Source organism: Anguilla anguilla, chromosome 11 (assembly GCF_013347855.1).
Source record: "Anguilla anguilla isolate fAngAng1 chromosome 11, fAngAng1.pri, whole genome shotgun sequence".
Classification (NCBI taxonomy): Eukaryota; Metazoa; Chordata; class Actinopteri; order Anguilliformes; family Anguillidae; genus Anguilla; species Anguilla anguilla.
Genome location: NC_049211.1, coordinates 2,923,426 through 2,989,877, shown reverse-complemented (window position 1 = coordinate 2,989,877; position 66,452 = coordinate 2,923,426). Strand labels below are relative to the sequence as shown.

General features: G+C 47.6%; 2 protein-coding genes across 3 annotated transcripts in view; both read left to right on the top strand.

The window, feature by feature from the left end:
* Window positions 1–11,978: 11,978 nt before the first annotated feature.
* LOC118208408 (cyclin-dependent kinase 18-like) lies at window positions 11,979–56,568 on the top strand. Of its 2 annotated transcripts, none has more exons than XM_035383057.1 (16): window positions 11,979–12,341; window positions 29,795–29,929; window positions 36,339–36,436; window positions 36,808–36,939; window positions 37,628–37,684; window positions 41,125–41,239; window positions 42,202–42,296; window positions 42,609–42,671; window positions 45,785–45,908; window positions 46,383–46,503; window positions 49,126–49,223; window positions 52,134–52,239; window positions 52,959–53,001; window positions 54,732–54,822; window positions 55,538–55,624; window positions 56,045–56,568. In XM_035383057.1, the coding sequence occupies exons 2-16, from the start codon at window positions 29,812–29,814 to the stop codon at window positions 56,077–56,079; spliced, it is 1,383 nt and encodes a 460-aa protein (XP_035238948.1). In that variant the 5' UTR covers window positions 11,979–12,341; window positions 29,795–29,811; the 3' UTR covers window positions 56,080–56,568. The 2 variants fall into 2 exon arrangements, with proteins under 2 accessions (XP_035238948.1, XP_035238949.1); XM_035383058.1 differs by lacking the exon at window positions 11,979–12,341 and adding an exon at window positions 16,694–16,819.
* A 4,508-nt stretch (window positions 56,569–61,076) lies between these two features.
* Window positions 61,077–66,452, top strand: part of mfsd4ab (major facilitator superfamily domain containing 4Ab) — a 14,412-nt gene continuing 9,036 nt past the window's right edge. The window contains exons 1-2 of the mRNA XM_035381004.1: window positions 61,077–61,714; window positions 66,190–66,388. Of these exons, the coding sequence (XP_035236895.1) occupies window positions 61,485–61,714; window positions 66,190–66,388 (429 nt within the window). The 5' untranslated portion in view covers window positions 61,077–61,484. The remainder of the gene's footprint in view (window positions 61,715–66,189; window positions 66,389–66,452) is intronic.

The following is a 66,452-nucleotide window of genomic DNA, read 5'->3' as shown; positions in this document are numbered from 1 at the left end:
AGGGGGAGGAGGGGGGAGAGAGGGAGGAGGAGGGGGGGCTCCAGATTAAGATTCTCCTCACAGCTCCTCTCTCACAGGGTCTCAGGCCTCAGACGGAAGGTGCTGGCGAAATGTCAGGTTCTGAGATGAGATGGAGGAGTGCCGTTTCTCCCCAGCTTCACACACTCACACGCACACACATACACTCACACACATACACGTGCACACACACACCCACACTCACACACACACACACACATACACGTGCACACACACACACACTCTCTCACACACACACACACTCACACACACACACACACACATACACACACTCACACACACATACACACACACACACATACACGTGCACACACACACCCACACTCTCACACACACACACACACACACATACACGTGCACACACACACCCACACTCACGCACACACACACACACACTCACGCACACTCACACACACATGCACGCACTCACACACACACTCTCACACACTCACACACACACTCACACACTCACACACTCACACACTCACACACACACACACACACACTCTCACACACTCTCACATGCACACACACACTCTCACACGCGCCCAACGCTCCAAATGTCAACGCACTTCTGTTGATAAAGCGTGGATCTCTGCTTGTGTATGTGTGTGTGTAGGTGTGTGTGTGCGTGTGTATGTGTGTGCGTGCGTGTGTGTGAGAGTGTGTGTGTGCATGTGCTTGTGGGTGTGTGTCTGTGTGGATGTCTGTGCGTGCGTGTGTGTGAGAGTGTATGTGTGTGTTAGTGTGTGTGAGTGTGTGCGCATGTGTGTGTGAGTGGTGTGTGTGCATGTGTGAGTGTGTGTGAGAGTGGGTGTGTGGATGTGGGTGCGTGCGTGTGCATGTGTGTGTGTATGTGTATGTGTGCATGCGTGTGTGTGTATATGTGCGGGACTATGTGTGTGTGTGTGTGTTTATATGTGTGCGGGAGTATGTGTGTGTATGTGTGCGGGAGTATGTGTGTGCTGTAGCATTAAGCTGCTGGTCCGTGCTCAGGTATTTATAGAGGTAGTGTGTGTTCTGTTGACATTTCAGGAGTCATCTATTTCAGTTTGTTTATTCCTTCTGATTCATAGAGATCATTCAGTCTGATTCCTAGAGACCATTCAGTCTGATTCTTAGAGATCATTCAGTTTGATTCATAGAGATCATTCAGTCTGATTTGTAGAGATTATTCAGTCTGATTCGTAGAGATCATTCAGTCTGATTCGTTGAGATCATTCAGTCTGATTCATAGAGATTCAGTCTGATTCATAAAGATCATTCAGTCTGATTCGTAGAGATTCAGTCTGATTCATGAAGATCATTCAGTCTGATTCGTTGAGATCATTCACCCTGATTCGTTGAGATCATTCAGTCTGATTCGTTGAGATCATTCAGCCTGATTCGTTGAGATCATTCAGCCTGATTCGTTGAGATCATTCAGCCTGATTCGTTGAGATCATTCAGCCTGATTCGTTGAGATCATTCAGTCTGATTCGTTAAATAGCAGGGCTGAACAGAATGGGGGCTTTGTGGCAACTACAGAGTGCTTCACACCTCAGCGCGTTAGTGCCAGTCTGCATTATGTTCAGGTTCCCTGTATGCTGGTGTTCTGCTGTTGTGTGCTCAGAAAATCTGCAGCATGAACTAGATCTGTGCCATTGTGGGTTTGGCTACATCGTGTTCAGTAGGTACAGTGTGTTCAGTTGCTCACTGGCACTGTGTTGAGATGTGTGTGTGTGTGTGTGTGTGTGTGTTTAGTTGCCCACTGTATTAAGTTGAGGGGGCCAGAATGTGTTCAGTAACCCAGTGTATTAGGGTGACAGGGCCACACTGTGTTCAGTAACTCATTGTGTTAAGTTGAAGGATTTTTTGAAGGATTTATTCACGATGTCTCTCTTGACTCTATAGGCACATTCTCATCTCACCAAGCTGTCGTGTTTTCTTTAGAATTCATCTCTGCTTTTGTTTTTGGTCTTGGGGCTTTGGGTTAAATTGGTGTGTGATTCTGGGATTTTCTGGATCTAGCACTGTTAATCTGGTATCTTTGCTTACTTTGTTAAGTTTGAGAAGGGTAACCGGCTAAATGTCAAATGTAGAGAAAATGTTTTAGTTCCGGTTGTGCAGTCGCGCTTCCTCGTCAACACAGTCGTCTCTGAAACCAGGAAGGCCACGCAAAATCAGAACATTTTGAAAAAAATGTGCACGAATTTCCGTCTGTGACATCAGACAGTGAGGAAGTACCGTCTTATCGTTCTCGCTCGGGATTAGTGTGTTTATAGCGGGATGGCGGGTGATGAGGTTCCGCTGTGCTTTCTGTCCCCCCCCCCCCCCCCCCCCCCCCCCCCGCGCGCACCCCCCGCTCCCCAAAACACGAATGCCCCTCTACATAATGCCAGTCACGAGTAAAAGTTAACTCATGTATACGAGAGAGGAGGGTCTACAGCAGCGCTGACTGTCAAGACGAGGAGCCTGCCATACACCCAATCTTCGCTATGTTTGATATTCCAATTGTGAACAGATATTAAAAAAATATCACATGTATTTTTCATAAAAGAGCTTTCTCTCATTAAAATTTGAAGACGAGGTCTTGGGATCATATGAAATTTGAAGAACGCCACGCGGAGGAACGGAGTGATCCGTCCTTTTATTGGGAAAGTCATTCTTGCTCATCATATTTTAATACGAAGAGGCATTGCCTCATCGGGGGCCTCTAGTGTTGACATAATGCAACGACACCCTATTTCCATTAAATTAAACACAAAAAAAATCGTATTTTTCAGCGGTCCTTTCTAACCCGACGCTGTGAACGGTACGCTTCCTTCTTGTGAGAGATGAATGAAACGAGATTTCTCCAGAAATCCCCGGAAATGCGCGCGGCCTTATGGTGGTGCGAATATTTTCGCGCTATGATGCAAGCGCCTCTTTCTGCATGCGCTGGCTGTCCGTGTCTGAATGCCTTGCAGTCGGATCAAAGACACATGATTTAATACCAGCGCAATCTTACTGGAATCTCTGTATTCTTTGCAAGAATGACAGCACAGAACAAGATGCGCGCACATGAGACATTCGAAGCATTTGGCAAGTTTAGATTGTTGCAGGAAAGGCAGTTTAAATAAGATTTAACCTCGCTGGCCAACTTTAACTGTATATTTGGAAATTGTGGTGGGTGGTTATTTCAAAATAAGTAAAACTCAGGAAAAGAATGACCTAGTATGAACTGTCAGCCAACCGCGACCCTTTAACCTGAGAGTAGATAACCAGCAGGACAGAATGGAAATTGGAAATTGTTGCTAAGATACTGGGGTTTTGTTTATGTTCAGCATGTTAAACAACGCTTGTTCGTTTCCCAAAATGCAAATGCTCGACAACGCTTGTGCCTCATGTTTTCTAAATTAAATTAGGAAAAAACAAAATGTCTAACTCTCTCTCCTGTTATTATAGCTAATGACAACATAGAGGTTTTTTTTATTTTTTGCCAGCTGCTAGCTAAGCCGTTTCAGTAAAACGACGTAGTTCACGTTGTTGAAAAATATATTTAATTAGACTTGCGGCGTGCGTGATAACATGCGCGGCACAGGTCCGTTTGAAACGGCGAGTTGGAAGCGCGAGGTTGCGCACGAGCTGTGCATTGTGAACGTCCTTCAACCCCTGCCTTTGAAAAGATGATGTGGGCACGCGGCGCAGGGCTCATTATTTCAAACCCCTTCTGTGGTTATGCTAATGGCGGGCGCTATCTCAAACGCCGAGGCGGGAGTCTTAAACACGGCGTGAAATTGAGCAAAATGCTGACAAGTTACTCAGTAATGTATACATGGGAGACAGGCCAATCAATCAAACGCCAATCACATGTTGGTGTGCAGACAGTCTGCATCTCGCTGGAGACATAATGTGGATGCACAATGTGAATCGTAGGTGGCAAATTCACAACACGAGGTTCTTAGTAACGGTTATACGTTAGTGGATCGTCTTCATTTTTGGGGTTTGGTGCTGGAGGGCTGTAGGGTCTCCTGGTTTTTGGTGTTTTAGATGGTGTTTTTGGTGTTTAGACTTTAAACCAGGTGTTTTTTTTTTTATCTTTCCTGATCCAGGGACCTCTACCCAGGCTCAACGGTAAATGGTAAATGAACTGCATTTATATGGCGCTTTTATCCTAAGCGCTTTACAATTGATGCCTCTCATTCACCCATTCACACACACACTCACACACCAATGGTGAAAGGCTGCCATGCAAGGTACCGATCAGCTCGTTGGGAGCAATTAGGGGTTAGGCGTCTTGCTCAGGGACACTTAGACACGCCCAGGGCGGGGGATCGAACCGGCAACCCTCCGACTGCCAGACAACTGCTATTACCTCCTGAGCTATGTCGCCCCCGGCAACGGCATCCAGGGGACCCCCATCATGAGTTAAAAAGGTAATACAGTTTATATGTTTTATCAGTATTGCGGATGGTGAGCGGGGGAGGGGGTGGTCGAGTTTATGATCGCTGACCGGGTGGGAGGGGGGAGATTGCGATCGTGGACCGGGCGTGGGGGCGTGTGTGGGGTATACCTTCACGGATTTACGGTTGAAAACCCAGGCTTTAAACTTTAATTCAGTGTACCGTCCGTGCGTTTTTCTCCCCTGGAGTTTTCCACCTATGCATTGCGGAATCATCCCGAGTCCAAGGGAAAACCAGAATTTACTGCCAAGCGCCGGAAAGGGGGAAAAAAAACACCCTTTATTTCGAAGCGCAGACAAACGCAAGATAGCGATCTCACTGCGCGAGGGCTGCGAGGGGATCGGGTCCTGAACGTTATGAGGGGATTCACCGAGGAAACGAGGTAACCTGGGAGACCGAGAGCACGTGGAAGGACCGACGGACACGTCGAGGCGTGTGGTCATCTACTGAGAAAAGCAGGAGACCAAAAAGCCAATGTAAGAGACACGATGGGCAGACTCCAGACTGTAAAAAAAAAACATTTCCCTGTAGATAGAATTGGGGAAATAATGTATTGTTTCCAAAGGAATAATCTCAGCATAATTACAATTCTGTCCTTTCACCATATAGTCATGTGAACAAGGTAATAACAATCGGAAGAAGAAGAATTCTTGTTTGGTACTGAAGTTCACTTTCAATAGCTGGGACCTTGCATAATTTCTAATTATGAAAAACAATTATGAACAGGCTGATTGGTTTCATTTTAAACCGTTTTTTTTAAGTTTCTTTTGAGGAAAAGTAACTTTCCAAAGTTCATTTAACATTTTTCTACAGACATGTAGCAGCAACAACCAGATTTGGGTCAACATTGCCCTCTGTTGACACACGGGAGTACTGCAGCATTTTCGCGCTTGAATAAGACGCATCGGAGAAGCCTGGGTTTCAGGCGGTGATGTCATGCCTAAGTTTTTGGATCGTCGCGAGGGAGGGTATATAGGTGCTGAAATAAACGGAAAGGGAAGTAGAAGTAAGAACAAGATTTAACTAAGAAACCGTGCCGTTGATTGAAATTTGATCCCTGTCTGGTTGGCTCAGAAAGAGGAGTTTCTGTGACCCCCCCCCTCCTCCTTCCACCCCCTCCCCCTGCAGTGGAAATTTTTTGCTTGACTTGCTTTGCCTCGAGCCAAAATGGATCCCGGCTCTCTCACATGCAGCGATGTGCAGCACGCTGGGCTTGTTTGCCCACATTAAAATGCACAGAATTTCCCCACAGTGAAGCACGGACCCTCATCCCTCCCTCCCCCCCTCCCCCCCCGAAATAGCACAGCCTGATAGTGAAGGTCATTACCATCCTCATAATGGACACTGCGCAACAGGTGCAGCTCTCTCTCTCTCTCTCTCTCTATCTCTCCCACTCCTCTCTCTCACCCTCCATTGCTCTCTTTCTCTGTCACTCTTCCTCCCTCTATCTCTCTCATATTCCATCTCTGTCTTTCTCTCCCTCCATCTTTCTCTCTCCTCTCTCTCACTATCTGTCCCTCTCCCTCACTCCATTCCTTCTCTCTCACTCTGTCTCTCTCTCTTCCTCCATTTCTCGCTCTCCCTCTTCCCCTCTCTGTCGATCTTTATCACACACAGACACATGCGTACTCACACGCTGTCTCTCTCTCTTTCCTGTCACCCTCCCTCGCTATTTTGCTCTCCTCCTCTTCTTTCTCTATCACTCTGTCCCTCTCCTCCTTTTACATTTTCCTCTCCTCTGTCACATTATGTCTTCCTTTCTTTCTTTCTCCTTCACTCCCTCGCTCTCTTTCATCTGCTCTCTCTTTGAAGAGAATAAATGTGCAGTGTCAGAAAACTCACACGTTAGGGGTGTAATGGCAGCAAAAAAAAACCGAAACATTTAAACAACAGTGAAAGGCTGAAAATTGGAGTGATTCACACAGACCCCCATCCCCCTACCACCCGGACCCCCGCTGTACCCCCTCATCCCCCCACCGCTCCCCGGCACCCCCAAGCTCATGTCCGTTTCCCTCCTTTCTGTACAAACGTCACCAAAACAACCAACACGCTATCTACGGGGAGATCCTTTTTTTGAAAAAAGAAAAAAAAAAACTACGCAGGAAGTGTCCGTGCTGTTTACATTTATTTGATCTTTTTTTCAGAGGCACCTTCTACTGTAGTTACGGTCTCCGTTCTGTATGAGTCACCGGCTCTCCCCGCGGAGGAGATGCTAATCCGGGCAGGCGGTCTGTATAGCAGCCCGGCGGTAATGCCCCCCGTATCCAGAGCCTTATATTTAGCGCTGCCTGCAGTCTGCGCTCGGCAACACGACGCCCGGGGTTTCCTGCCACGCAGGAAGTGGGTGAGCGAGTGGGGTTTACTCATCGAACGTCAAAGAAAGGCGCTACGAGAAACATCTAACTGAGCTCTAAAGGAAAAATCCCTGAGATTATACCGATCTTTCAGTCAGAATGCTGAAATATATGCTTCAATTATTTTTCAGTCTGAATGCTGCAATGTATGCTACAATCTTTTATTATTATTATTATTATTATTGTTATTATCCTCTCCATGACCCCAGCATAGTAAAAGTTTCTTCAGTTGTGTTTGCATTACTTATAACTTAAAGATGGACGCTGACCGTGAGTACCAGTATGCGTTCTCGTGACGGCTTATTCAGGGGTGCGTCCTGAAGAAACCGGACGCCATTTTGGTTCAGTCCATAGGATGGCTGATTGCCATATATTAATCCCCCCCCCCCCCGTGTGATTGCGGGTTCGATTCCCTACCGTGGCACTTTCCACACTGTAATCCCATCTCTGGCTGTAACCCACTCTGCTTTGCCACTGTCAGAATAAAATGAAAAAAGTGCAAGGGGAGGATGGACTGCCTGCTGGTAAAAAATAAACAACTAAAAGTAACATTTTCAGCAGTTCCATTCCAATATTTTGCTCCTGGGCATTTTCTTGATATCTCATATGAGCCTGTTGGGTGGGAATCCTGCTCTTTAAATTGATACCATCTCCTGAAAAGCTCTTCTTTTTGGTCATATTGCAGATTCCTCAACCTTCAGGGGACAACTTTACTTTTTCTACCGATAAAGCAAGCCGCTCAACTCTTATCAAACACCAGATCGAATTCAAAAACAATGTAACAGAAGCATCCTGTCATCACCCGCGTGGACTCCGTACTAAAGTAACTACAAGCAGCTTGGCTTATTGCTGAAACCAATACACTGTAGAGCTCTGGCGCTTAAAATATACTGGAAGGAAGTAAAATCGAATGCCTCAAGTTTAGCAAAAAAAACAAAAGAGAAACGCATCAGCACTTTATTTTCATAATCTGTGGGGAATCTTCCTGCTTTATCCAAAATTTCAAATGTAAGAATCAATGCAGCATGAGGCGGAGCTGCCGTCAATATCCCACTGACAGGGACCATCGATTTGAATTAAAAGTGTTTATTCAACTCTTTCAATTTCTTAATAGTTCCCCGGGATTAACTCAGCCGAACCGCTTTGTAATTGGGGGTTGATCCGACTGTGCGTCTACCTCCTTTCAAGTCTTAAAAAGACCCCTGAGAACCAGAATCAAAACAGTTTTGCAAAGTATCTATGGCAACCACAGAAGAACCGAAAGATCAAACGAACATTTTCTATAACTCTGATTGTAAATTGAGTTAGTGAAGAATAAAGAGGATTTAACTGTGGTCCCAACTAAAGGAAAACTGCTGTTTCGATTCCCTGCCGTTGTCTGTGTATAGCCGGCCAGCCAATGGCGTTAAAACAGTGCACATGGGGGGGCACTGTTTATTCAAAGCAACACAAACAATCAATAAATGGGGGGCTAATATTATGGCTATTTCTCCCTGTATAGCAACATTTGTTAAGAAATAATCTGTGGATTCTCAGCCTGTGGGGGAAAAAATGCGAACAGCTGCAGCGATGAGGGGACAGAAAGGAAACGGCGTTTCGCTAACTTCACGTTTGACCGGTCACACCGGAAAAATCAGCAGGATGGCTTCGGACGCGCCGCGGATCCGCGGGGGTCCTGGCGGCGTCGGCGGCTGGCTCTGATAACGAGCTCTGCGTCGGCCGGCCCGTTAAAGCACACGTTGTTCTTGGACAGCGGCGTAGGCCCCGTCGACCCCGGAGTGGCTAAATTCGGAAGGTGCTTTATCTCGGGCCGGCGGTAATGGAGGAGAGAGATCGCCATCAGCGCCTCACCGACAGCTCCTCGCCTCTCTCCTGGACGGCCGCACGCGGAAACACGACATAATCGATCCCTGACGTTTGGGGGGTGGGGGGTGGGCGGGGGGGGGGGTAGGTGTGCGCGAGCGACACTATCAGCCCGGGGAAACCAAACGTCGCACATTTTTGGGTGGTTACCTCCTCGTGGCTGAAAAGCGTGCCCCAGTAGTTTTATTTCTCTGGTTCGGCGACGTTTCTCCCGTCACGTTCGGGGTTCGGGGTTCGTCCCGGTGTCGCGGATTACCTGTTCTGTGGCTCACGTTACGGAAACTAACCCCCCCCCCCCCAAAAGCAGGTGAATCCCATGCGCTTCCGACAGGCTGTACGTTATGACGACACGATCAGTTACGTGTGGACATCAGGGGGCTTTCCTCAGCCTGAGGTGCGTAGCTTGTGTTCGACGCCTCATCCGTAAACTGAGCCCCGTGCAGAACTGTGCTTATGCAGCGGCGACAGCAACAGGATTCAAACCCGCAGCCCTCGTCGCCGGCATATCATGTGACATCATGAAAGTTCCAATTAAACAGGGTCAGTATTTCATCGGGCTGTTAAGCTCTGGATGTACAGCGTAATTCATCCTGCTGTTTCCCTGGAAACCGAGCCCGGGGGGGGGGGGGGGGGGGGGGGACTCGGTGGGCCTGGTAAAGATGCTACAATGGCGGAGTTGTATACTGTCGGAAATGTTTACTGTAAGAAGCGATGCATTCCGCCTGGCCCAGCTTACGCTGGTGGCAGAAGCCTCACGTTGCCATGACAGCAGACGTGGTGAAGCGGGGTGGTGGGGGGTGGTGGGGGGTGGGGGGGGGCGATCCCTCCGTTCATCCGTGGCGGATTTCACCGTGTGTCTCGCCCTAAAAATAGAGGCGTGATTCGAGGGAATTTTCTGCCGTCTTCCTCGGGCGTTTCTCTGACCGGACAGCGCACTCTTTGCATCACTCTTGCGTCAGCGTACGAAACCGCTCCGTGACGGTGGGGTGACGTACACACCTCGCTTGTGTCCATTTTCGGGTGTACTCCTGGTGAAGATTCTTACTCAAGACAGGGACCTGGTAGGGGGTGGGGTGGGGTGGGTTAGGGGGGCGGGATGAACACTAAACATCAGTCAAACTTAAGGCTGAACTCATTGGAATGAACGTTGCTCTTAACGACCTTTTAGAGCAGCTCTAACGAGCCGGAGGTCCCGGGTCCTCGCACTGTGCATTCTAACGACGGAAGGGAGCGGAGTTCCGAACTCTGAATTCCAAATTCGGGGTGAGGGCGCCCGCACCTGGACCGTCCGTGATCTCCTGACAGCCTCTGGCTGCCTCACTTCATCATTTAATTGGGTGCTATTTTCGGACCCTTCTTGATTGGCTTTGGCTTGGAGACATCGCCCCCCCCAGCCCCTTCTCCCCGGCCCCCCCAGCCCCCCAGCACCCGCTCATTCAGCAGGTGTCAGTGCTGATTAGATTTGCTGCACTGGAAGTGGGATGTGTGTGTGTGTGTGTGTGCGTATGCGAGTGTTTGTGTTCATGCTTCTGTGTGTGTGTGTGTTTATGTGTGCGCACACTTCTGTGTGTGTGTTTGCGTGTGTGTGTGTGTGTGTTCATGCTTCTGTGTGTGTGTGTGTGTGTGCGTGTGCATGCATGCATGCGTGTGTGCGCGCTTCTGTGTGTGTGTGCATGTGTGTGTGTGAACACACTTCTGTGTGTGCGGCTTCTGTGTATGTGTGTGTGTGTGTGTGTACATGTGTGTGTGTGAGCGCTTCTGTGTGCGTGTGTGTGCGTGTACGTGCTTCTGTGTGTACGTGTGTGCGGCTTCTGTGTATGTGAGTGTGTACATGTGTGTGTGAGCGCTTCTGTGTGTATGTGTGTGCGTGTGTGTGTGCGGCTTCTCTGTGTATGTGTGTGTGTGTGTGTGTGTGCGTGTGCGTGCGTGTGTGTGTGCAGAATCTCTCTCTAGTTTAATGAGGCTATCTTTCAGCTTCAGCTATGCGGGCTCTAACTGTGCAGTAAGGACTGAGCGCTACAGGAAGTTTGAAACTCTCTTTGTGTTCCAGGCGCTGTCTGCCTCGCGTTGCTGCTGCGTGTATATTCAGCTCCGCTCAGCTCGCTTGCATTTGTGTGCTGCTTTCTGAGATTCCATCTACTTTCATCCTTTATCTTTGACTAACAATTAAAAGCAGGAATTATATCTCCTTCTTCTTCTTCTTATCTTTTCTTTTCTTTTTTTGTTACAAGCAGTTTGTCAAGTTTAGCGATCATTAAAACCTAACTCGCCAAACTTGAGTTTGTGAAGAAACGGGGTGCCACTTGCTTTAAATTTCAGGATGAATTATGGACTTGAATGCAGGCCGCTGCCATAAAGTTTCTTAACGGGTAAATAGGAAAATCTGGGTAATTTTGAAGCCCTAGAAAAGTGATGCAACATCTTCTGAGGTATGCCATGTGCTGTATCTTTTCTATCCATCTATCTATCCATCATCTATCTGTCTCTCTATCTATCTGTCCCTCCATTTCCATTTCTCCCTCTCACACAGCTAGTGTGGCGCCGAATTTCTTGTCTGCACCTTGAAAGTAAGCCTGAAAAGATGAAGGACAATTGGCATAATGCTTCTGGGATGAACATCCACTCATTTACATCTGAATAACCGAGTTTCCTCTATGTCTCCCTTGTGCTGATTTAATTGGTCCGGACTTCTTTTGAAAGCGGTATAAAGGATTTATGAAACGGGGACCGATGCGCTGATGTGAAAAAAGAAATTGATCTTGAGCTAGAAAAATAAATATACCTTTATGAGCAGCATTATTTGTTTATAATTGAATCTTGTCACAACCAGGTCCAGTGGTTTAGTTTAGTTTTTTTTGTGTGTGTGTGTGTGTGCGTGTTATTTTGTTTTGCTTTTATTGTTCTGGTAAAGTCAGGAGGAAATTGTCACCCACAATGCAAAGCAAACAAACAAAACAAAAAACAAAAAAAAAAGCCAATACAAAAAGTGCCACTGAAAGACGTCTTCATAGTTTTCGGTCTTTTGGCACTAATACTGACATACTTTCTCTCTTTCCTTCGGTTTTCACACACACACACACACACACACACGTGCACACACGCAAACACACTTACACGAACATACAAGCCAGTTCAAATGTGCACGGAATGTTTGCCACACAGAGAGACACTTCCAGCACTAGGCACTGTGGCACTGGTGAGATCAGCCCTGCGAAATGCCGTGCTGCCATTGGCCGTTGCCATAACAATGGAGGCGGGGCAACGGGCAAGTGGAGGTGGAGGCAAGCCTTTATTATAAAATACTTCAGAGAAACACGTTTGCTTGTGATTTTTTATTTATTTATTTTTTTTGTGTTTGTGGTAATAATTTTTAAAATTTAGTTTATTCTTTTTGATCAGAGGAGCCTGTATCTCGGGAGCAAGCTGCAGCACACAGACACACACACACACACACACACACACACACACTCACTCAGGGAAGACGGGGGAAGACTGCGTACCGCGTAGACCCCGCCAGCGCTCTCGGCAGCCTCTGGCTCTGACGGGTGGAATCCGTCGGAGGGAAAATTAGCGAGAACCTCAAAGGCCCTCTTCATTCATCCGAGACGCTGCTCCCCTTCGCTCTGCTCCTCTCCGCTCCTCTCACCGTCTCCCTCCTGCTGTGAGTACCTCCTACGGACTCCCCGTGCTGGCTCCGCGTACACACGCGCGTGTGTGTGTGTGTGTGTGTGTGTGTGTGTGTGTGTGTGTGTGCGCACGCATGCGTGCGTGTGTGCGTGCGTGCGTGCATGCGTGTTTAATCCGTGTATGAAGTTCTGAAGAGGAGAGTTGAATGTGCTGCTGTTGTGTTGCCATTCACATCTGTTCCCGCCTGCCTGAATCCTTCGCCCGGCGACTGAACTTTACGAGAGGAGGCGAAACAGGAAGTCGCTCTGTGACTTGCGTCCTGTCGTGCGGAAGTCCGGCTGGAACTTTGAGAGAACCTCTTCAGCTTGGTTCCGCCCCGCATTAACCTGGTCCGCTGGACAGGTGCAGCGTCTCGGGATTCGAACCGGCAACCTGCTGGTCGGAAGCCCCCGGCGTTTCCTGATGGCCTCTCCAGCCTGGGCAGCTCTGGGGTTTTTGTCCGTGTGACGATGTGTGCGTAGCTCAGGAGAGGTTAAAGGGCCTCTTTTACAGTGTGTTATGGTGTTGTTTTGTTGGGAGCATTGGGGGGGGGGTTGTTTTTAGTAGAAAAAAAAACAAAAGCATCGAGAGGACATTCAGCCATCCCGTTGCTGGGGTGACAGGTGACCGTCTGCTACGCTATTCAGGCCATCGTGTTAAGTGCAGGTTTTCTGTTTTGTTTTTAGAGTGTTCAGGGTGCTGAATAATATCCAACGTTACTGAACGTTGTTGTGTTCAGTGACTCGGTGTGCTTAACATAGCACGCTATATAAAAAGTGCGAAGGAGATGTTCGTTATGCACCGTTTATGCGACGCGTTCAGAGGTTCAGTTCTAGCCGGCTGCGGCCGCCTGTGTTCACTGGAATGTGGAGAAAAATAACCTGTGTTATTAGCCCTCGCTGTAATTTAATGCCAGCAGATATATGTGACTGAAGGCTTGTGGAGGAAACAGCTGTTAGACAGTATCAGGTGGCACACACACACACAAGCAAGCCACAAAGGAGGAACTGAGAAACACACACACACACACACACACACGTACACACACACACACTATAGAGGAAGTGAGAATATCATTACATCCTCTCTGAACAGCTGTTCTCACCTTGCACAGCAAGAGCTGGGCACATTGCTGTTGGCACATGGGTATGAGTTTGGGGGTACACCAGGGCCTGGGACCGTGGGTAAGAGTTTGGGGGTACACCAGGGCCTGGGACCGTGGGTAAGAGTTTGGGGGTACACCAGGGCCTGGGACCGTGGGTATGAGTTTGGGGGTACACCAGGGCCTGGGAATATGGGCATGAGTTTGGGGGTACACCAGGGCCTGGGCTCATGGGTGTGAGTTTGGGGGTACACCAGAGCCTGGGAACATGGGTTTGAATTTGGGGGTACACCAGTAAAGAGATGTTAGCAGGAGAGACGGAACAGAAAGACAAATTAAATCAACAGGACTACCAATGCTACTAAAATTACTCTGCAGATTGGACACACTTGGGAGACTGTACATGGCACCCCATATGAAATATATATTTTTCAAAATGTATCTCTTTCATCTCATAAAAGATAGCTCTTGGTAAGATGAAGTACAAAACAACAAGTTTAAAAAAAAAAATCACATCTAGAGGGGAACTGATAAGATCAAACGATAAAAGCCAAAGCCATTTTTAAAAAGATATAAAAGGTTTTCAAGAACCTTTTTTTATTTTTTAAAACATAGTTTCTTGAGATTCTGATGACGCTGCGGCAGTCATCTTGTAGACGGGGCTCAGAGCCTGTTATCCACGACAGCCATTTCAGAGCGGTCGTGTCAGTGAAAGTACCAGGGATCAAATCGATAATGTGTTTAAAAAAAGCAATGAACAGAACAGAAGATTAGACAGAAATGAGAGGTGCAGCATTTTGCCAAGGGATAAAGGAGGGGATGGAGCAGGAGTACAGGAGGAATTGAGGATGAGTGTGAGAGGGGATGGAGCAGGAGTAAAGTAGGGATTGAGGAGGAGTAAAGTAGGGGATGGAGGAGGAGTAAAGGAGGGATGGAGGAGGAGTAAAGTAGGGGATGGAGGAGGGGTAAAGGAGGGGATGGAGGAGGAGTAAAGGAGGGATGGAGGAGGAGTAAAGTAGGGGATGGAGGAGGAGTAAAGGAGGGATGGAGGAGGAGTAAAGGAGGGGATGGAGGAGGGGTAAATGAGGGGATGGAGGAGGAGTAAATGAGGGGATGGAGCAGGAGTAAAGGAGGGGATGGAGGAGGAGTAAAGGAGGGATGGAGGAGGAGTAAAGGAGGGATGGAGGAGGAGTAAAGGAGGGGATGGAGGAGGAGTAAAGGAGGGGATGGAGGAGGAGTAAAGGAGGGGATGGAGGAGGAGTAAATGAGGGATGGAGGAGGAGTAAAGGAGGGATGGAGGAGGAGTAAAGGAGGGGATGGAGCAGGAGTAAAGGAGGGATGGAGGAGGAGTAAAGGAGGGATGGAGGAGGAGTAAAGGAGGGGATGGAGGAGGAGTAAATGAGGGATGGAGGAGGAGTAAAGGAGGGGATGGAGGAGGAGTAAAGGAGGGGATGGAGGAGGAGTAAAGGAGGGATGGAGGAGGAGTAAAGGAGGGGATGGAGCAGGAGTAAAGGAGGGATGGAGGAGGAGTAAAGGAGGGGATGGAGGAGGAGTAAAGGAGGGGATGGAGGAGGGGTAAATGAGGGGATGGAGGAGGAGTAAATGAGGGGATGGAGCAGGAGTAAAGGAGGGGATGGAGGAGGAGTAAAGGAGGGATGGAGGAGGAGTAAAGGAGGGGATGGAGGAGGAGTAAAGGAGGGGATGGAGGAGGAGTAAAGGAGGGGATGGAGGAGGAGTAAATGAGGGGATGGAGGAGGAGTAAAGGAGGGATTGAGGAGGAGTAAAGGAGGGATGGAGGAGGAGTAAAGGAGCTGGGCCGATCCCTGGGTCTGGAACGCTGTGCCAGTCTCCCTGAGGGTGGGGGGCTTGTTATTGCTCTCCCTGAGGGTGGGGGGCTTGTTATTGCTCCTTGCTCAGATACAGGAGGTGAGCAGGAAGATGGAAACAGCTGTTTAAATGAGACAGGATATAGTGATCATATACAAAGCACAGGTGTGTCTCATCAATTCATTATGGATTTAACTTCCCAGCATGCATCGGGGGGCATGTATTAAGATGGTGGGCTGGCCCCTGCTGCCTGTAATTATGGCCAGCATGGCTTTGAGAGGAAACCTCGATGGCTCTGATTGTTGGGAGTGCGTTGGGCGTGAGCTTCAGAGACCAAGACAGCTCAGTTTGCTGGTGTTTCAGGAGCAGCTGTGTCCTAAGGTGGGTACAGGAAAAGCCAAAAACACGCTAGTCTTGCTGTAACTCCAAAAACTGTGTGTGTGTGTGTGTGTGTGTGTATGCGTGTGTGTTTGTGTGTGTGTGTGCATGCTAATTTCTCCTCCACTTTCCTTCGCTCACTGCCCGTGTTTGCGATACTGAAAAATCAGCGGCCTCTCTCTCATATGTGTGATGGCAGTTTGCTTTCCAAAATATCAAGGATGTGTGTTTTTTAAATTATTTTCCAGCGAGGGCTGCCAGAACTTGTCTGGAGCTTCTGGAGTTTCTGGCATCCTAATTGATGCGTGAAAAAATATGATGGCGGTACTAACACGCTCCAGTTAATTTTTTGGTGGGGGGAGGGGTGCTAACGTTCCTCAGTCATGTAACTGTGTATAAGGGCGCTTGGCCAAAGCCTTTGATCCTGTTCCAGGCCCCTGTGCATGATGGGTAAAGTAGAGGACTTTGGGACCGTTGGTTTCAGTGTCCGCAACGGTAACCCATGGAGATCTCAATCAGTCCCACAACCGTTTTACACGGAAGGTGATTAAAAATCGAGGGCAGTTACAGGCGTAATCACACAACAAGCCCTAGTTACGGAACACCGTGGAACGGGGAGGTGGTGGTGGAGGGAGGGTGTTAATAATGATAATCCGTGAATCATCAGCAGAACATTAAATTAAAAGAAGCCTTTCGGTGTGAATGTACAGAGCTAAAAATGGCAGTGGATTAAGGCGGTTTATATCCGTTTCAGTGTAAGTTTACACAGCTAATGCCGCCCGTTGGGTACATACAGTACGCACACTTCAGAAACGAAATCCCTCCCTCTCCAGGGAACCGGTTCCGACCGGTTCTCACCTGATCAGTCAGGTGACACCACGTCCTACTGTCACTGGAACCAGCCACCAATCAAAAGTTACAGAGAGAGAGAGACTGAAAGAGGGAGAGAGAGTGAGTGAGAGAGAGAATAGGGAAGAGAAACGAAGAGTGAGTGAGTGAACAGTGATGGTTTAATAACGGAAAGGAGGAGAGAAGCGAATGTGAGAGGAGGAGGAGGAGGAGAGAAGCGGGAGTGAGACGGGAGATGGGCGCGGCTCGGTTAACGTGCGGTGCTCTCTGACACGCTGTAGTACACTGTGGCACGGGACATCCAGCCGGGGGAGAAGGTCAGGCCCGTTTCTTATTTATTTTATTTTATTTTTTGTGTGTGTTATTCTTGCCGCTCTTCTGAGAGCGAGGCCTCTGAGCGCCGGCGTGCCGGCTGTGGCGCCGCCGGGGAGAGGGGGGGGGGGGTGGTTAACTTTCAACGGCCGGGCCGCGAGCAGCGAGCCGCGCGGTGGTCTCACCGCCGGGCCCCGGAATGGGCACAGGCGCCGAGAGGGGCCCAATCACTCTGTCCGGTCCAGTCACATGACCTGATACCTCGCCGCCAGTCAAAACACTCATTAAAGCTCTGGTGTCGGAGAGAAATGCGAACAGCGTATGTACAGTGAGATGTAATGGCCAGTATTCAATCAGCATCTGTCCTTAGCTTTTGTCTGTATTCAAACAACATTTGTCCTTAACTTTGACTCACAAGGAAACCCACACATTCGACTTTTTTTTCTTCACTAACTCAGTTTGACAGGTTAGTGATGTTTTCTGAAAAAAGAAAAAGAAAAATTCTTTCTTTTAATTGAATACCAGCCACAGGCTAAAGGAAATGTTTATGAAGAATACTTAAGCATACTAGAGAACATCACGAAAAACAAAGAATCAACAAATGTTATACTGCGCATGCAGGTAGAGTCAGAGACAGCTAGCACAGCCTTGTTTGTTTAAATTCAAATGTTTTTTTATTTGGCCTTATGTGACCCGGATGCTTTGGGTGTACCGGAGTTGATGTCACTCTCATTCTCAGCAAGAAAGCCTTCGCCCAGCAGTGTGGCATTATGAAAATAATACCATTTATTATCAGTGACTCACTGACAAATTGTAGTTTTGTGCTAGTTTTCATTGGTTCTTATAAGCGAGCCATTTGCACACAGTTCCTTTTGACACACTGGACTGATGCATTAACTAGGCAGTAGCCAAGTGCGAAAATTTTGCTAAAACACAAATTAAAATGGGAGTGCTACAAAATTCATTAATTCATTCATTTATTCATTCATTCATTCATTCATTCATTCCCACACTGAATTTTGTTTGTCAGCTGACACATTTGTTCTTAGGTGTCTCACTGAACCGCTACAAAGCTTCTCAACACAAAAGGCGACAGGCGATGAAAAGCTTCAGCGTGGTGCTGCAGGAACAGGGCTGGGCTGGCAGGTAGAGCAGAGACTGGCAGGTAGAGCAGGTGGAGCAGAGACTGGCAGGTGGAGCAGAGACTGGCAGGTAGAGCAGAGACTGGCAGGTAGAGCAGGTGGAGCAGAGACTGGCAGGTGGAGGGCAGACTGGCAGGGGACTGGCAGGTGGAGCAGAGACTGGCAGGTGGAGCAGAGACTGGCAGGTAGAGCAGGTGGAGCAGAGACTGGCAGGTGGAGAGCAGGTGGAGCAGAGACTGGCAAGGTGGAGAGCAGGTGGAGCAGAGACTGGCAGGTGGAGAGCAGACTGGTGTATGATGTATGATCTTCCTCAAGTGCAGGTTGCATTGCCATAGTAAACAGTTCCTGCCGAAAATAAGATTAAATCTTTTGCAGAATAATAAAGTAATATACACACATATCACAGGGCTGTGCGACATGCTTTAGAGTTACTGCAGATGAATTTTCTCGCTTTAAATCACAGCCCCACGATTGCCCTGATACCCCCCATCCTAAAGCCATCAAATCACCAGCAACGTCTGCTAGTATCTGAACTATTATTTATCGCACACTGGGCCAAGTGCAAGCGCACGCTCGAACTGTCTGGACCAATCAAAAAGCATACAGCTAAACTGTCTGGGCCAATCAAAAGCATACATTAACCTGTCTGGCTCAGAAGGACACACAGGCTAAAACTGAAACATTCGTTTTTTGAAAAACTCCAGAAGGAGAATCATCCATTGAAGGTTGCCCACATTCATCGTTCCGCTTGCTGTGTGTGGAGCACGGGCTCCTGGGGCTCTCCCGCGCGGTTCTTCTTCCGTTGATAAGCAGCGCTCTGCGTCCCTTCGGGCCTGGGTTCCCGTCGGCATGGCGATGGCAGGGCGATTTGAATATCGGCGCATTCCCCCCCTGATTATTCATGAGGCGATGATGCAGACAGGTCACCGCCAACAACGGGGGACGGGGGGGGAGGGGAGAGAGGAGCGGCTTCAGGGGGGTTTTTTTAAATAACGAAACGCTGATGTAACGTCGCCATGGAAACTGGGATAATTGCGCTCTTTGGAATGGCAGGCTTTGATGGTGTGCTTTAATGAGGGCCTCACGCACAGAGGTTAGCATCCTCAAAAGAGGTGATTAATTTCACAGCTCGCAGGAAAAGGGAAATAAATAAACATCACAAAAACTGTTGCTGAGACTCAACAGTGAGTCTTTGGGGAAAAGGGAGACGGCATGAATTCAGAGCTGTCATTGTTATTTATTTAAAGGGGTTTAGCGGGGGGGGAAGTGTTCTACTTGGTTTTTTTTTTTTTTTTGATGATTTGTTTTTAGAAATAGAGCTACTTTGCAGTGTATATACTAAACTGCGTTTTCAGCGTACAAAAATGCCAAGTTACTCTCACTTACAAAGCACTGTCTGTAAGTCATTCATTCAAAACTAGACCTGCCGTTACAAGTATTGGTATCGAAATGATGCCAAGTTACTGTACTACAAACAATCTTGCCTCACAGAAATTAAAGAAGTTGTATTCCAAAGCAGTGCTACCCAATGTGTCCTACATTGTTTCGGGTCACTTGGGGCTGTGTTTTTTAATTTTACCATCTCGCAGTGTTGTCATTCATGCTTTGTGCCTGGTGGATCTGAGTGATCTTTCTGTGCTTTAGCAGCACGTGTAACTAGTGAGTTCCACTCGCCCTGGGGTGAGAACTCTCGCTCACCCAACGGCTTCGAGGAACGAGGGCGTTCCCTGGTCGGCTACAGGTGTAATCGCCACTGGCTGTGGACATCCATCCATCCATTATCTATACCTGCTTATCCTGGGCAGGGTCCATCCATTATCTATACCGGCTTATCCTGGGCAGGGTCCATCTGTTATCTATACCCGCTTATCCTGGGCAGGGTCCATCCATTATCTCTACCCGCTTATCCTGAGCAGGGTCCATCCATTATCTATACCTGCTTATGCTGGGCAGGGTCCATCCGTTATCTATACCCGCTTATCCTGGGCAGGGTCCATCCACTATCTATACCAGCTTATCCTGGACAGGGTCCATCCATTATCCATACCCGCTTATCCTGGACAGGGTCCATCTGTTATCTATACCCGCTTATCCTGAGCAGGGTCGCAGGGGGTGTGCTGGAGCCTATCCCAGCGTGCATTCGGCGAGAGGCAGGAATACACCCTGGACAGGACGCCAATCTATCGCAGGGTACGCCACACACTCATACATATGGGCAATTTTGAGTCTCCAATTAGCCTAACCTGAAATGTCTTTGGACTGCGGGAGGAAACCGGAGTACCCGGAGGAAACCCACACGGACACGGGGAGAACATGCCAACTCCTGGCTGTGGCCGGCGTTGTTATTGTCAACCTGAGGGTTGAGAGCGGCCAGAGAGCGTTGTCACGGTAACCCGCTACGAGGTCCTTTTGCTTTAGCCACACCTTCCAGTGCTTTCGAGAGCGAGCGAGCGAGCTAGCCTAGCCTAGCCTAGCTACACCTGCGGCGCGCACACGCGTGTCAGAGATGCACACATTCTCGCTCGAGATGCGCGCCCAACTTAACTCTGAAATTGGCTCGTCCTGACACACACACACACGCACACACACACAGCCAGAGAAATGTGACTACAGTTCCAGTTTCAGTTCTGTTGTTTTTTTTTCCTTTTCAAAACCCATTATGTGGCACTACAACACGAGGGCTGACTTTAATTATAAACTAGTCTGTGGCAGCCTACGTCTCTCAAGCCATATTTTCATTTAATTTCATCATTAGGACGGAAAATAAGCAGAATTAAAATGAAGTGGTATTACCTGGACTTATAAGGAATAGAACCAATTTCCAGCTCAATTGTGTTCAGCTAATCATGAGATTTAAAATGAGTTTTCTCAAATTAGTTTTTCTCTTTTTGCGAAGACTGCATTGATTTTTCTCAATTATGTTCTGAGTAAAATCATAAAGGTGTATTATTAACCCTCACAGATAATTTAGTAAACTCAAATATAACTTTGGATTGGGACTCAAGCCCTGCCCCCACCCTTTTAAAGCTTGTGTGGGGGGCAGTGGTGCAGGTAACTCAGAGACTACAGGTAACTCAGAGAGGCTACAGGTAACTCAGAGAGGCTACAGGTAACTCAGAGAGGCTACAGGTAACTCAGAGAGACTGCAGGTAACTCAGAGACTGCAGGTAACTCAGAGGGGCTGCAGGTAACTCAGAGACTACAGGTAACTCAGAGGGTGCAGGTAACTCAGAGAGACTACAGGTAACTCAGAGGGGCTGCAGGTAACTCAGAGACTACAGGTAACTCAGAGAGGATGCAGGTAACTCAGAGACTGCAGGTAACTCAGAGGGGCTGCAGGTAACTCAGAGACTACAGGTAACTCAGAGGGTGCAGGTAACTCAGAGAGACTACAGGTAACTCAGAGAGGCTACAGGTAACTCAGAGAGGCTACAGGTAACTCAGAGAGTGTGCAGGTAACTCAGAGAGGCTACAGGTAACTCAGAGAGACTGCAGGTAACTCAGAGAGACTGAAGGTAACTCAGAGAGGCTACAGGTAACTCAGAGAGACTACAGTTAACTCAGAGAGACTGCAGGTAACTCAGAGAGGCTACAGTTAACTCAGAGAGACTGAAGGTAACTCAGAGAGGCTACAGGTAACTCAGAGAGACTGCAGGTAACTCAGTTCGACTGCAGGTAACTCAGAGAGGCTACAGGTAACTCAGAGAGGCTGCAGGTAACTCAGAGAGTATGCAGGTAACTCAGAGAGACTGCAGGTTACTCAGAGAGGCTGCAGGTAACTCAGAGAGGCTACAGGTAACTCAGAGACTGCAGGTAACTCAGAGAGACTGCAGGTAACTCAGAGGATGCAGGTAACTCAGAGAGGCTACAGGTAACTCAGAGAGACTACAGGTAACTCAGAGAGGATGCAGGTAACTCAGAGAGACTACAGGTAACTCAGAGACTGCAGGTAACTCAGAGAGAGTGCAGGTAACTCAGAGAGAGGTAACTCAGAGAGGCTACAGGTAACTCAGAGAGACTGCAGGTAACTCAGAGAGACTACAGGTAACTCAGAGACTACAGGTAACTCAGAGAGAGTGCAGGTAACTCAGAGAGAGGTAACTCAGAGAGGCTACAGGTAACGCAGAGAGACTGCAGGTAACTCAGAGAGGGTGCAGGTAACTCAGAGAGAGTGCAGGTAACTCAGAGAGAGGTAACTCAGAGAGGCTACAGGTAACTCAGAGAGTACAGGTAACTCAGAGAGACTGCAGGTAACTCAGAGAGTACAGGTAACTCAGAGAGACTGCAGGTAACTCAGAGAGTACAGGTAACTCAGAGAGACTGCAGGTAACTCAGAGAGTACAGGTAACTCAGAGAGACTGCAGGTAACTCAGAGAGGCTGCAGGTAACTCAGAGAGGCTACAGGTAACTCAGAGACTGCAGGTAACTCAGAGAGACTGCAGGTAACTCAGAGGATGCAGGTAACTCAGAGAGGCTACAGGTAACTCAGAGAGACTACAGGTAACTCAGAGAGGATGCAGGTAACTCAGAGAGACTACAGGTAACTCAGAGACTGCAGGTAACTCAGAGAGAGTGCAGGTAACTCAGAGAGAGGTAACTCAGAGAGGCTACAGGTAACTCAGAGAGACTGCAGGTAACTCAGAGAGACTACAGGTAACTCAGAGACTACAGGTAACTCAGAGAGAGTGCAGGTAACTCAGAGAGAGGTAACTCAGAGAGGCTACAGGTAACTCAGAGAGACTGCAGGTAACTCAGAGAGGGTGCAGGTAACTCAGAGAGGCTACAGGTAACTCAGAGAGGCTACAGGTAACTCAGAGAGACTACAGGTAACTCAGAGAGGCTGCAGGTAATTCAGAGAGACTGCAGGTAACTCAGAGGATGCAGGTAACTCAGAGAGACTGCAGGTAACTCAGAGGATGCAGGTAACTCAGAGAGACTACAGGTAACTCAGAGAGACTACAGGTAACTCAGAGAGACTGCAGGTAACTCAGAGAGGCTGCAGGTAACTCAGAGGATGCAGGTAACTCAGAGAGACTGCAGGTAACTCAGAGAGACTGCAGGTAACTCAGAGAGACTGCAGGTAACTCAGAGAGGCTACAGGTAACTCAGAGAGACTACAGGTAACTCAGAGAGACTCAGAGAGGATGCAGGTAACTCAGAGGCTACAGGTAACTCAGAGAGACTGCAGGTAACTCAGAGAGACTACAGGTAACTCAGAGAGACTCAGAGAGGATGCAGGTAAATCAGAGAGACTGCAGGTAACTCAGAGAGGCTGCAGGTAACTCAGAGAGGCTACAGGTAACTCAGAGACTGCAGGTAACTCAGAGAGACTGCAGGTAACTCAGAGGATGCAGGTAACTCAGAGAGGCTACAGGTAACTCAGAGAGACTACAGGTAACTCAGAGAGGATGCAGGTAACTCAGAGAGACTACAGGTAACTCAGAGACTGCAGGTAACTCAGAGAGAGTGCAGGTAACTCAGAGAGAGGTAACTCAGAGAGGCTACAGGTAACTCAGAGAGACTGCAGGTAACTCAGAGAGACTACAGGTAACTCAGAGACTACAGGTAACTCAGAGAGAGTGCAGGTAACTCAGAGAGAGGTAACTCAGAGAGGCTACAGGTAACTCAGAGAGACTGCAGGTAACTCAGAGAGGGTGCAGGTAACTCAGAGAGGCTACAGGTAACTCAGAGAGGCTACAGGTAACTCAGAGAGACTACAGGTAACTCAGAGAGGCTGCAGGTAATTCAGAGAGACTGCAGGTAACTCAGAGGATGCAGGTAACTCAGAGAGACTGCAGGTAACTCAGAGGATGCAGGTAACTCAGAGAGACTACAGGTAACTCAGAGAGACTACAGGTAACTCAGAGAGACTGCAGGTAACTCAGAGAGGCTGCAGGTAACTCAGAGGATGCAGGTAACTCAGAGAGACTGCAGGTAACTCAGAGAGACTGCAGGTAACTCAGAGAGGCTACAGGTAACTCAGAGAGACTACAGGTAACTCAGAGAGACTCAGAGAGGATGCAGGTAACTCAGAGGCTACAGGTAACTCAGAGAGACTGCAGGTAACTCAAAGAGACTACAGGTAACTCAGAGAGACTCAGAGAGGATGCAGGTAAATCAGAGAGACTGCAGGTAACTCAGAGAGACTACAGGTAACTCAGAGAGACTACAGGTAACTCAGAGAGACTCAGAGAGGATGCAGGTAACTCAGAGGCTACAGGTAACTCAGAGAGACTGCAGGTAACTCAGAGAGACTACAGGTAACTCAGAGAGACTCAGAGAGGATGCAGGTAAATCAGAGAGACTGCAGGTAACTCAGAGAGACTACAGGTAACTCAGAGAGGCTACAGGTAACTCAGAGACTGCAGGTAACTCAGAGAGACTACAGGTAACTCAGAGAGACTCAGAGAGGATGCAGGTAAATCAGAGAGACTGCAGGTAACTCAGAGAGACTGCAGGTAACTCAGAGAGACTGCAGGTAACGGCGCCCAGCTGCGGTGCTACTTTAGTGATCTTGAGTAAGGTGCCATAGCCGAGCTGCTTCATTGTATCTCCAGCTGTGTAAAGGGACACTGTGCACGGGGAGGAGGTGTAATGGCGTCATTCGTTCTGGATAAGGGTGCGTGCTAAACGCCCGCGGTTCAGTGTGACGGGGAGGGCGTGCGTTTCCTCCACGGCGGCCCGTGAGCCGTACGCGGCCGATGCCCTCTTATATCTGACGGCACCTGCCCGACGGACACCGCAGGAGAGGTGCGAAGCTTAACGGCGAGAATTAAAGAGAGTCTGAATTATTGCATAATTATTTCTTTCTTTCGCACACACCCACCGCAGATTCTGGCGGCTCTAATTAAGACTCGGACCCCCCTCCTCCCGTCCCCCCCCCCCCATTCTCCCGTCCCCCCCACCGGGCCTGTAAATAAATTTAATAAGCCGATCAGCTGTGGTCTGGCGCGGCGGCAGAAAAAAGCTCATCTGTTTCCCTCCGGTGTGGTTATTTTCGTCCGCTCCGCTTTCTCACCGAAAGGGCGAATGAAAGATTTCTTTGCCACTTTTTCTTGTTTTTTTTTTTTTTTGTTTTTTTTTTGTCTCGCAGCGTGAATGAAACCTCTGACAGCGCAATATGTCAGACGCGCCCCCCCCCTCACCACCAGCCCCTCGCCCCCCTGCCCCCCACCGCCCCCCCCCCCACACCACCCCACAGCCTGGCGCTGTGAACAGTAAACAAGACAAATGGCGCACATCTCCATTTGGAAAGCGTTTCTGGCACCGGGCGGCAAAGCAACAAACAAGAAAATTAGAATCAACCCCCCAACCCCAACCACCACCCCACCCCCATCCCCCACCCCCACCCGCCCTTTCAAACAAACGCGACTAAGCCTCCCAGATCCCCCTTCACAACACAGAATGCCCGAGAGATTTTCGACGGAGATTAAATTCTCCCCCACTTCGCCGGGCTTCGTCGGCGGTTTGGATTGGCGGCTGTGCACAAGGCCGGAGTGGCGGGGGGGGGGCGGGGGGGGGGACGGCGTACGCCGCCGCTGCGGCTGCTGTGGCGGGTCTTCGCAAGGCAGCCATCGCCGCTTCTCTCCGTACCGCTAAACCGCCATTCCGCCATGCCGGTTCTCTCCCGCCAACACCTACGCGCGTACGCAAACTCCAGGCCTGGGTTTCTGTCTGTGTTGTGTTTAACTTTAACTTCACTTTTTTTGTTATACTTAGTTTTTTCTCCTCTTAAAAATACAGTCTGGCTGGCAATTTAATTTTTGGTGAACTTGCCAAACTTTACTTGATTGATTACAGGTCTTTCCCCTTATCTCTCTCTTTCTCCCTCTGTCTTTCTCTCTCTGTCTCTCTTACTGCTATCTCTCATTATGAAATATATCCACTTCTTTTTCTCCACCTGAGTTCAAATTGTGATTTTTTTCTGGAAGTGAGTCTGCTGTGTCAGTTGGGAAGCTCCCTTGTGAGCGCACACAAAGAATTTTAAGTCATGAGAAGCGGGTTCTCCTTTGCAGTTCTCTCTCACTCGCTCTCGTGTTTTTGAAAATGCGGTTAAACCCATCAAAGGATTTGCCAGAGTGTAACATCATCTTTTATTTTACAAGGATATTATAAGAATTATAATTACACACCAGTTATGGTGAGTTATTATTCCCGGCACACGCCATGGCATTGCATGGTAACAGTAACTAACCATACTGTATGCAGTCTATGCCTGTTGGAGTAAGTGCTTATGACTGTTTATATAGTGCTTATAAGCATGTCATACGGTGTTCATGAAGGCGTTGCGCAGTTCTTGTGTACAGTCAGATCCTTGATAGATGAAAGCGTTTATTATTTACGGAAGAATGCTGAATTTCACCGGAGGCAGATGAAGCAGGTATTATGTAACCCTTTTTAAAAAATCTGAAGTTACCCACAAACCACCGTTTCGCTTGTCTTCCCCGGGGGGGTCCTGAGCCCATCGCTGTCCCCCCCCACGCACCGCCGCCGTTGGGAGGGAGATGGACTGGGGATGGGGGGGGGGGAGTTTCGCGCGCGATAAAAAAGAAAAGACGAAAAGGCCCTGAGACATCAGGCGGAGTAATCTTATCAAGCGGGACGTTTCATTCTGCGCCGGGACGGATGGCGGGGCGGGGCGGCGTCCCCCGACGGCGGGACTCCTCTCGTCCCTAATCGCCGCGGCGACGGCGGCTCTGCTCGTATATATATATATATCACGCCCGCCATTCCAGTGAGGTGAGATGGGAAATTGGACTTCACGCCCGCCCCGCTCCGAAAATAATAATAATAAAGGAAAGCCTGCCATCCCTGACAGCCGTCTGAAGGGCCCTGTCACACACACCGCTCAGACACACTCTGACTGACGGGGGGGGGGGGGGGGGGGGGCGGGGGCGGGGGGGGGCGGGGGGGGGGAGTGTTTTATTCATTTATGCGTTCTCCTGCCGATGTGTAATCGGCGAGACGTGTAATCGGCGAGACGTGAAGTCGGCGGTCCCGGCTCTCCTCTGGCATTTCACTCCAGCAGTCGGTCTGCGGGGGGGGGGGCGGGGGTGGGGGGGGGGCGCGCCGGCCCGCCTGAAGAGCTGATAAATCATTTCATTTAAATGACTGTCTGAGTCATTGAGCTGCTTTTTTATTTATTTAATTTTTTAAACTTTTCCCAGAAAGCCACAAGTGTGGCTGTTATTGTGCGCTCCCTCTCAGACGGCTCGCGCTGTGATCCAGCTCTGCCTGGGACTCTCTCTATTGTCGAAACGCCGCATAAGTCTCCATATTTCTGCATAATCCTGGTTTAAAACCCGGCTGCTGAATTTGGCGAGGGGGGGGGGGGGGCTAGCGTCCCCCTGGAGATGATGCAGTCTAACCACAATGTGCTTTTTTTTGGAAACTGAAAGAGAACATTTTTTGCGGATGTTATTGTAGAAATAGTTTGACGACGAACTGAAAAAAAAAAATGTCGATTCATTAACCGAGGAGTAACTCATCATTCCTGTGCCCTTCAAGCATGAAGGGTATAGGAATGTAATCACCGTTATCAGTTATCATAAGAAAAATACACAATCAATCGCCCAAGGGATGATTTGGGAGTCCTTGTCACACTGATCTTAACCTCCTCTCCAAAGTGCACCCCCCCCCCCCCCCGCCCTTCCTCCCCTCATTCTGAGCGTCTGATGAGCAGAGAAATGAGACTGGTTTTTTGTCCTTGGTCAGACAGCCATATTCTCCTGTCTGCGTAGTTTTCAGAGTGACAGCCCACGTACACTATTAGAATTTGTTTATGACGGGGGTGGGTGGGTGGGGGGGGGGGCAGGGGAGTGGTTGATGGATCTAAACCTGATTGGGGGGGGGGGTTGTTATAATTCTCTTTCAAGGCACAGACGTCACGGGCACTCTTGTCAATTTGAGCGGAGATGAACAGATCCTCTCTTTGAAGGCTAAAGCGTGTCTTGTTAGCGTGGCCTTTGAACAGCAGCTGAGTCTACTTTGGTAGACTCTTTGGATCTAACACACACACACACACACACTCATACACACACACACACACACACACACTCACACACAGGCATACACACACACACACTCTGTCTCTGGCTCTGTCACAAGCAGCGCTCTTGCCTACTCTTGAGTATACAGGTTGTAAAAAAAAACGTGTATGCGACTTGCGTACTCAATAGTAGGCAAGTGTGCTGATTTGGATATGGCGTGTGTCTACCATGCATGCACACACACACACACACACACACACACACACATACACACACACATACACAGACACACGTACATACACACACACACACACATCCAGAGACACACATACATACACAACCATGCACACACACACACACACACACACACACACACACATAAATACACACATGCACACACACATACACACACACACATAAATACACACAAGCACACACACACACACACACACATAAATACACACATGCACACGCACACACACACACACATAAATACACACATGCACACACATACACTCACATGCTGTCTCCCACCCTCTCCCTTCTCTCTCATGCAGGTGTCATTAGAGTCTGAGTTCTGGGGCCGAGTATTTTGTGGTTGAAGGGGTCCCTCGGGGTGACGGGGGGGGGCGGGGGGGGTGGGGGGGCGGGGGTTTGGATCGGGGTGGGGGGGGGGACACGCTGTCCCCTCAGATCCCTCTTAATTACTCAATCGGACCACTGAATCTCCAGCCCGCGGCAAACAGGGTGACCTTAGCCAACCAGCCAGCCAGCAGGGCCCTTCGACAATGACTCAGAGAGAGGGAGGGGGGGAGAAAGGGGGAGAGAGAGAGAGAGAGAGAGAGAGAGAGGGAGGAAAGGGCGAGAGAGAGAGAGAGGAAAGAGACGAGAGAGGGGGGCGGGTGGGGGTGAGAGAGACAGAGAGAGGAGAGAGAGAGGGAGAGGGAATGAGGAGAGGGAGATAGAGATAGATAAAAGAGGGATTGCATATGCTTTGACAGGTACAAATGAATGTCCCTGATTTGTATTGGCAAAACGAGGGAGGTTAAAACTGTTTTTTTGTTGTTGTTGTTGTTGTTGTTGTTGTTGTAAAATACAGAAAAACCACTTCCAAGGCACCCGGGTCATAATGGCTGTTGCCATTAGCACAGGCTGGGCCTCGTGGCCACAGGTTAGAGGCCCGCCCCCTCTCATTAGCTGACTGTGATTGGGCCCCACGGTGGCAGGGCTTCATTGGCCCTGTCCTGTTAGAGGCGGCAAAGGGTGTCAATCATGGAATTAGTCTCCAGCACACTCCCGCCAGACGCCGACGGGCTCGGAGTCGCGTGTGTCACGCTGCAGTAACGCTGTGGGGCCTGTAGGGGGCAGAGCAGATCGTTGTCTCAGAGAGGTACATTCACCTCAACTCCAGGCGCCGTGCGTGGACCGACAGGGACCTGAGGGCTATTCAAAGCTGGGGAGGAAAATATATTTTTACAAAAAAATGAAAATGTCGTAAACAGAGAGACAGAGAGAGAATGTATAAAACACAAACTGTAGTGAAGAGCTTCAGATGTGCACTGCTGAGGACTGACAGTGAGCGTAGCCTTAAGGGTTCTGTGAGACTACACAGAACCCAGGACTGCCGGTGCTGTGTGGCGTCTGCTCACTGATGTCAACCAATCACTGTGTTCTGCTGTGAAAGGAAAATTCTTTTTTGATTGGGTCAAACAAGTGATTGACAGCTCAATGGAAACCCAACCATTATGGATAGCTCTTCCCATCTGTACACGTTTCTATAGTTGGATTAGAGCGCTTGGCACTTGTTTTATAACCTTTTCTTTCCCCCCTCCTCCTCTGTCCCTCAAAGATCGAGATTCCGACGCGATGAACAAGATGAAGAACTTCAAGCGGCGCTTCTCGCTGTCCGTGCCGAGGACAGAGACCATCGAGGAGACGGAGTTCACCGACCAGAACAACCAGCTCAACGTTCGCCACAAAGCGGGTGAGGTTCTGTCCCCCAGGAAACGGTCCCGTGTGACCCTCCAAACGTGACTCCGCCGGTCTGTCCGTTCGCCCTGTTATTGGGTTACTGAAGGGCGGAGCCATGGAGCAGTGGGGTAGCACTGTCGCCTCACGGCAAAAAGGTCTCGGGTTCGAATCGTTTCTGTGTGGGGTTTGCATGATCTTTGCTCTTTAATTTTTTCAGAGTACTCTGGTTTCCTCCCACAGTCCAACGACATGCAGGTTAGACAGATTGGAGACCCTAAATTGCCCATAGGTATGAGTGTGTGAGTGAACGGTGTGTGTGTGCCCTGTGATGGATTCGTGACCCGTCCAGGGTGTATTCCTGCCTCTCGCCTAATGCATGCTGGGATAGGCTCCAGCACCCGCTGTGACCCTGCCCAGGACTAAGTGGGTACAGATAATGGATGGATGGGTTCCTGAAGAGAAAACACAGCATAATAATTGACAGACTGATAGTAATGAGCATATACTTCATTCACAAAAACAAAAAACAAAACAAACAATGGCGTGAAAAAAAGCGTTCCAACAAATGGCTTGGAAGCCTGATTCTATTGGCTAGATCAACTGGCTTTTAGGCAAATGGTTTGTTTCGCCAACCGGTTTTCCACCAATATTACAAAGGCGGTCGGTTTGAGGGATCCTGAGGTCATCCCATTATAAACAGCCCGCGGGCTACAGAGCTACTCTCCATTAGAAAGACAAAGCAGCGCCTCACCTGTACAGGTGCGCAGGGGGTGGGGGGGCAGGAATTGTGAGCGGGTTTGGCGAGTGTGTGCGGGCGTGTGACGCGGCTCGAAGCGGCTCGGGCCCCAAATGAGATGCAAAACGAAGAAATCGAAAAAAGGAGGAGGAGGAGGAGGAGGAGGAGGAGGAGGCGGCGGGAAAGCCTGAGACGCCGTCAGCTGTTTCCCCCGTCTCCGTGGCGACGGGTCGCGTGGCGCGCCTCTGCTCTTCTCTCGCCGTTAGCGTTCCGAGCGGGCGCCGCGGGCGCGACCCCGGGCACTTTGAGGAACGCTCCTGAGAACGCTTTTAAAGTCTATTTCTGTGCCGCAGCTTTAATGTGAGAATTATGCAGCTGCACAGCCAAACAGGCTGACTCAATCATTTTGTGCATTAAAAAAAAATTATTATTTTTTTTTTTACCTTTTTTTTAGTTGCTCTCAAAAAGGTGGCCCTGTTTTAGGCGCTGGAGCTGTCCGACGATTTAAGACTGAGTGCAGATTAATTTTCTCTCGTATTGCTGGATCTTGCTTTCAGTCCCTTGCGAACACATCTTACTTCTGTCTCTGCAGTTTTCTGTGGGACGTTTTGGCCTCGTTGACCTCAGTAGATGAAGCTCCCACGTGTGACAATAGATCACTGATTACAGCCAAACTCAGTGGCCTGGATTCGCTCATCATTTGTGCTCAGCTTTGGCTTACAGTTAGCTGAAGATTAGTGTTTTTTTTCTTCACAGACACAGTTTTTCTTTGCAAGGTCGGCAATCACTCAAAGAAATTGGCCTAACTTTGTGAGTTTGTGAAGCATGTATGTAAAAGTTAAAGTGAGAGAGATTAAGAGGCAAATCTTCTTGCATGGACAGAAATCTTTTGATTGGCTCATCCTAGCCAGTGCTTCACAGGAAAACTGTACACATTAAATGATTCGTAGAATCTGGGTCTCTAAACAACTTGAGATTGAGCAAGAAAAAGCCAGTCATCCAAAAATATAAACCACGTCTTTATAAATAACCGGGTAATTCTCAGAAATCTTCTTTTGCCAACATCCGTGGCCTGTCCACGTGCCGTGCGGCCACCTGCAACTCAAAATTACAGCTTCCTGATGATAGAAACCTTTAAAAATTAATATCTATCCAGGAGTTTCAGGCTGGATTCATTTTGATTAATGTTCCACAGTTCCAAGCAGTCCTTCCAGTGTTCAAATTTAGGTTGGCGGTGAAGTCTGGAGCAGCCTTGTGTGACATCATTTCTGCCTGAGAATGAATTGATTGTTGTCACCGATTGGCTACTCACCTGCTGTCCCGGCTCTAAACCTGTCCCTGATTGGTGGGGAGGAATGAGACAGGGCCTGCTGGGATTCCTGTGGTACTGCTCATGGCCTGCCGCTTTGTCTGGAAACAGCGCTCGTAATGAAGAAGGAACCAGGGCTGCTGTGTCTGCAGTGCGCTCACACACCGTTCCCTCCCACGTTCGGGGAGAGATTAAAGCGCGATCCCCTCCTGCTAAGCACCTCCCCCCCCCCCCCCCCCCATACTGAATCCTCCCCATCTCTACCTTTCACCCCCCCCCCCCCCCAACCTAAAACAGCTAAAAATAGGGCACAGAGCTGGAGGAGCCTCAGCTGCTTCCACTGAACGGAAACATGGCCGCGAGCACATCGTGTCGGATGCCCCGGTGCATCCTGGGAGCTGCCAGGATGTTCCAGAAGCGCTTGGCTTGCTGTCTCCCTCCTCCCTGTTCCACAGAGCTGTCCTCAGACTCCTAGCACAGGAACTAGAGCAACGTGTGGATAATAATAATAATAATAATAATAATAATAATAATAATAATAGTATCCATTTTAAGAGTATGTTTTTTTGGAATGTTTTTGTTAACAATTTTAAGTGTTATAGCAGTCCTTTGCTTTCGGTTACCAGCTGTGATTGTGACATCATGAGAATGTAAAATTAAGACCATTCTAATCACCATATTTGTGATCTTACCACCTTAAATGGTTAATACATTTTATTTCTAATGCGCACTTAGCATTTTGCAGTTTGTAGAGTGCTTTATGACAGAGGGGCAGAGAGAGAAGGTTTGGCAGCGAGGGTTGTGTTGGCCGTGTTGAGTGTAGTTCCACAGTGACCGCCATTTTGGCTCTTCCCGGTGTCTTCAGTAATAACCCCCTTAATGTGTCTCCCAGCATCTCTCCCTCCTCACGCTGTGCATTAAAAATGAAAGTCGTTTAATCAGGTTTTTTTCCCCGTTATTAAATGATTCATTCGCAGCGTTTTTTACTTTATGATTCTCGGGCCAAACACTTCGTAAGGCAAATAGGGCAGATTTACCTTTGGTGGTCCCGGCCAATTATCGAATCGGCCTTTCAGACATTCCATCTGGCAGGTAACGGAGCAGAACTCCAGACCGCCTCCCCCCCCCCCCCCCCCTCCCGCGCCCCCCTCCCCCCCCCCCCCCCTCGGCTCCCGGGCCCGGCCCGTTTGACGGGAGGCGATTAAATGAGATGAAAATGGGTTCAGTGCTCTGACCCCCTAATTACCAGCAGGGAAATCAATGTGTCCTCCACAGCTGTGCTGTTAAATTATAAGAGCCATCCATGCCTGTCCCTCCACCTCTCCTCCCCGTGTGTGTCTGTAGAGTACTGCTGTCCCTCCATCTCTCCTCCCCGTGTGTCTGTAGAGCACTGCTGTCTCTCCATCTCTCCTCCCCGTGTGTCTGTAGAGCACTGCTGTCTCTCCATCTCTCCTCCCCGTGTGTCTGTAGAGCACTGCTGTCTCTCCATCTCTCCTCCCCGTGTGTGTCTGTAGAGCACTGCTGTCTCTCCATCTCTCCTCCCCGTGTGTGTCTGTAGAGCACTGCTGTCTCTCCATCTCTCCTCCCCGTGTGTCTGTAGAGCACTGCTGTCCCTCCATCTCTCCTCCCTGTGTGTCTGTAGAGCACTGCTGTCCGTCCATCTCTCCTCCCCGGTGTGTGTCTGTAGAGCACTGCTGTCCCTCCACCTCTCCTCCCCGTGTGTGTGTCTGTTGAGGATGGCCTCGGCTTTCAGACTCCTAATGTGAACTCAGATTGAACAGGGTCCGCAAACCTGCTAGCCAGTGTGTGTCTCCATTATTATAATAATAATAATAATAATAGTTTTTTTTTTACGTGTGTATGTGCGTGTGTGTGTACGTGCGTGCGTGCGTGCGCGCATGTGTGTGTGAGTGAGTGTGTGTGGTGTGTCTGTGTGTGTGTATATGCGTGTGTGTGTGTGTGTGCGTGCGTGTGTATATGCGTGTGTGTGTGTGTGTGCGTGCGTGTGTATATGCATTTGTGCGTGTGCGAGTGTGTGTGTGCATGCGTATGTGTGTGTGTGTATATGCGCGTGTGTGTGTGTGTATATGCGCGTGTGTGTGTGTATATGCGCGTGTGTGTGTGTGTGTATGCGTGTGTGTGTGTGCGTGCGTGTGTATATGCATGTGTGTGTGTGTGTGTGCGTGCGTGTGTATATGCATGTGTGCGTGTGTGAGTGTGTGTGTGTGTGTATATGCGTGTGTGTGTGTGTGTATATGCGCGTGTGTGTGTGTGTATATGCGTGTGTGTGTGTGTGTGTGTGTGTAAATACTGTGCATGGCTGGAGGAGGTTTGGTTCAGGATGGCTGGTGAAGCTCCTTTATGAGGCTGGCTCTGGTGCACGGTGATGTAGTCCATGCCACAGTGCCCACAGCAGTATTTCACCACCTGTCTGCTTTTCACAGAACTCAAATACCCACGTGCCTCTCTGTATTTCAGCCAATCACAGTGACCGCTGGCCTGATTTAACCAAGTGTGAAGGAGGCAGCACATGTCCACATAAAATTCAATAAAATGTGCTGTGCGGTTTATTTTTTATTTATTATTTTTTTGGAAATGGTTTGGCGGGGGGTTAGACATTCCTCAAATTGCTCCCGCATTTCCTGACATTAATAATTTAGCGGAACCCTTTGCCTTTCATTCATCGTGTCTGTTTTAATCTGCCTCCCAGGCTAGCCCCGTGAAGAATTACTCCTCATTCGTCAAGCAGACAGGCACATCCTGCACCACTTAAATGGCTGATATTACTTCCATTTGTAAAAGTGCATATTTACCACAGAGAGGACATTCCCGCTCAGGGAATTGAACTGGCAACCTCTCGGTAAAGAGCCCAGCGTCCCCCGCTTGCGTTGGTGTGACAGTGCTGGAGGAGCTGTTTTTCGACATCCGTCTTTATTCATGAAGAGAAAATGGTGTCTGGACCCACAATTTAATGACAGCGCTGAGCCAGGCCAGTGCCTTCAACTAGGCCGTTTTACTGGGTAAAAGAGTGCTGTATTAGGAGGTTTGATTGGGTAGAACAGTGCTGTATTAAGAAGTTTGATTGGGTAGAACAGTTCTGTATTAGAAAGTTTGATTTGGTAGAACAGTGCTGTATTAGGAAGTTTGATTGGGTAGAACAGTGCTGTATTAGAAAGTGTGATTGGGTAGAACAGTGCTGTATTAGAAAGTGTGATTTGGTAGAACAGTGCTGTATTAGGAAGTTTGATTGGGTAGAACAGTGCTGTATTAGAAAGTGTGATTGGGTAGAATGGTGCTGTATTAGGAAGTTTGATTGGGTAGAACAGTTCTGTATTAGAAAGTTTGATTGGGTAGAATGGTGCTGTATGGGGAAGTTTGATTGGGTAGAACAGAACTGTATTAGAAAGTTTGATTGGGTAGAACAGAACTGTATTAGAAAGTTTGATTGGGTAGAACAGAACTGTATGGGGAAGTTTGATTGGGTGGAACGGTGCTGTATTAGGAAGTTTGATTGGGTAGAACAGAGCTGTATTAGGGACAGTCTGAGTGAAGGAATCCATAATTAGGCAGTTTTATTAGGTGTATAAATCTTGGTTTGATAGAGCGAGAGTGCTGAGAATGTGGTAATGTTACTTTTATGGAACAGCAAGATAATAAAAGTTTACAAACCCCTTCTTTTTCAAGGAGAAGATGCTTCTCTTCCTCTACTCTCTCTCTCTCCACCCCCTCTTTTCTTCGTCCCCCTCACTCTCTCTCCCTCTTTCTCTCTCTCTCCCCTTTATCCCTCCCTTCTATGACTCTTTCTTCTCTCTCTTCCTCCTTTTCTCTGACTGTCATTCTTTCTCACTCCCTCCCTCTGTTTCTCTTTCCCTCTGTCTGTCCCCCGCTCTCTTCCTCTGCCCCTCTCTCTCTCCCTCTCTCCCTCCTTTTCAGTGACTGTCCCTCTCTGTCTTTCTCTCTCCCTCCCTCTCTCTCTCAGGCCGCTGCTGTAATGGCTGCTGTGCTAGCATGCAGGAGCTCCAGGGCCTTGTGCTCAGAGCTGCTACTGTAATGGCTGCTGTGCTAGCATGCAGGAGCTCCAGGGCCTTGTGCTCAGAGCTGCTACTGTAATGGCTGCTGTGCTAGCATGCAGGAGCTCCAGGGCCTTGTGCTCAGAGCTGCTACTGTAATGGCTGCTGTGCTAGCATGCAGGAGCTCCAGGGCCTTGTGCTCAGAGCTGCTACTGTAATGGCTGCTGTGCTAGCATGCAGGAGCTCCAGGGCCTTGTGCTCAGAGCTCCTCATCAGTACGCTCACACCGCCGGTCGCCGCCTCATTTCCCGCCATCCCGCGAGGTCACGTGACTGATCCCGTTTCTGTGCCCCCCCCCCCCCCCCAGAGAGCCGGAGCCTGCGCACGCTGCACCCGGACGGCGGGGTCACGCCTGGGGAGGACGAACCTCGCTTTCCTGGCCCCTGCCTGCGCCTCCCCACCGAGGTCAGCCTGGGGGGGGGTCAACAGTGCTACTGGCATTACCTATTCTCACCATTACGCTCAACGCCATTACCCTGATTATTAAAGAATTACCACTGTCAGCTCTGTAACACTGAATACCATTATCCTTACTGTTACCAAATTACTAGTGTCAGCACTGTTACATTAACTGCAATTAGAGCTATGCTTTCTGCATGTTTGAATTCCTCAGTTAGGGTTTAGCTGTTGAATTTGTCCGGAAAGGGAAAAGTTTCCGGGATGGCACATTGGAGCGCCGTCCCTACCGATAAAAACCGACCGTCGAAGGCCTGGATAAAGTGTGTGGCCGACGCAGACGTGTGATGTCACTTCCTGTCTGTGTGTCGCCGGTTTAGGACGTCAGCAGGCGCATGTCCCTGCCCATGGACATCCGCCTCCCCGCGGGCTTCCTGGAGAAGCTGAGGCAGCAGATGGACACGTCCCCGCCCAGCAAACCCTCAAGCAGGATGTCCCGCAGGGCCTCTCTGGTTATTAATACTCATAACATCCATACTATTAATAACAATAACAATAATAATAATAATAATAACAATAATAATAATAATAATAATAATAATATGCCCTAAAATGGACTGGTGAACTGTCCAGGGTGTGTTCTTACTTTTCGCCCAGTGCATGCTGGGATAGGTTCCAGCACCTCCCATGACCCTGACCAGGAATATGCAGGCGTAGATAATGTATGGATGGATAATAGGATGACAGGATGGAGTGGGATGGGTTTTAGTTAGCCTGTTGACCTGGTCTGTATTTAATCTGACCTCTCTGGTTAGATTACTCTGTTCTTCCCGGACATAAACGCAGAGGCAGCGTTCGGTCAAAGCCACTGCTGACTTCTTAGGTTTTCCTGTTCACAGAGACACAAGGCTTCTCTCCACGTTCCGAGGAGATCACTGTTTTAGCGTGGGTCTCTAAAAGCCATCACTGTAATGACACTGTTGCACATCCAGACAATCACTGGTAATTGTAGGCTGGTTAGAAAAGATAGGAGTCGGTTTTTTCGAGCAATTTTCCATTTATGCGCTAAAGCTTCTAATCACTCGCAAATGGTGTTCTGGGTAAAAATGATCTGTCTGTCAGCGTGACATTATCAGCGATAGGGCTGTGTTCTCTCACATTCTCTCTCTGTGGTCTAATTCAGTTTTGCGTTTTTTGCAGTCCGATATTGGCTTCGGGAAGCAGGAGACCTACGTTAAGCTCGGCAAACTGGGGGAGGTGAGTTATTGTATTCAAATTTCCCCTTTAATTAGATACTTATGTGAAATGATATATTTTTGAACAATTACATTTTTTTTGTTTTTGTGTGAGTTACCGTCTGCATTTTGGCACTTGACTTATCCAGAGTTGCTTACAAAGCTTATGTTTTATATACAATCAATGTATACCACTGCATGGTTCAAACAAGCAATTTTAGGTTAAGTTCCTTTGCTCAAGGGTCCGGTGGCAGCACCCCACCTAGGAGTCAAACCTCTCACCTGTCAGTTTTAAACCTGGGACACGAACCTCTCACCTGTCAGTTTTAAACCTGGGAGTCGAACCTCTCACCTGTCAGTTTTAAACCTGGGAGTCGAACCTCTCACCTGTCAGTTTTAAACCTGGGACTCAAATCTCTCACCTGTCAGTTTTAAACCTGGGACTCAAATCTCTCACCTGTCAGTTTTAAACCTGGGACACGAACCTCTCACCTGTCAGTTTTAAACCTGGGACACGAACCTCTCACCTGTCAGTTTTAAACCTGGGACTCAAATCTCTTACCTGTCAGTTTTAAACCTGGGAGTCGAACCTCTTACCTGTCAGTTTTAAACCTGGGAGTCGAACCTCTTACCTGTCAGTTTTAAACCTGGGAGTCGAACCTCTTACCTGTCAGTTTTAAACCTGGGAGTCGAACCTCTTACCTGTCAGTTTTAAACCTGGGAGTTGAACCTCCCACCTGTCAGTTTTAAACCTGGGAGTTTTAAACCCAATTACCTGTCTGTTAAACTACATTGCCACCCTGCAGTCGATGTTCTGTGTCTGTATTGTTGTTTATCTAACCGTACCGCTACGCTGCTGTCCAGCTCGTTCTTAAAAAGGATTTTATTTCTCTGAGCGCGTACCATTTAATGTAAATGTCATTATGACACATTCTCGCCTTTCTCTCTCTCTGGAGTGCTCACCTCTGTTTTCACTGCTCCTACTGATACAGTGTGTGGGGTGAGGGGTGTAATTACACAGACAATGGGAGCAGCTGAATTCACACCTGAAAGGGGAGGCTGATGTTGAGCCTCTTCAATCAGTCCGCGCGTCGAAAAAAAAACCTTTTATTTTCTTTTCCTTTTATCTTAAAGCCGATGCAATGAGTGTTTTCTATTCCACCCCCAGTGTGCCTGAGTGCATGTGTTCCTTCTTGATTAAATCAGATTATATGTTGCATTGAAGCCACGAGCCCACAGATAATTAATGCACTGCGAGACCGCGGAACCTATCTCCATCTTCCTCGCTCAATATCCTGCTGACATCAGTCAGTCGTTATTTAAGATGCTGAAATGATAGCGCGCTGTCGTTTCGGTCCCGCTGTCTTCAACACTCGCCGTGACTTCAGTTCCTCGTTGAGTCAGTTGATTCGGATAATTTCATTCGGATCGGAGGTCTTTATTAATTCAACGGGCTTTGTTTGTAATTCTGAGTGGCAAATTTAAATTTATGTAAATTTAAAATTAAACAAATTGAAATTTATGCAAATTGAATTAAAATTATTTACACTTAAATTTTGATTTGAATATATTTAATTTCGTTTTACAAATTTGAATTTAGTTTCTCTGGAAATGGAGGCCGGCCATGAGCCCCGCAGTTATCCTCTGTCAGAGATACGCTTTTCCCCTGATGGGAGTGAGTTGTTTGTCAGCTTCCTGTACGTCTTGCAGGGTGTAAAACAGTTCCGGCAGACTGCGTGGGTGCATTTGTGCGGTCGCATTTTTAGAAAGCGCAGTTCTTAAATGGGTGAGATTGAAGGGGATCTGATTTAATTTGCTGTGACTTTTTAATTCAGATTCATTCCCGTGCACATATGGACGAATATGAGTCCGTCACCCCCACACACCGCAGAGCGAAGCTCCGCCCCCTGGGCTTTCTCATTGGTGGACCTGTTAGCAGCCAGCAGCCTCTGTGAGGGCTGATCTGGCCGCTCTCTGATTGGGTGAAAGTGCACCATGTGCCGTCTCATGTCCCGGTAACCAGAACAGACGGATGGAGATGAAAAAGCGGATGGAAGTGGCACAGGAGGCTTTCACAGGCCAGACTGCAGAGAGGAACAGGGTTTTACAACCGACTGATAATGTGAATTATCCAATTATCCATATGCCATGTACACCCCCTCCCTCACACACACACACACACACACACGCACACTCATACATACTCATACACACACACACTCAATCATACATACTCATACACACACATACACACACACACACGCACACACATACACACGCACAAACACTCGTACAGACACACACTCACACACATACACACACACACACACACTCAACCACACAGACACACACACACACACACGCACACACACACTCTCACACACACACACACACACACACACACACACGCACACACACACTCTCACACACACACACACACACACACACACACGCACACTCATACATACTCATACACACACACACTCAGTCATACATACTCATACACACACATATACACACACACACACGCACACTCATACACACGCACACGCACACACACTCACGCATACTCATACACACACATACACACACACACACGCACACTCATACACACGCACACACACTCACGCATACTCATACACTCATACACACACACACACACACACACACACACACACACGCACACTCATACATACTCATACACACACACACTCAGTCATACATACTCATACACACACATATACTCACAAACACTCGTACAGACACACACTCACACACATACACACACACACACTCTCACACACACACACACATACACACACACACACACACGCACACTCATACACACACATATACACACACACACGCACACTCATACACACGCACACACACTCACGCATACTCATACACACATACACTCACACATACACACTCATACACACACATATACTCACAAACACTCATACAGACACACACACACACACACTCACACACACACACACACACACACACACATACATACTCATACACACACACACACTCATACACACACACACTCATACATACTCATACAACCACACACTCACGCTCATACAAACACCTCATTTTCTGTGGCTGCAGTCAATTTATCTTTTTTCCTGTTTTCTTATAACCTTTATATCTCCTTGTTCCTGCAGCCTCTCCAGGAAGAAATATTGTTTTTATTTTTTATTTTTTAAATAATCTTCTCTGTTTATCTATGCTCATCCTGCAACAAAACTTTCCAATTATCCAGACTGGTCATTTTGCCAACCGTCTAGTTTCATTCTGTCACTGAAAGTACATTTTTCCTCCTCTGCCCCCCCCCCCCCCCCCACTCTCTTTCTCTCTCTCTTCCTCCCTCCCTCTCTCTCTCTCTCTCTTCCTCTCTCTCTCTCTCTCTCTCCCCCGTCTCTCCCCCCCCCCCCCCCCCCCCCCCCATAGGGCACGTATGCCACCGTGTTTAAGGGGCGTAGCAAGCTGACGGAGAACCTGGTGGCTCTGAAGGAGATCAGGCTGGAGCACGAGGAGGGAGCCCCCTGTACCGCTATTCGGGAAGGTAACGGACCTGGGGGGGGGGGGGGGCGGGGAGGGGGGGGGGCGCTGGCTGTGACCTCACTCTTTAACGGCAGGTACAGCCCAGGTAGAGCCCGCGCACACCTGGAGAAGGTAACGGACCTGGGGGGGGGGGGCGCTGGGTGTGACCTCACTCTTTAACGGCAGGTACAGCCCGGGTAGAGCCCGCGCACACCTGGAGAAGGTAACGGACCTGGGGGGGGCGGGGGGGGGGGGGCGCTGGCTGTGACCTCACTCTTTAACGGCAGGTACAGCCCGGGTAGAGCCCGCGCACACCTGGAGAAGGTAACGGGCCTGGGGGCAGAGTGCTGGCTGTGAGCTCGCTATTTAACGGTGGGTACGGCCCAGGTGTCACCTGGGCTCACCTGGAGAAGGTGGGCGGCTGATCTGTAGGTGCAGTTAACGCACAGGAAGAGGAGCCAGGTCCCAGTGAATGGCCTGCCTCGACGCTCTCGTGTCAGCAGCGGTAGAGCAATGCTGCCCCCTAGTGTAGAGAGGAATCATTACCGTTGCTCTGCTCACGGTTTTCTGTTCAACAATATCTCCCCCCGTTTGCAGAAAGCAGAGCAGCGCTGTGTGTAACAACGTGACCAGAAACAGCTGAGATTATGTTATGTTAATTAGCTACTTTAAAAAAACAGTCAACCCAGGGAAGGTGTATGGTTGGCTCTTTGTCAGGCCTTATCAGCTGAAGCTTGTATGAGCTCTGTGATGGTGATACATGTACATGTTAAATGGTGATTGTGAGGTAGACTGTGGGGGAAAGGGAAGCTCGAGTGATGAGACTTGTACCTTATGGAACCTGATGACCATGATACTCACTTTTGTACGTCGCTTTGGATAAAAGCATCTAAATAAATGTGATGTGATGTAATGACTCAGATCGACACACGTGCGCTCGCTGTCCTCTCTCTCTCTCTCTCTCTCTCTCTCTCGTCTCCCCAGTGTCGCTGCTGAAGAACCTGAAGCACGCCAACATCGTCATCTTACATGACATCATCCACACCGACCAATCCCTCACGCTCGTCTTCGAATACCTGGTGAGACACTGTTTTATGGGGGGTGGGGGCGGGGGCGGGGGCGGGGGGGGAGGCTGATGGCCCATCAGCTGCAGGAAAGAAAAAGGATGAGATTTGTCACCTCCCAGATATTTAATCGAGATTTATAGTTCATTAAATTGAGATGGGATCTGTCAGCTCCCCATTGGAACCTCGTCTGTTTTCCCCCCGTCTGCCACCATTAATGTAAAATAAGCTCATGGTACCTGGATATTTCTCTCTATTACCTCGGGTTTGATAGCACTGCTGCTAAGCCTACGGGCCTGTGACGGGCGTGTGTCTCCTCCCCCGCAGGACAGCGACCTCAAACAGTACCTGGATAACTGCGGAAGCCTCATGAGCATGCACAACGCCAAGGTAAGCAACCGCCAGCATAACCTACAGGTGAGGCACCTTACCTCAGTGCAGTCTGCTGTGTGGTGCAGTCTGCAGACTGGTACAGCACTTCTGATTGGTGCAGTCTGCTGTGTGGTGCGGTCTACAGACTATGGGATACAGCACTTCTGATTGGTGCAGTCTGCTGTGTGGTGCAGTCTGCAGACTGGTACAGCACTTCTGATTGGTGCAGTCTGCTGTGTTGGTACAGCACTTCTGATTGGTGCAGTCTGCTGTGTGGTGCAGTCTGCAGACTGGTACAGCACTTCTGATTGGTGCAGTCTGCTGTGTGGTGCAGTCTGCAGACTGGTACAGCACTTCTGATTGGTGCAGTCTGGTGTGTTGGTACAGCACTTCTGATTGGTGCAGTCTGCTGTGTGGTGCGGTCTGCAGACTGGTACAGCACTTCTGATTGGTGCAGTCTGCTGTGTGGTGCAGTCTGCAGACTGGTACAGCACTTCTGATTGGTGCAGTCTGCTGTGTGGTGCAGTCTGCAGACTGGTACAGCACTTCTGATTGGTGCAGTCTGCTGTGTGGTGCAGTCTGCAGACTGGTACAGCACTTCTGATTGGTGCAGTCTGCTGTGTGGTGCAGTCTACAGACTGGTACAGCACTTCTGATTGGTGCAGTCTGCTGTGTGGTGCAGTCTGCAGACTGGTACAGCACTTCTGATTGGTGCAGTCTGCTGTGTGGTGCGGTCTACAGACTATGGGATACAGCACTTCTGATTGGTGCAGTCTGCTGTGTGGTGCAGTCTGCAGACTGGTACAGCACTTCTGATTGGTGCAGTCTGCTGTGTGGTGCAGTCTGCAGACTGGTACAGCACTTCTGATTGGTGCAGTCTGCTGTGTGGTGCGGAGTGCAGTTTGCTGCGTGATGCAGCATTTCTAACTTTCGCCTACAGACTGTGGCGAGAACTCCTGACTGCAGTCCTACAGCCTTAATCCACCGAGTTTAGATCCCTGAAAATCACCCGCCCTCATCCAATCTCCCACTGAACAGCCGCAAAGACAGACATTTCGACCGCGCCTGCTGCCCTGTCAGCAGTTTTAATGTTTTGAGTCGATACCACGAGTTTGATCTCTACAGTCATCTCCGCCGTGCCGATCTTCACCACACCCAGGACAGCACACATAAGCTGCTCCTGATCCTGCACCTATAACTGCATTCAAGCAGTGGAAATCACCTGAGTGGAGGCAATCTTCCTCCCCCTGGTGGGCCAGCAGGGGGAAAACTTCCCTCTGGTACAAATAAACCCCAATGCCCCAGTGCAGTGATGGGGACACTGTGCTGTAGGAGGTGCCGTCTTTCGGATGAGACGTTAAACCGAGGTCCTGACTCACTGTGGTCATTAAAGGTCCCATGACACTTATCGCTAAGAGTCGGGGGTTCCCCGGGGTCCTGGCCAAATCCCAGATCTGGCTTTCTCAAACTTGCCACCAAAACCATCCCCAGATTTAATTGGCTAAATAAATGTTCTCTCCCTCTCCACCTTCGCTAATGTGTGGTCAGCTTTCTGGCGCAAAATGGCTGCCGTGCATCACCCAGGTGGGTGCTACACATTGGTTGTGGGCGAGATGAGTTCCCACTCACTGTAAAGCACTTTGAACATTCGGAAAAGTGCTGTATAAATGTAAGGATATAGATCCTTTGCACATTCATTGTGTGACAAGCTACATATCTTCACATGACCACCCAAAGATTTCACACTTTCACACAAACCAGAAGCCTTTTGGGAGGGATGGGGGTGGGGGGGGGGGGCGGAAGGGCCACAACAAATCTTCCCTTCCGGTGTCCTGACCTGGACGGGTATATTTCTGTTGAGGGACATTTGGGGCGAGTATTGAGCAGCTGTGATTAACTGCAGAAAGCGACGGAAGGGGAAGGAACGGCTGGATCTGGAGAGATGGACTGATACGATATCTCACTGCTGCCAGAAAAATCGACAGCGTAGATTCTGCTTGCCGCGGATTTACTTTTCACTTCTTTCCTTTTTTTCTTCTTTCTTTTTTTTTTTTTTTTTAAGTTCGTGATGGAGGCGGTGGTCTCCATGGTTACTGCCAATTTTCCCTCTGAGAGAACTGAAGGAATGTTCTAAGACAGAGGCATTGTCACTCTCTCTGTCTCTCTCAGGTGCTGATAAAAGACCATTCAGATACAGCGCCTATCAGTTATCAGATACGTCAAATATTTCTGTCTATAGAAATAAACACTCGGGTGGTGGGAAAACTATTATGTCTAAAATAGGGACCAAGATTTTGTTATATTTTTTCTGCTTATACCAGCACTTGTGTAAAGCAATTTTATTGTAAATCTGAATGCTTTTCCTGCTCCTCAGTTTAAATAGGCCAGTCGAACAAGAAAAATCTTTTTTTTATCCTGAAAGATTTCACAAATAAATCAATCTTGTGGCTTATTTCAGCTTTACTTCAGTAAGTGGAATGTATTTAGCTGACATTGTCATCCACAGAAACTTTCACAGCTATTTTTACTTACAATCCACTTATACAGATAGATATTTACTGAAACAATCCAGGTTAAGTACCTTTACTGAGCAGCTGTTTACTGAACAACCCCTGTTCCTTAACCTTCAAACCCTGTTCCTTAACCTTCAAACCCTGTTCCTTAACCTTCAAACCTCGTTCTTTAACCTTTAAACTCCACTCCCTAACCTTTAAATCCTGTCCCTTAACCTTCAAACCCTGTTCCCTGACTGTGCCAAACTGGGCGGTTTGCAGAGGAAGTTCAGTGGAACTGGGTTCATTCGGGGGCACAAAATCGGACCCCACATGAGGTCAGTGCCGATGTGCCCTCGAGCTCGAACTGCTCGTCCTGAAACACTGAATTTCCCGCTTTGTGGAAGAGCGGTCTGCGTGTCTCCTGACCAGGGAGTCCGATAAAGCAAATTACTGATACTACTGTATGTGTCATTTAAGGCTAGGCTTCCTGGGAACGAAAGTCGCAAATGTGCTGGTGGAGGACTAGTTTCTCATTTCCCTGTCCCTCTGGCCCCCTCTTTCTTTTTCCTTCCTTTCTCTCTCCCTTCCTCTCTCTCTCTGTCCCCCTTCTCTCTCCCTCTCTCTCTCTCTCTGCAGATCTTCATGTTCCAGCTGCTCAGAGGCCTGTCCTACTGTCACAAGAGGAAGATTCTGCACCGCGACCTCAAGCCCCAGAACCTGCTCATTAACGACAGGGGCGAACTGAAGCTGGCCGACTTCGGTGAGAAACACCCGGAAAGTGCGCACGCACGACCCAAACCGCCTCCCTGCAGGCGCCGGAACCAGGATGACTCACATAAAAAAATATAACATCCGCTCGCTGCGTAACGCTCTCAGTTTGCTGCATGTGGACATTGGGCCTCATTCACGAAAACGTGCGTGCGATCACCTTTGATCGTAAACTGCGTGTAAGAACGGTGTGTGAGTTCATTTTTTTTTCTTATCTGTACCTGTTCATGGCTGTTTCCTTTTGCTAATCGCATGAACAGAATTGCGCATAAAATTTACTAACAGCCAGCATTCATCATCTCAGACACCTGGGATATGCACAAAAAAAGGTCTGCACCTGTGTCACGAATCACATATTTGGTTTTTCGACTGATTTCCGATCACCGGGCCGGAGAAATGACCGTAGAAATCGCCATCGGGCTTTCGTGAATCTCAGCTGATCTGTCCCCTCTGCTGCTCCCCCTAGGGCTGGCCCGGGCCAAGTCCGTCCCCACGAAGACGTACTCCAACGAGGTGGTGACGTTGTGGTACCGCCCCCCCGACGTGCTCCTGGGGGCCACCGAGTACTCCACACCCCTCGACATGTGGTGAGTCCTGTCCTGTTAGAGAACGAACAAGTGTGCTCCGAAAACTATTCCATCCAAAAAATGTCACATCAGGAAATACAGAGAGAAAAATCACAGACTTATTTATGATCCAGAATCCTGTGTAATGACCACAGCACTGCCAGCCAGTCCCCAGGAACAAAGGTTTCTAAAAAGTGTCTAAAATACACGGTACAGACACGTGTGACTGGAATTGTACCCCAAGCCAGCAATATGTAATTCATTTGTACATTTCTTTTCTTAGCGCCCAAATACAACATCATTATCGTGCTTTCAGTGAACATGTGGGAAATGTGTTCCCTAAAGAACAAAAATGCACCTCCAGTCTACCTTTATTCCTGAGAGTGCACCCTCTGCCCCCCCCCCCAAAAGAAAAGTGATATTAAGTGCACAATTGCTCATCTAAAGTAAGATCAGTAAGCTTTTTGAAGTTCTATTCCTTTATTTTAATGTGGTAGTAAGTATAGTTTTGTGATCCCATTCAATATGCAGAAGCTAAATATTACTTGTAATACATGGCCAGTTGAATTGAGAAGCCATTTTTTAGTCAGTTTAACAAAACAACACAGAAACATGTAACTTAATGTGCAGCAAACATATAGATGTAACTATAAGTATAATATAAAATGTTTGCACTGATAAGAGAATAAATATTTTGATATGACTGTTTTTCATGATGCATCTCAGCAGATTCAGATTCATGAACATTAATTTATCCAGTCTCCTAGTACTGTAACCATAATATAAGACATAATATAAATAAGAATAAATACTCTAACTAACTGTTCTAGGGTTTAAACTATGTCACTTCTGCAATATCATGGTGCTGTTTTGATAATATATAAAAATTCTCTTTTTATATATGTTTGAAAGTTCTCATTGTGCTTAAAAAGTCAGCAATTTTATTTCACTGACTGTTACAGAGAAGCAAAAGAATTATAAAAACCATTGAGCCAAAATGGAGAGCTTTGCACATATTTTGCCCTGTTCTGGCCTATGTGTGCACGGATGAGTTCTTGCCGTTTCCTCTGCACAGAAGGCAGATAATGACTTTCACCAAACATAAACCACGCCGAGCTTTTTATTTACTTTCTTTTGGAATATATTGAACCGCGGCCGCAATAAAAAAAAATGAGGAAATGGACGGAGTTCCTCTCCGAACGTGAGACGGAGGTCTTCTCCTGGTCAATCGTTGACGAGGAGGACCGGATGCGTTCGTGCGCCTGCATTTCATCTGCGGTTATGCATTATGCAGGCGTGGTTTGGGTTAAATACAATACCGCCGTCCTGCCTGCCTGTCTGTCTGACAGACAGCTCTTTCAGCAGGAGTCTGAAAAGAAGTTTTTTTAGGAAATGTAACTGTGGGAGACACCTGCATTAACGGGGAATGATCTCTCAAATTAGCAGTGATGTTTTATCCGTTCTGTTCAGGCGTTCTCAGGGGTTTGGGATGAACTGAATTAGGCGAGTGTTGCTCGAAACGGCTCCAGGTCGGAGTTTAAAGTCCAGCCTGTGCTGTGCTTCGGTACTGGCTGTTACGTCCCAAAGGACAGCCTGAGTTCCAATAACCGGGGACTACAATGGACAGTAACACATCAAGTGCCAAACCAAACAAGGAGTCAAAATCTACATACAATAACTAAAAGATAAGATTCATTACAAACACTAAAAAAAACACACAGAGAACACATTACCATTTGTAGGTTAACAGGATGGTTCAGGCAGAAAGCAGGCCAGAGCTAGGCCGCTCCTTATTTAAAAGAAATGAGTTCTAACCCTCGCTACTGGGGCAAAGCAAAATGAGTGAGTCTTCTGGCTATTACTCTTCCTACTCTATCTAAAAATATATCTGCCTAACTATCTAAAAATGTGTTAATACAAGAAATAAAAGAAACTGCCTGGCCACCTGCAACCTACAACAGAAAAGTACCAAGGCAAAACATAAACAGAAAACAAAGTGTGGTAGCTGCATATTGTAAAACACAAGGAAGCAAAGGTAGTCTTAGAAGGGGTCTCAGAGTCAAAAGGAATCTCTAAAACCTAGTCTCAACTGAGAGGTGTCTGCAGACTTCATCCACTTGGCTGTCAGGTAGACGCAGGTGCGCATCGTCAGCCAATCAAGCCCTCGATCAGCGCCACCTGCAGGATTGATACAGAAACGCAGAGACTCCGCAGAGCAAGGGAACACAACACTGGGCTCTTTACAGATATTGGTCAATATTGTCCAACCGGAAGCAATTTAAAAATTGTTTGCCAACATCAGACCAGATTTAGAATGAGAGTTAATGATTCACATGGTGCATGAGTAGGGTGGGTCTTTCATTGTCTTCCCAGGGTTCCTTTACAGCGATGGGGAGTTTTTATTTTATTTTTATTTGTAATCTCACTTGCTGGTTTTCTAGGGGGTTGTTTTCATATTTTTCTATTTCCCTGTTTTCTTATTTTTGTGACGCTCTCTCTCTGTTAAAAGCTGTAGCCTACGCAAACGAAATGCGCAGATATGACTGAATTTATCGCATTTTAAGAGTAACGTTGTCTCGTGTGTGGACGGCCTCTGTGCTGCTCGCGGTGGACTGAGGAAGGTGTCTGCGGTCCTGCTTTCAGGGGGGTGGGCTGCATATTTTACGAACTGGTGACTGGACGGGCCATGTTCCCAGGGTCCACCGTGAAGGAGGAGCTGCACCTCATCGTCCGGCTCCTGGGTATGACCTCACACCCCGCCGCACACGCCCACGTCCTCACACACACAAGCGCATAATATAATAATGAGTTCAACAAATAATAATAATAATAATTATTATTATTATTATTATTATTGTTATTATTATTATTGCTTTTCAGTAGCACTTTTGATCTTGAAAGGTAAAGGTAGAGGTAGGTAAAGGTAGGTAGAGCTCTCTTCAACCAAAAATGTTCAGCGCCCGCCTTGGTTGAAGCACGGCGGCCATTTTGCTCCAGAGGTGCTTTGCTGCTCTCGATGAATCGGGCCAATCGGCAAGCGGCACGAAAAGCGTGCCCGATCCCGCCAAAAGAGGTGAGGAGAAGGTGGCCGTTGTCCTCACCGTCGCAAGCGCCGGCGGGACGTGGACGAGGAACGCCTGCATCGCCTCCCCCGACCGGTCACAGCCCCCTGGCTGAGGAAGTGGTGCTGTTTTGCTCAGAGCCTGTGAGAGTGGCCTTAACAGAGTGGAGCTCGTGGGTTTGAACAGAAGAGCATCATTAGCAGGCTGGCTCCAAGGCTAATTGCTGCTGTAAAGGTCCCAGGTCGTTTATTTGACGCTCATTTCCATAAAAGACCCGCATTTTCCAGCTGTCCGATACATACTGTTCTTGGCTCAGCGTACTTTCGATAATTAGCCCTTTAGCTAGCACCCGAACTTTCATATCCCATCACGATGTGTTAATCGCTGCAAGTTTTTATTATTTTTTTTCTTCAACTACATTTTATTCAGCCACTTTCCTATTTAATAAGGTGTTGCAGAGGTTGGGTAAGTGGCCTTGCAATCACAAGGTTGCAGGCTTGAATCCCTGGCAAAGAGAAGCTGCTGAACCCTTGAGCCAAGATACTTAACTTGAATAGCTCCGGTACACAGCCAGCTGTGTAAATGGATATGTTAAAACTGTGAGCAACTGCCCTGGAAGGGGGTGTCTGCCAAGAAAATAAATCATCTCTTTTAATCTGTGAATGTGTAATGCAGTCCTGAAATATTTATTGCACTTGAAAATGTAGTCTAAAATTTGTTTCATTTTGAATTGCTTGGACAATGGCCTTCTCCTAATGATGCAAGAGTAGTACCAGTAATAGGAGATCTGGACGTCCTCAGGTTATAATTTTTTTTTTTTTAAAGCTGCCGGATATTACACAAATGGAGACATTTGTGGAGTTTTATTTACTTTCTTTTTTTGGTTCACCGCGTTGCGAAACCCAGCCCGTATTTCAACACAGTACGGAAACTACAACCACGGTGTCCTGCGAAAGATCCCAGTTTAAGTTTAACAGCTCCATCGGACCGAGCTCTCGGGGAGGTGGGGAATGACCCTGGCGGACGTTTCGCCCGTCAATAAGTCACCTGGGGTGCGAGGAGAGATCCAGGACAGGAAGTGAGACAGAGCGGACAGGTGTTAATCAATGTCCTTTATCAAAACAGCCAACCCCCCCCTGCCCGCCCGCCCCCCCTTATCCCTCCTGTTTCTCTCACCCCAGCCAAGTGTCGCCGAACTATCGATGCCCTCCCACTCAACCACCTACCTCGCCACAAATCCACTGTGAGGAGGACACACAAACCTTTCCTGTCTCTGTCATGTCCCGTGCAAACCCGCACGCCAGCACACTGTGCTGTACTTTTCAACCGTTACTAAACCCTTTCACCCTTTAAGGCGTGAGATCACCCACCCAATGTGTGATTAGAATGTTCTTTACTGAACGTTCTAACGCTGATGTGACAATCACTACTGACGACTGTGGGCAGTGGAGTTCTAGAACACATTCCAAAAATTCCCAAAGGAAAAAACAAGAAAAACCTACTTTTCAAAGGGCTAGTCTGGTGGCTCACCTGAGAACTCACTTCTCAGTTTTCTTTTTCTACTGATGACAGGGGAAATCAATATGGGTTGGGAAAGCAAGGGATTATGGGACCAGTCAGATGCAGGGGCTGGTCGGTGATTAGGTGGATTAGAGAGCCAGTTTTTGTGTTTAAATCTGGCCAGGCACTTTGACTGCAGTTAAACCCGCTACCCTTTTGAAAAGTGGCGTGGGATCTGTATCGACAGCAGTGAGTCAGGATGTCAGCTGAATGACTCACCCGAATCCATCATCGTACCTGGGGCACTGAACCGCTGTTACCTCCAGAGAGGGAGAGCGCCTCCTACTGGCTCATTAGCACCTTAATTTTCCCATCTCTAGCATCTGAGCACGACTATTATTTTTGGGCTGAAATTAAGAAGTGCCATTTTTACACATCTTGATCATTATCTTATGTCAATTCAGGCTAGCAGACAAACAACAGATCAGCCTTAATGCAGCTGATTCGTATGTGCTTGGTGCTTTCCAGGGGATTTAAGAAGATGGGGAATTTCAAGAGAGGGATTTTATAGTGTTTTCCAATTCCCAAAAGGACAAACAAGGCAAAGAAGATTGCAGGCTTTGATTCTGCGGGTATTGTTCTGGCTGTTTTTGTCTTTTGGGTCTGTCGCGGGTCTGCGTGGTTCTGTCGTTTTCTCTAAGCTCAGTGAATATGCAAAGCCACATTTAAACGGCCATCGCTGATAAAGCGTGTTTAACACGGACGCCACCGCTCCTTCCTGCAGCCTGGCTGGAATGCATACTTCTGATTGGCCGGCCTGGTGGAAGGCCATCGTCACGGACGACGTCTCTTTCATTTTTTATGAAGTCTCCCCCTCGCAGAAGCGGTGGAGGCCCAGGGAGTTTTCCCCTCCCTTCATAAGTCTACATTTGTTGGAACACTCTGTCTCTCCGTTTTTTTTGTCTTTTATTTGTTTTCCTCTCGACTGAGTGCATTTTTATTGCTGCTGTTTCCCTCCAGATTGTATACTCATTCATTCTCTCCCCCGCCCACCCCCTCGTCCCCCCCGCCCCCCCCCTTTTTTTTCAGGCACCCCCACGGAGGAGTCCTGGCCAGGGATCTCAGCCAATCAGGAGTTTCAGTCATACCGTTTCCCCCAATACAGAGCCCAGCCCCTGCTGAACCACGCACCCAGGTACTCAGCCCCTCACAAACCTCACAGACAGGCCGAAAGGGGATAAGAGTCAGGATCATTCTTAATGACACGATTTCTGTGATTCAGTATTAAAAATGGAACATTGAGCATGAGGGAATTAATGTGACGTCTTTCATTTGCGCACGATAGTTTGGTGTCTCTCGGGGGGGGGGGGGGGGGGTGGGGTTGCCGGCTTTCTGCCAGTTAGGTGTGAGTGTAGTAACAGCCGTATGATGGTGTGTGCGGTTGACCCGACAGTACGAACAATCAGAGTCCTGTGAGTACAGCTTTCATCATTTTGATGTGGAATTTTCTGCGCTGGACCAACCCCCCCTGCCCCGCAACACGGACACACACACATGCACACACACCCAGATGCACACAAACACACACGTGCCCGTTCACACTCATACACAAGCAGGCACGCACACACACACACCGACACCGTTGAACAAGATACTTAACCTGAATTGCTTCGGTATATATCCAGCTGTAAACAAAAAACTACAATTTCCTGAAACCAAAATAAAAAATAACAGTGAATACAAGCCCCCCAGTGGAAGCTGCAGTATGGATTAGCCATGGGCTGCACATGACTGCTGTTTCTCAGATTACACAGGACAAGCGTCGTGTCTCGCTCCAAGGATTACTGTCTTTCAGCAGTGATCACTACTCCTTCGTATGATAAGCGAAAGAGCTGCTGTTTCTATTCTTTCCAGGTTGGACACAGAGGGCATAGACCTCCTCTCCGAACTGCTGCTGGTAAGAACACCAACTGCGTTTATTGTCATGATTTCAGTGCATGTGACCAGCGCCACGCTTTCTTTTCTTGTTTTTATTGAAGCGCAGTTCTTCAGGAGTTCTGTGAATCCCTGAGGCATTTTGTAAGCTCTGAGAGCTGTAGTGCAAACAGAGAGAAAGTAATGAAAATGATCAGCTGCCACACACAGCAGCTTCCAGGCAGTGTGCATGAAAAACATTTTTTCTCTCTTTTTGCATATTTGTTTGGGTTTTTTCCACCATGGGGAGTGCAGGAAAACTTTATTTTCTGAGTCACATCTGGACAGCTCCAGAGGCTAGAGAAACAACACAATGAGAGCTCCTCTCCTCTCCTCCTCTCCTCTCTCTTCCTATCCATTCCTCTCCTCTCCTCTCCGCCTCTTTCATCTCCTCTCCTCCACTCCACTCCTGTCCTCTCCTGTCATCTCCCCTTTGCATCTCTTCTTCTCCTCTCCTCTCTCCTCCTCTCCCCCTTCATCTCTTCTCTCCTCTTCTCCCCTCTCGTTCTCTCCTCCCCTCCTCCTCTCCTTTCCTCTCCCCTCCTGTCCTCTCCTGTCATCCCCTCCCCTTTCATCTCTCCTCCCCTTCTCTCCTCTCCTGTTTCCTCCCCTCCCCTCCTCTCCTCTCCTCTCCTCCCCTCCTGTCCTCTCCCCTTTCTTTTCTCCTTTCCTCCCCTCCTCTCTCCTCCCTTCCTGTCCTCTCCCCCTTTCATCTCCTTTCCTCCCCTCCCCTCCCCTCCCCTCCCCTCCTCTCCTCTCCTTTCCTCCCCTCACCTCTCCTCCTCTCCCCCTTTCATCTCCTTTCCTCCCCTCCCTTCCTCTCCTCCCCTCTCCTCTCCTCTCCTCCTCCCTTTAACGTCATATCCTGCCACAGTCCGCCCACCTGCAGCAGCATCTCCCCAATTAGCTTAACGAGCGGGAGAGGAGGCCTTGGGTTTAACGGAGCCCCCGCCCCCACGCCCTCTTCAAAGGCTGGGCTTTGTACTCAAATCGGGGTCCCTCTGGCCGCTGATCTGAAGAATTTAATTGGGAAACTTTTTTTTTTAAAGAACTGCAACTGCAGCAATTAAGTGAAAATGTGTATTTTTTCTTTTCATGAAAAAAATGCCTCAGGATTTATCAGTGTTGCATTCTTTATTTTTTTCCTCCCACTGTTCCCTTGACGACCGAGGGGATGTTTTTTAGAAGGAAGCAATTTCTCAAAAATAAAATGGGAGGAATAATCTCAGATTATTTTGCTAGCGAAGAAACTGGCAGCGTGAAATGGGCTCTTTGCCGGACACATGCTAGCAGCGCTAATGGAGCCACAGCTTCAGAGTTCAGACTTCAGCTTCAGAGTTCAGCTTCAGATGTGCTGCCTCTGAAGAGGGTCTGTGTTTAGTCAGGCTCTTTGACTAGCTTCCCTTCCCCATGACCCTCAGCTTAGTCAGCATGCTGACCAAAGCAGCCAGTTATGTTTTCCTAAATATGTGTAATGTAGAATTATAAAAGATTATTCTAGAAACATGGCTGGTTTTCTAGCTATTGAATCCGTGATTATCCTAATGCATGTCTCTCTCTCTCTGAAGCAGCTCTCTGACACTAAACTCACAACACATATACACACACACCTATACATATACGCACAGTCTTGATTGTGTTTGTCCTGGTGTAAGGTCCTCTCTTCTGATCTTTTATCTCTGTGTGGTGTGTGTGTGTGTGTCCCTCTAACAGTATGATGCCAAACTGAGGGTCTCTGCTGAAGCTTCTCTCAGACACCCCTTCTTCCAAAGCCTAGGGGAGCGTGTACACACCCTGCCCGACAGTAAGATCCCACCCCTAAACCATGACAGACAGTAAGACCCCGCCCCTAAACCATGACAGACAGTAAGACCACGCCCCTAAACCCTGCCGACTGTAAGACCCCGCCCCTAAACCCTGCCCAGACCACACCCCTAAACCCTGACGGACAGTAAGACCACGCCCCTAAACCTATTAATATTATTATTCTTATTATTAGTAGTAGTAGAAATATTATTATTTTATTTGAAAAGCTTTATAGGAAAATATTATTTAGCTGTCAAAACCCCTCATAGAAAGTTATTTGTGATCATTTTTATGACAAAGAAAACATTGCAGATTACATAAGAAATTATTGTTTGTCAAGATTTCAACATGCTCATTTGAGACTAGATAGATACATTTCCCTTGGTTTTAGTTATTGTTATTTTTATTAGTGAACCTCCTGTTTATCCTCTCTCCCTCTCCCTCCCCCTCTCTCTTCCTCTCTCTCTCTCCCTCCTCCCTCTCTCTCTCCCCCCCTCTGCCTCCACTCTCTCCTTCTCCCTCTCCCTCCTCCCTCTCTCTCTCCCCCCTCTGCCTTTCTCCCTCTGTCTCTCTCCCCCCCTTTCTCTCTCTCCCTCCTCTCTCTCCCTCTCTCCCTCCACTCTCTCCTTCTCTCTCTCTCTCCCCCTCTCTCTGTCTCTCTCTTTCCCCCCTCCCTCTCTCCCCCCTCTCTCTCTCCCACTCTCTCTCTCCAGACTCTGCAGTAGTCTCTCTCCCAGAGGTGCAGTTACAGAAGGACCCGGGTTTTCGGGGTTTTCGGGGTACAGGTTTTCAGCAGTCTGGTGAGCCCCCCCCCCCCCCTTTAACAAACACACACCCCCCCCTTTAACATACACACACCCCCCCCCACACACACACACACACACAAACACACATACACACACGCACTCACACACACACACAAACACACATACACAAACACACATACACACACGCACTCACACACACACACACATGCACTCACACACACACACACGCACACACACACACACACAAACACACACACAACACAACACACACACAACACTACACACACACACACACACGCACACACACGCACACACACACACACACACAACACACACACACACACACACTCTGTCCAGCGTCTCTGAGCATGTTATACTGCTGCAGTGTACAGAAAGGAAGCGTAAACATTGATTTGTTTTATTTTATTGCTTTGCTTTATTTTATTCATGCAGCTCGGGGAAAGAGCCGGAGACAGAGCATATTCTAAAGCCGGAGGAGGAAGGGGTCATAAATCCTGGGGAATTCCAGCGCACAGGATTTCTTTTTTTTTTGGGGGGGGGGGGGGTGTCAAAATCTTCTTCTGCATGTGTAGCATCAGGCCATTGGTCCCCCCTGGGGGGGGGGGGGGGGGGGAGGTCTGTATTCCCTGTGGAACTCTGTTCTGCACCATGTGATGCCTGAATTCAATCATACGTTTTTGTACTGTAACATTTTGATTCATTGTCTGATTGATTGTCATAACAGGTGACAATACATAATGTGAGGAACTGAGAGAGAGAGCTTGATAGAGAGAGAGAGAGAGAGAGAGAGGAAGAGAGAGAGAATGTGAGAAACTTCTGCCCTTTGGCAGTCAGCAAAGGACCTATAAACGTCCCATTACTGCATGGATATTTATGGGATTTGTGGTAAAAAATTTCAAATGTTGCAAAATGTATATTTCTACTATATATTTATCAGAATACAAATACAATTGTGAGATAATTTCTCTCATATTTTTTGTACCACGTATTGATTCAGCTGTAAGGTTAATGAAGATAAAGATCTAATCGAGGGCCAGCGCTGGAGTGAGCTGCTTGTTCAGAGAGCGCAGGCGTGTCTATGGATCTAGACTGCGGCTGGCTGATTACCACACGGAAGACTCACTGGGGCCAGGGGTGAGGGTTAAGTTAGGGGTCCAACATGGCTGCCCCCTGTGACCCATGTGATAGGGGTCCAATATGGCCGCCCCGTGTGAGCGTCGAGGTAGGGGTCCAACATGGCCACCCCGGTGTGATGTAGCCCATCGCGCCGGCAGGGTCTGACTGTGTCAGGCTGCTCAGCTGACCAATGGGAGAACAGGGGGGGAAAAAAGCAATCGGCCAATCAGCTGGCTGCACGTATTTCTGAGGACAAAAGTGGCAGTGTGCAGAAGCGCTGCACTGGCATAAGATGCCGTCTCAAGGAGACGACCCTGCAGAGGGACACTGAATATCTGAACGTGCGAACAGACAAGGGGGTGCCAGTGATATATTAATCAGGTTATAGCCGGGATCAGACGAGGGCCCTTCCGTGGAGCACAGCCCACTATGACAGCCCACCATGAAAGCACACCATGACAGCCCACTATGACAGCCCACCATGACAGCCCACTATGACAGCACACTATGACAGCCCACCATGACAGCCCACTATGACAGCCCACCATGACAGCTCACCATGACAGCCCACTATGACAGCCCACTATGACAGCCCACCATGACAGCCCACCATGACAGCACACACCCACACAGCACACTAACACACACCCTGACAGCCCTACAGCACGCTGTCCTGTAAAAGCAGTGCACTGTGAGTGGGGTTCTCTGGATTTAGGCCTACGAAACCTTGCCCAAAAAAATCATCCCGCATGCTCAGAGGTAAAGGGAAAGGCGGAGGTACATTTTTGTTCTTTAAGGAACACATTTCCCAAATGTACTCTGAAAGTACAATAGTGTTCAATTTGGCTATTAATAAGTACATTTTTACAAAAAACAAAGGAACAAATTAATTATATATTTTTGGCTAGGGGTGCAGTTTTATGTACCTATAGGGTACCACCCCAGTGACAAGCGTTTGTACCTTTATGGGCACTTTATTGCACCTTTTTTCCTGAGTGGGCACACATCCTCAAACACACACACACACACACACACACTTTATTTTTGTAAACAATGCTGCAATGAACTACTAAACTTGAGAAAGAATGAGAATATGAAGATCTAAATATATGAAATCTTACTGGATATGACACCTGAGTTCTTAATGGATAAGTGGGCTATTATTTTGCAAAAGCCAGATATTTATTTTTGAAGAGCACCTTCTGGAATTCCAGAAGCATTTGGGCTACTGCAGTCAGTATTCCGTGTACAATATCGCTGTTCCGAGACCTAGTTCTCGTTTCTCCCCATAAATGCATCAGCTTTTTGTGAATGAGCCTTAAAATCTCAATATAAACGTTTATTTTAAATAGAAGAACTAGCTAATTCTGCACCACTGAAGCTTGAATATTTCTGAGTATGTTTTATTTATTGTAGCCACGGAAAATGACATCCTAATAAAAGTGTATTTTAAAAACAAATATTTATTTAAGCACAAATGTCATTATTCTTGAAGCAATCCACTAGATGACATGAGACTGTTCTGCTTTTTTAAACGTGTAGACAATATCCAATGAATTCATATTTGCAGTAAAGGTAGCCTGGTATGCAGGTGTCACACTGAATAGATACCTATCATACTTTTACTGCAATCAATATCCACAGCCATAAGAGAGAAAACTATGGGATTTTGACTAAGAGCACAAGTTAATGTGGAACCTTTTGTGGATTCCGGGTTAGGATGCTTTTAACCTAATTCCATCTCCTGCAATCAAAAAATCCCAGAATGCATTGGGTAGCTCCTCTTACTCACATCTGCAAGTCAGTGATCTTGTTACTGCATGCTAACTAAGTCATTAGAAAAGTTCTCAATTAATCACCTTGCATAATCAATAAAGATCCAAAACACCTCTTCTCAAAAAGTAGGTATAGTTAACTCTTCATGACCAACATTACAAAGATTAGTGTTTTGGTCACTTGAGATCGTATTTATATGCGACTGCATTCAGTGAATTTAACAGGAAGAGGCGGTGCAACCAGCAGCACAGAGCATTCTGGGAAATTGAGGCAGACAGGACTGCACTGACTTTGTTTTCAACTTTTAAAAAAAAATGTAAGAAACGTCAAGATAATCTTTTTTTTTTTTAAAAGCCAAAAATGTTTGAGGAAAGCCACAAGGGTTAGAACGGGTTCCTTGCTTTACAAAATGTATAGCTACCGAATTACATGGTGAGGGCGTAGCAATCTTATTAACATTCAAGCTTTCTGTGAAGTTACCCTTTCAGAAAAGGCAAAACTTATCAGGCTGTAAATCTAGTTGGCAACTCGTAAAACTAATACTCAGAACTTCAGCTGTTGGCTATTTAAGTTATTGTCATTCAAAGCAAAAACAAAAGATCAAGCTTAATTTGTTAAGTTTGCCTGGTAAGTTGTAATATCTTGAAGTTGGTCCTAAATGTTTTAGTATTATGTTTTTCATTTTTGCACCTAATTTGGTGTGTTAATATGTCGTGTGACTCCTACATCGTGGTGTACTGAAGCTTACTGTATTGTGACTGCAGTAAAAGCGATCCTGATTAAAACCACAAAGAATAAAATTAAATCTTAATGTGCCACCATGCTTTGTCCTTGTTCATTTTAATCAAATTTGTTTCCCGAGGATGAAAATTATTACAGGGGGCCCTGGGCTGGAAAATGGCTACAAAATTCTAATGGATTTTTTAAACTGATTTTTTCCCCACCTGATTATGCTACCTTTCAAAAGCCAATTCTCTAAAAAAAAAACAGCTATTTACATTACAAATGCTCTTATCCTGAGCAAGTAGAAGAACTTTTATTTTTACATAGTGTTTACATTGCATCCATTTATATAGCAGGATATATACTGAAGCAGTGCAGGTTAAGTACCTTGCTCAATGGTACAACGACAGTATCCTACCTGGGACTCAAACCTGTGACCTTCAGGTTACAAGACCAGTACCTTACCCATTGCAAAGCCCATACGGGGGGCGACATAGGTCAGGAGGTAAGAGCGGTTGTCTGGCAGTCGGAGGGTTGCCGGTTTGATCCCCCGCCCTGGGCGTGTCGAAGTGTCCTTGAGGAAGACACCTAACCCCTAACTGCTCTGGTGAATGAGAGGCATCAATTGTAAAGCGCTTTGGATAAAAGCGCTATATAAATGCAGTCCATTTACCACACTGAAAGGCCCAGGCTGTGCGCAACCCACTGTGCCACCCTAGTCTTATCTAACATGGAGCATATCGCTGTTTGTACAGAAGAGGCAGCAGCTTAGTATCACCATCCTTTATTTAAATAGCACTTTTCACACACCTTAGTGCAGCACAATGTGCATCACAATAAATTAAAAGAAGGGATAAATTAAGAATATAAAAAGTCGTTGAATAGTATTAGAAGAAATACAACAAACGCAAAAGGGAAGCAACGAAATAAATAAAATCAATAAAGTAAAAGAAAATTTGAAAATGTAATTAAAATAAGATAGCTAAAACTGGACCAGGAAGAATTCTTCCGTTCTAATCATTTGGCTTGCAGACTTAACTTTGACTCGAATGAAAATGTGTTACTTTTACTTTATAAACTTAGCCTGGGCGATTTCCTGTAGCACTTTCATTTCACACTTGTATCTCCAACCAGCGTTTATACTGCACTTGTATCCTTATCTTGATACTTGTAACTCGGCATCATGCCTCTTAGTTTGACTTGCCATAACTTTCTGACCGAGCCTATGCCTACAGTATGAACTGGACTTAATGTGTTCATGGCTATGGATAACTCCTACTTAATGAGTATTGTACCTCATCGGCCCTGTGTTTTGTAGTTCCAACGACCCTCGGTGTGCACTTATTGTAGGTCGCTTTGGATAAAAGCGTCGGGCAAATAAATGTAATGTGATGCAAATGTAATTTCTGAACTCACCCGACGGCGTTTGAGAAAAAAATTAACTCTGGCTTCTAATCGTTAGTCAAAAGCGCAAATGTTGATCAGATTCCAGACAATGACTCGAAAGACTCTTCCAGGTTATTTGCCTACATACGGCACATATGACGTGAAAATAATACTTCTCAATAAATGTGATGCACACCATTCGCATTGTGAAAATAGTAACAATTATGCTAATATTTTAGAAACCTTGCATTTATTAACTTCCCGGGGGACGATCTGAATGAATGACACACAAAAGAGTGGTTTTCAAACAATCTTTCGACAGAATTTCCTTTGTGGAAATTATTTACTTGTTCTAGAAAATCTCCCGAGTTTATCAGTGCAAGAGTCTCCATTGTATGCATTAACCAAGAAATAACAGTTTTACCAGCGAGTAGCCTATTTCCTAAGGGGTGTGGTGTGAGGCGACCGGACTGCTTTATAAACTGCCGTCCGCGAGATGTCCACCTGTCCGTTCCAACGGAAAAACATACGAACCTGCGTGGCAGTGCGGCGGTGGCGAAGCGGGAAACGAGAGCGTCAAAAAAGGAGGTCTAAATTTGGCCGTCAGAACAAGTTTGATTGAGAAGAGCGTTCTTTTAACTGACTATAATAATAAAAAAAACTTAAGTATCGCGTAATTGAATTGCCAAAAAAAGTTCCACTCGTTCTGCCTGGGGAATGACCCTAAGGGTGCCATCTGAGAAGTAGACTACTGTACCCAGCTGCTCTGTGCCAGTACAATCGCGTTTCTCGCATCCTTTCCGGCTTTCCGTGGGAGAGAGGGATTCTACGCCCACGTCCAAGGGGTTCGGTGAGGTTCTCCCCTGCCAAAATGCTGGTGGACGAGCGTCTTTGGACTCTCTTCAAACGGAACTGTCAGCACACCCTGACGTACTGGAGCGTGTTCTTCAGCTTCGGACTGTGCATAGCCTTCCTCGGTCCCACGATCCTGGACCTGCGGTGTCAGACGCAGTCCACTCTGAAGGAAATAACGTGGGTGTTCTTTTCCCAGCAGTTCTGTTTGCTCATCGGCAGCACGATCGGAGGCGCCTTCAAGAAAACGTAAGTGGCGATGGTGCAGGCTCGCGGGGGGTGCGCGCGCGGTGTCCAGGATTGCCATGGTCACGAATTCATGCAGTAACACCACATCACCTGTTTCTTCCCATTTTTAAAAAGTAAAGATGATTTTTTTAAAAAAAATCATGTTCAGTAACAAATTTTCGTGTCGCAAACGGAGCTGACGATTGTGTTTTTCAAACACGCAACCAGTTTCCAGAACGATATTACAATAAATAAAACGTCGACGATGGGCTTCATCGCGATTCCAGTGTGAGAATCCAACGCTCTTTAATTGGAAATCGTGTTTTATCTTAAGCGAATGTCCTCCTCTGGCAGATGCCAGACTGAAGTATAGTATAGTGGGAGAGAAGATTAATTCGCAGCAATGTGTCGTCTTCATTTCAGTGTGCTTTTCCCAAAGCCGAGGCCAGGTGAGATAAATATTCCTCCATAACTAGATCTGCACACCTAGTGTCGCCAGGCCCCAGTCGATTGCGGAATTGGGGCTCTACTTTTTTTAAATCCCAATTTTACATGATACTAACTCTAAATTTCAACTTTTAAATAATCTAATGCTTAAAGAATAAAAGACAGAATCCATATTTGCACGTAGCCTACGCACGTAGTTTACAAGTGACCGCGTGGAGAGTGTATTACCGAATAGAACTTCAGCATTGCAGTCGTTTGGATACTGATTTGTTTGACAAATGATCCTCACCGTGAATGAGTGCTACTATAAATATTGATACTGTTTACCCGCATAGATATTTCCTGAACTGGTGAAGTTTCCTCAAGGGTACAACTGGAGTACTACAATTGGGATTTTAATCTGCGCTTTAAAAAATCCATATGTACTATGATAGCATATTTATTATTTTGCGCGAATGTGGAAGCTTTTATTATTATTATTATTATTATTATTATTATTATTATTGTTATTATTATTATTATTATTATTATTTGCAACGTGAAAACACCAACTTTTTTGTCGTGTGTAAATGGAGCAATGTTTTATTCCACTGGTAGGGCATGTACATGGAAAGTGTGTGGTACACATAAAGCTTTTATTATATTTATTTTGAAGCTCACGCAGGACTCCCTGTAGGTCTGATTCAAATTTTAGGAATTGTTAGACTGCAGCAGACTGCCGTCCCTCATTTGTTAGTCAAAATACGAACACTCTTCTTGCGCACATTTTCCAGTTTCACAGCCGTCTTTTAGGGAAACAGAAATCCGCTTGCTTCCGGTTCCCTCACCTAAGTGAGGCTTCTATTGGGGATGGTGATTCAGGTCATTCATAGACCTCTGACATGACATGACCTAAAATGTGCTAGAACTAATCAAATTGCATCCTACAGGTCTCACGGTGGTAAAGGAGAAGGCTGGTGCCACCAGGCTGATGGAGGGCTGTGTCAGTCACTGACAGCAGTGGGTGACCAGTGGGAACTGAAGGAACATTAGCCAACTTAAACTGGCATTAGTCTTACTCAACCCTCATTAGTCTTACTAAACCCGCATTAGTCTTACTAAACCTGTAATAGTCTTACTCAACCCTTATTAGTCTTACTCAACCCTCATTAGTCTTACTCAACCCACATTAGTTTTACTCAACCCGCATTAGTCTTACTCAACCCTCATTAGTCTTACTAAACCCGCATTAGTCTTACTAAACCTGTAATAGTCTTACTCAACCCTTATTAGTCTTACTCAACCCTCATTAGTCTTACTCAACCCACATTAGTTTTACTCAACCCGCATTAGTCTTACTCAACCCGCATTAGACTTACTCAAACCGCATTAGTCTCACTAAACCTGTATTAGTCTTACTCAACCCGTATTAGTCTTACTCAACCCTCATTAGTCTTACTCAACCCGCATTAGTCTTACTAAACCCGTATTAGTCTTACTCAACCCGCATTAGTCTTACTAAACCCGTATTAGTCTTACTCAAACCGCATTAGTCTTACTAAACCCGTATTAGTCTTACTCAAACCGCATTAGTCTTACTAAACCTGTATTAGTCTTACTCAACCCTCATTAGTCTTACTCAACCCTCATTAGTCTTACTCAACCCGCATTAGTCTTACTCAACCCGCATTAGTCTTACTAAACCCGTATTAGTCTTACTCAAACCGCATTAGTCTTACTAAACCTGTATTAGTCTTACTCAACCCTCATTAGTCTTACTCAACCCTCATTAGTCTTACTCAACCCGCATTAGTTTTACTCAACCCGCATTAGTCTTACTAAACCCACATTAGTCTTACTCAACCCGCATTAGTCTTACTCAACCCGCATTAGTCTTACTCAACCCGCATTAGTCTTACTCAACCCGCATTAGTCTTACTCAACCCGCATTAGTCTTACTCAACCCGCATTAGTCTTACTCAAAGACTAATGTAACCAAGCATGACTTGTAACCCCAGAACCGTAGGTGGGCAGCGAGAGATAGCGTTCACGAACCGCGGGCGGGGTGGGTGGGTGGTGGGGTTTAAGATTGCGATCATGGGGGGTTTGGGGGGGGGGGGGGGGGGGGGGGGGGGCATGGCTACTGCAGGCAGGGGTTTGGTGGCCTGTAGTCTTACTGCCCCTGGTGGGGTTAATCAGTTGCATCCCGCCTTAATGAATTACCGGTCGTTGTTGAGCAGGGACATCGTCCGTCTCTAGGCCCCCACCGGCACCCCAGCCAAAGCCTTTACTGACAGAGCCACTGGGGACCCCTGTCAGGGTCTCTGAAGGATGGACCTACTCCCCCCATTAAGGACGCTGTGAATGGCTACTGCACTACAAAGGGAGAAAAGGTGCAGCGAAGATAGGTGAACCATGCAAACAGGCTCACCCCAGAACCCCCCCTCCCCCCCCCGCACCCCCGCAAAAAAAGAATAAAAAAGAGATGAAACTGTGAGCAGGGAATCTGAGCATTCTGAGCACACATCTGAAGGCTTGCGTGTGAGGCTAGGAGCAGCATCCTGCTGTAATGGAGATTAAATGCGTTACTATGTTCTGTATGCTCCAGTTCTTTATTAGTTCATTTTCACGAGAGGTTTGTTTCATGGTACATCGGTGCTCATAACATGTTTTTGGTCTTAACTTTATAAAAAATGCGTTAAAAGAATTCAGGCTTGAGATGTGATAAGTACTTGTGCATGCACATTTACAGCCTCATGTAAGCCAATAAAACACAGAAAACAGATCAGATATTCAAAAAAACCTCAGAACATTTGACGTTAGTACTCTCTTTTATCGACATATTATCCCCTGTAGTTAGTTTGCGCTTTAAAACAATTTACTTTGGTGAGGTCATGAAAATGAATGGCAGTGAATGGGAACTGGAAAACCTAGTACCGCTAGTTAACGTAGTACCGCTAGTTAACCTAGTACTGCTAGTAAACCTAGTACCGCTAGTTAACCTATGTGCTACGCAAGTACAGTGGGGTTAAGCTCCACAAGATTACTTGTGTTATACCAAAGTGAAATGCCCCCTTTAAAAGGTTAAATGCACCTGTTCCACCGTGGCTTTACTGTGTGAGCTTTTAAAACGTGCCCGCTGAGCCTGCGGAGGAATGCTCTGCTGCCGTATCTCACGCTCCGCTCTCGGGCTGATAAGGGCGAGGGCGAAAAGACGGAATAAAGAAACAAAATGGCCGCCACCGCCACTCTTTCAGTCTCAGCCCCAGACTCCAGGCTCCTGTTACATGATTTCTCCGACCCCCCCACCCCCCCCCCCACCTCCAAGCTGATATCAGACGAGCGAAATGAGATGAAGTCTTTTGAGGCTCCCCCCCCCCCCCCCCCCCCCCCCCCCCCCCAGCTTGCTTTACCCGCCTTTTCACACCACCGACCTTCGCTGAGCGAAGGGGGCACTTTCTCAGGCCCCCCCCCCCCCCCCCAATTCACAGGCTCTGGGTTAGACAAAATAGTTGCAGGTCTTCTAAAGGACTTCAGTCTGGGTTTTTTTTGGTTTGATAAAGCGCTTCTGAGGTAAACAGTGCTTTCTGCTGGGGCCAAGGTGACCTCGCGTCGTCCTCGTACCTGGTCGCAGGTATCACCTTCGGGGATGAAGCCCCACCTCCTTCCCCTCCTCCATCACCTGCTATCAGGGTTCCGTCGCAGACGCCAGCTTTAGGGCCAATCAGCACAGACTTCAACCACAAGTGCATTTTAAATGTCTGTGACAGAAAGACTGTCTGTTCTTTCTCTTAGACAAATAAACCATGAAGCTTTAATAAACCTGTAACTGCAATATAATTTTTACATTTTATATTTTAATTATATGTATTATAAGTTAGAGATTATCTCTCTCACTCTTGTCTCTTCTTTACATATCTTTCTCTTTTCCCGCTTCTCTCTTCCCCCTTTCTTTTTCTCTTCCCCCTCCTATTCTCCCTGTCTGTATCTCTCTCTCTGCCTCTCTCTCTTCCCCCTCCCCCCCTCTACCCCCCTCTCTTCCCCAACTCTCCCCCTCTCTCTCTCTCCAGGTTGCTATGCGCCCTGTCGGCGCTCTTCCTCTCCTCCCTGATGATCTCGGTCATCTTCGCCATCATCCCGCTCTGCCACAACGTGCTGCTCCTGGCCGTCGCCATGGCTGTGGCGGGCCTGGCCATGGGCATCATCGACACCATCGCCAACATCCAGCTGGTCAAGATCTACCAGAAGGACTCCGCCGTCTTCCTTCAGGTCAGGGGTCGAAGGTCGAAGTCCGGACGGGGGTTGGGGGGTGGTCAGCTGGATAGCACCACTT

What these genes read in the sequence shown, in the direction of transcription:
- LOC118208408 (XM_035383057.1), top strand. Translation starts at nt 29,812, where the DNA reads ATGAACAAGATGAAGAACTTCAAGCGGCGCTTCTCGCTGTCCGTGCCG. An exon ending in CTGCTGAACCACGCACCCAG is followed by an intron (nt 52,240 to 52,958) that starts GTACTCAGCCCC and finishes TATTCTTTCCAG; the next exon opens with GTTGGACACAGAGGGCATAG. An exon ending in TGTACACACCCTGCCCGACA is followed by an intron (nt 54,823 to 55,537) that starts GTAAGATCCCAC and finishes CTCTCTCTCCAG; the next exon opens with ACTCTGCAGTAGTCTCTCTC.